The sequence below is a fragment of the Dreissena polymorpha genome, chromosome 11, assembly GCF_020536995.1.
Source record: "Dreissena polymorpha isolate Duluth1 chromosome 11, UMN_Dpol_1.0, whole genome shotgun sequence".
NCBI classification, from domain to species: Eukaryota; Metazoa; Mollusca; class Bivalvia; order Myida; family Dreissenidae; genus Dreissena; species Dreissena polymorpha.
In genome coordinates this window covers 55,399,737-55,467,282 of record NC_068365.1, presented here as the reverse complement: position 1 = coordinate 55,467,282, position 67,546 = coordinate 55,399,737, and the positions used below count along the sequence as shown (strand labels likewise).

At 35.6% G+C, this 67,546-nt stretch overlaps 2 protein-coding genes and 1 long non-coding RNA gene across 3 annotated transcripts; 2 read left to right on the top strand and 1 right to left on the bottom strand.

Annotated features, from left to right (window-relative positions):
• Window positions 1-37,157: 37,157 nt before the first annotated feature.
• On the top strand, window positions 37,158-48,858 carry LOC127851902 (cilia- and flagella-associated protein 298-like). The gene is made up of 8 exons (XM_052385866.1): window positions 37,158-37,311; window positions 40,189-40,336; window positions 42,059-42,226; window positions 42,725-42,792; window positions 44,474-44,632; window positions 46,188-46,319; window positions 47,048-47,143; window positions 47,811-48,858. The coding sequence occupies exons 2-8, from the start codon at window positions 40,198-40,200 to the stop codon at window positions 47,919-47,921; spliced, it is 873 nt and encodes a 290-aa protein (XP_052241826.1). The 5' UTR covers window positions 37,158-37,311; window positions 40,189-40,197; the 3' UTR covers window positions 47,922-48,858.
• On the top strand, window positions 45,357-46,165 carry LOC127851903 (uncharacterized). Its single transcript, XR_008036045.1, has 3 exons — window positions 45,357-45,631; window positions 45,777-45,942; window positions 46,088-46,165. It is a non-coding gene; the product is annotated as an uncharacterized LOC127851903 (long non-coding RNA).
• A 6,999-nt stretch (window positions 48,859-55,857) lies between the features above and the next one.
• On the bottom strand, window positions 55,858-57,573 carry LOC127851901 (uncharacterized). Its single transcript, XM_052385865.1, has one exon. The coding sequence runs from the start codon at window positions 56,970-56,972 to the stop codon at window positions 55,971-55,973; it is 1,002 nt and encodes a 333-aa protein (XP_052241825.1). The 5' UTR covers window positions 56,973-57,573; the 3' UTR covers window positions 55,858-55,970.
• Window positions 57,574-67,546: the final 9,973 nt, after the last annotated feature.

The following is a 67,546-nucleotide window of genomic DNA, read 5'->3' as shown; positions in this document are numbered from 1 at the left end:
TACTGCTACTACTACTACTACTACTAATAATAATAATAATAAATAGCTAGTAAAACGATTATTAATACCTTGACCAAATCTTAAGTCATATTAGATGACATGATTACTTTGTTTATAATTTACATCGTGTGCATGCTAATCGTAGTATCGCATTCGACTGTTATGTTAATGTTTAACGCAGACACATATTTTAACATGTTCAATATGATTGCCTACTCATTAACTGTTAGAAACGTCCCAAAGGTTAATACCACATTTTTTATCTGTTGCTCGACGATTTTAGTTTTAACGATTCATATCTTAGAGCAATTTGAGCACTTTTTGAAAGTACGACATATACTTATCAAAATAATTTACGATAAGTGCATCCGGTTTATACCAGAGTTCCACATTTTGTTAAAGCGGGTAAATAGTGCTTACTCAAACCTTGATCCGCCAGTTTGTAACCCAAACGAACGGATTATTTACAAAGGCACACATGGTTTATTAACGGGATATTCCTTAAAGCAGTTCACATTTTATCGACTTTCACGTGCTTTTCATGAATCTCAAAATGCTATGAACACTTTTTGTCAATTAATAACCGATTGTCGATTGTTTATTCTGTATCACAAAAGATATAACCTGTTAATCCTTACAAATAACACTATTTTGTATAACACCATGCATATAATATCCATACCTTTACAATTTCAGATCTGCTTTGTCAGGTATGCACAGCCCATAACGTTTGTTTTAGAAATACAATGCATATTGTTTTACTATGTATACCGATATTTATACCAACTTTTACTCAGTAATCCTCAATGCAATTTTGTTTCATTATGGGTGAAACGGCAGCTAGAAAAACACTTCCTTTTCTTATAATGAGTGAACCACCGGTATTACATATTGTTTCTCTTAATGCCCAAGGCTTAAGAGACCGCTCAAAACGTGCTAGAGTAAACCAATACCTTCTATGTCAAAACACGGACATTGCATTTTTACAAGAGACACATTTTTCATCTGATCTACACTGTTCTTTAATTGAAGATTTTTCAGACTGGGACATGTATCACTCATACGGTGAACGAAACAGTAAAGGGGTCTCAATTTTAATTAAAAAACAATTACAATTCGAAATCCTTGACATTAATAGTGATACGAATGGCAGATATGTTTTAATGAGCATCGATATTAAAACTAATATATATACATTATTAAACATATACGCACCTAACGAAAAGAAATCGCGAAATGTCTTTTTTGATACATTATCTGAATTATTAATACAAAAAGCACAAGGAGTTAAGGTGATAGGTGGAGACTTTAACGAAATAAATGACCAAATAGACAGGAAAACTATATCAAAAAGTAAAATAACACTTAACACGCATTTAAAAAATCTAATTAAAAATAATAAATTAACAGACATATGGCGAGTAATAAATCCTTCAAAGCTGCATTTCACATGGAGAAGAAAAAACAAAACCGAAATGAGTCGCATCGATTTTTGGCTTATAGATTCGAATATTGTCCCTTTAGTATACTCCACCGATATTAGACCAGCAATAATCCAGACAACGGATCACATGGCTATTTCTATTAAACTTAAATTGCCTGGCACTAGAGGGCCTGGATTCTGGAAACTAAACAATTCATTACTATCAGATACTGGCTACATTGTATTGATAAACAAAATAATTGACGATTGCTCGAATTTAAACATATTTAATAGTTCCATTAGTTGGGAAATTTTCAAACATGAAGTAAAACTAGCTTCAATTCATTATTCTAAATCAAAAGCGCGCGAACGCCATGAACAATTAGTATTCCTCGAGGAACAACTCAAAATCCTACAACTGCTACTACTACTACTGCTAATACTACTACTACTACTACTGCAGCTAATACTACTACTACTACTACTACTGCAGCTACTTCTGCTGCTACTGCTACTGCTGCTGCTGCTGCTACTGCTTCTACTGCTTCTACTGCAGCTAATACTAAAAGTACTTGTACTACTGCTACTGCTGGTGGTGTTGGTACTGCTACTACACTGCTACTGCTACTAATACTACTCCTGATTCTGTTTCTACTACAACTACTACTACCACTACCACCAGTCTCACTACCACTACCACTACTACCAGTCTTACTACCACTACCGCTACTACTACCGCTACTACTACTACTACTACTACTACTACTACTACTACTACTACTACTACTACTACTACTACTTCTACTACAACTACTACTACTACTACTACTACTACTACTACTACTACAACAACAACTACTTCTACTACAACTACTACTACTACTACTACTACTACTACTACTACTACAACAACAACTACTACTACTACTACTACAACAACAACTACTACTACTACTACTACTACTACTACTACTACTACTACTACTACTACTACTACTTCTACTACTACTACTACTACTACTTCTACTACTACTACTACTACTGCTACTACTACTACTGCTACTACTACTACTACTACTACTACTACTACTGCAGCTACTTCTGCTACTACTGCTACTGCTGCTACTCCTTCTACTGCTGCTACTGCTGTTACTGCTGCTGCTACTGCTGCTACTGCTGTTGCTGCTACTACTGCTGCTGTTACTGCTGCTGCTGCTACTGCAGCTACTACTACTTCTTCAACAACTACTCATACTGTTACTACTGCTACTGCTGCTACTACTGCTGCAGCTGCTGCTACTGCTGTAACTACGCTGCTACTGCTGCTGCTACTGCTGCTGCTACTGCTGCTGCTACTGCTGCTGCTACTGTTGCTGCTGCTGTTATTGCTGCTACTAGATGACGCTATTTTTACTTAAGCTGAAAAAGTTACTATAACACATTGCTTGCAGATGAAAAAAATTACTCCCACACCGGTCGACACAAGACATTCTCTCGACGCTCTCTCGACGCGCGACAAATCAGTCGACAGTCAATCTTGACTGTCGACTGATTTGTCGCAAGTCGTATTGAGCGTCGAGAGAATGTCGTGTGTGGACCTAGTGATTTTAGGTCGACAGGCGACATTCTCGCGATATATCATATTGACTGTCGACTGATTTGTCGTGCGTCGAGAGAATGTCGCGAGAATGTCGAGTGTCGCGACATTCTCGCGACATTCTCTCGACGCTCAATACGACGCGCGACAAATCAGTCGACAGTCAAGATTTTCTGCGATATTTTAATTCTAAAACCCAGCGCGATATGCGACACTCAAATATTGACTGTCGACTGATTTGTCGCGCGTCGAAAGAATGTCGCTTGAATGTCGTGTGTCGACCTCGAAGGTCGAAGCGCGACACTCAACTTGGCCATATCCGGATTCCGTAGCAAACAGTTAATGCCACAAAGGCTAACGTCAAATATAAAACTGTCACAAAAGGCTAACTTCATATATACGGCAACTGAATTTTAATTGTTCAAATTAGACCAAAATTAGCTACATTGCAGAATGATAGTTTGATCCGTGGCTGATCCTCGGGAGCAGGCATCTATGCAAATTCAAACTATTAAAATACCAACTTAAGTATAAAAAAGTTATGTTGTGAGGTCGCTGTCCGCTATAAAACGCAACGAGTTTGCACAGGTATCTGCAAACTCGGGGCGGTTACCGCCAAAAGAAGTACTATTATTTGATAGAAAACTATTGCAATTGCTTCTTTTCATCAAGAATGAATATTTCATTGTTCAATATCAGTTTGAATTCTCTTACCGGATGACCAGTATTCACTAAAACATTGACATGAACATCACACAATGGCCTATTGCGTCAATAGACAAAATCTTAACAAGTTGTAGTCCAAATAGACGAGCATTTTGATAGTCAAAAACGATTGAACATCTGTAGATGTATACATTCGTTCGCGATTAAGATACAATCAGTTGTGTACTTGCCAACCGAAGTTGAAGTCGGCTGCACATAAATGTACTTGTATTGAATGACTTATATTATTATTTTGGATGTATTCATTTGTTTTATTGACATTTATGGTTAAAATGTCAGTTGTTCAGACGAATATTATGATATCAAACACAATATTATTATTATGGACTCGATTTGAAAAACCACCGCATTAAGAAAACATGGGGTGTTGCACGGACGGTGTGATACCTTTTAAACATCTAATATAAATTGTAAACGAATATGACACCTTCCGAAGAAACATATGCATTCTCATATATTATTGATACATAGATGTATACAACAAACCATACAATCATCAGTCATATTTTATATTTTTATTAAACTAAAAGCATATGAGCCTTGACTGGATTTTCGCAAAGACAAGACTTCATTTGAAACAAAATGTGTTATTAAATTTGATAGCATTAAGCCCGGTTTTCAAGAGCGATATTTATATGACACGGGTTGATAGATACGCTTTATTCCTTAAATGCCAGCGAGCTTAAATCCCCAAACATTACAAACACGCCTGGCGTGTACATACGAAACACAAGGTACAAGAATCAAAAGCATAAGATGCAATAAAAACAATTAACATACTAATACTTTGCACCATTTTAGGTTTGCAAATTGCAATTTAGAACTGCATAATTTGAAAGACATTCAAATGAAAGCTCATCACAGCGTGCCATGGACAAAATCGAAAAAGCAAGAGGTTAAAACAGACCTTTGCACAGATTTTGTCATTAAATGCTTTACATTGATAAATGTAAACACTGGATCTAAAAAGCTAATGTAAAAAAATGAATAAAATTATAAAAGAAAAAATATTAACCATCAACTGGGCTCGAACCACTGACCCCTGGAGTAAAAGTCTGTCGCTAAGACCACTCGGCCCTAGTATCACAAAATATAAGGACAGCAACAGAACTCTTCAAATTATTCAATCGTTTCGCGTTGCAACGCATTTATAATTTTCAGGTTTTTAAATCGTAAAAAGATGCATATAATGGATATTTTAGAGCATGATAAATGTTCAGTATTACTGTTTCCTCATAAGTATAATATCTACAACGAAAATTTGCGAATCTGAAACATTTTTGTTTAATTTTGTCAATTTACCAAAACGTGAAAAGGCCCCTTTAAGCAGACAAGCAATCGTTAATTAATCATTTATCGTTTGTAAAAGACATCTACTGCAACGTTCGATATAACGTTATGGGTCTCAGAGTAAAATCGAACATAGAACTAAGACGATCCACACTATGATAGTTCAGTGGTTTAAAGATTTTTAAGGAACTTGACTAAAGACTATAAGTTAGGTCAGCAATTCTCAAAATGGTTGCAACTATACGCCAGAAAACAGACAGTGCCAATTATTGTCGCACGCTGTCCATCCTCCTGAGTACCAGGACGCTATAAACGCTGTTTTTGACCTCTCCAAGAGAACAACGGCGTCGAATGACGTACACACGTGTGTAGTAGCATCGTACACTTTACCGCTAGTTTGAGTGCTGCTGTTGGCTACCAGTTTGTACCAGATATTTTGTGCTGCGTAGGAACACATCTGGCCTGTAAACAGATATAGGCCGCTCACGGGGGCAGTGAAAACACCGGTTGAAGGGTTGTAGCTTTCCCCAACATTATAGATGATTTCTTTGAAGATAAAAGTCTGGTCTGCCTGAGGAGCTGCTACATTGACAGCGCTTAGTTTTGCCTTAAAGTAGACAGGCTTCACTGAAATGAGTCAAACGTAATTTTATTGGTGAATTGTGTATACGTACATCTAGAAAAACAGGTTAACTAAACAATAAAGAAAATATCTGAGATGCAATGAATTGCAGAGCCTATTTTTACATTGTCCTATCGGATCATTCTTCTTTAACAAATATGTTTGTTTGTTTACCTTTTGACACATTTTCGAGCTTAAGCAAATGATTTGTACAACTTTCGTGCGTTGTTGAAATTTCGCCCATTCTTTCCGTACTTTTGGAATTGATTTCCTCTTGCCGTTCTTTCATCTTGCTCCAGTCGAACTCCATCTGAACCATTTTCTTCAAGAGCTGCTCTTCGTAATGAAAGCTGGAACAATGTCTCGGCTCAGATGCAAAGACAGTCATCAATGTTGCTGCACAAACCAAGAATATAATATGCCTGCACATTTTCATCCAAAAGCACGTTCGGCGACAAAACAAAGACTGAGTACTTTTCTTGGTAGATCGGGCTTATAATAGATAAATCAAAGCGCTGAGTGGTTTGTTGAACCCCAAAGTGCGTAACGAAATATGCTGGTTAACACCAAATGCATAACCCTAAGATCATCATCATCATCATCATCATCATCATCATCAACTTCATCATCATCATCACCATCATAATAATCATCACCATCATCATAATCATCGTCGTCGTCGTCGTTGTCGTCATCATCATCATCATCATCATCATCATCATCGTCGTCATCATCATCGTCGTCATCGTCAATATCGTCAACGTTGTCATCATCATCATCATCATCATCATCATCATCATCATCATCATCATCATCATCATCATCATCATCATCATCATCATCATCATCGTCGTCGCCATCATCATCGTCATCATCGCCATCGTCGTAATCGTCATCATCGTCATCATCATCATCATCATCATCATCATCATCATCATCATCATCATCATCATCATCATCATCATCATCATCATCACCATCATCATCATCAGCATCATCATTATCATCGTCATCATTATCATCAGCAGCAGCAGCAGCAGCATAAATCAGCAGTAGAAGCAGCAGCAGCATCAGCAGCAGAATCAGCAGCAGCAGAATCAGCAGCAGCAACAGCAGAATCATCATCATCATTATCACAGAATCCACAGTATCATTTAAAAAACTGAGGCATAACTCTGACACGATAAGAGACATCACGACGAAATTATAGCTTGATGTTTCTTCTATAATTACTTATATTTACCCTTTTTCGGCGTAAGCTGTATTAAGCCAGCTTTTCACCTCTCCTGACCTTTGTAAGTGTCCAATAAAATTCAAATAACATTTCCCGCGGCTAGGTACGAATGAATACACTTCATTTATTCCATTGGCTGATTTGAGTATTCCACCAGAACATTGGAAACATATCCGCGTCTTTGTAACACTGTTTTACTGCATGAAACAATTTTATTTCTAATGAAAAGGCTTAATAGATAGAACAGTTTTACACTAAATTCTCGACATCAATACAGTTTGTGCGTACACCTTTTATTTTCAGAGAATTACCAGCGCAACGCGTTTATATTTAAAGGCTATGTTCTCATATTTAGTACTTATTTCCATATTCTTATCAAATTGTTAACATGTAAAAGTATAAAGAGCAGTGGAAGCGAGGCCTCACTTTAATACATTGCATTTCAACCCGGGTCAATTCGCGGCCAGTGTATGAATGTCAGAGTTTATATACAGGTCATAACCGGAGTTCGCGGCCAGTAAAATAATAGTTATATAATAAATACGCTATCCGTGAACTAGGTGACCTGGAATTTTCTTTAGACCAGAAATATGTACATTCTTAATGTGTTTTCAACAATACAATGATACATATTATTTTTGATCAATTTAACAATAATTATTCCACCATATTGACCAATGTATTAAGCATGAGCGCGATGATTATCGATACTGTTAATAATCGAATCAAATAGCAATGCCCGACAAACCACTAAAACAGGTTTGTTCGAAGAACGCGCCTATAAATACGGATACTTCTCGTGTGGCCGGTTGACTCGTATGTTTTAATTTCACTTCCATTTTTCTTTTGGTTTTCTCATTTTTATCTATAGGTTTATGACCAGCAATATGTAATAATGTAAAATAAGCCGCGAAAATTCCGCGTAACATCCCGTACTGCGTGTGATGCAGCTAAGAACTGCACAGAAAAAAGACATTCGCTATCCTTGATCTCATGCATTGAACTATCAACGCCGCATATCTTTTCTAAAGATATTTCTTGTTTATAATGACCGCACAAAACCATATTTTGTCTTAATTTTTATTAACACCGCAGATGCCACCAAAAGAAACCCGTGTCAAGGTTATTATTATAACTGTTTCACCTTTGTTCTTATAAGGACCTTCTTGTTTGGACACAAATGAATGCTCTTATCGGGTCAGCAATCAGTACCCATCGCTTTAACTAGCTGCTGGGTAGACAGCCGGCTTAGTGAGAATGAGCCCCATGTGAGGATCGAACCTGCGTCTCCCCCACTGAAGGGAAACACCTCAACCACTAGTCAATTAAGGCGGTTATTTCTTCTTTTTCCAATCAAGCAAAACACTGGATCGAAGCACATATTTATGACTTTTATTTTTAATCTCGTAAAACCTGCCTTACAAATACTTTTGTTTTTATAGTTCACGTTAAGTTATCTTATGAATGTTTATTACTAAATAGTTGCTCATTCGAATCCACAGCTACTCATGCATGGCGCTAGTATTGTTCAGTTTTAACTTTGTAAAAATGTTTGAATATGAAAACTGGGGGTTATGGACTGTACGTCCCCAGAATTACAATGTGAAAAGCATAGTTCTCATGACGAGAACTTAAGTTCTCATCTGTAATATTAAATCCGTGGTTTTCATTTGGGAACCATAGTTCTCATGAGAACCTAGGTTCTCAGAATTTCGCGTCGGACGGCGTAAACTTGCTCGTTTGGAATACGGGACACATACTATTCAGGGTGCAGGATCAATGGGGTTCACATATGATTACATACGGGCTGGACAGAATGAAAACACGCCGTAAAGAACTTTATTTTTGCAGGTTATTGAAATATGTTTGCAAAGTCTTTAGTGCATACGTTTTTCTTGCAGTGTGGGCCGATATCTTAAGATTGAATAATACATTATTACACATTATCAATAGAGATTAAACTTCTATTTCTATTTTCGACGCACAATCCCAAGAAACCCAGTTTTTCATGAGAACCTAGGTTCTCATTCTGAAAACCAAAGTTCTCGTTAGCGTAGGAGCGATTGTCCGTAGGAGCGATTGTCCGGATATCGTCCCACGCATCGCCGCATCTGATTTCAACCTTTCACTCTTTTGAACATTCGGCGATGTAGCGATTTAGAAAACACAATATGACATTGTCAAAATAAGAAAAAAATATTTACTTCACAGTTTAAGTGTCAATACATTAAAAAAAACATCTTGATTAAAGAACTTGTTTTTCGTAATGTTTGCATTAATTTGACACTCTTAGTTAGAGCATTTTTATCGCGCTGTTTTAATAAAGATCTATCTTGTTTATTGATACACCTGTGGTTTTATAGCCCCTGTGTTCAGCACAAACCCATTATCTCGTTATGATGAGATACTGTGCCGACAAATACTGAATAACAGCATGGTGTCATAAACCACCCGTGGTAGATTCCTGGTCATTGAACATCATTTATGATACCCAAATGTCTTATCGTGGCAGTAGTATTACGTAGTTATTTCTAAGAATAATGTAACGCCAAATACTCAAACTAAATACTGTATAGATATTAGCCAGTTTAATCATAATACGATGAATGCTGGACATTTGTCCTATCCTATTTTTCACACAGGCGGACATTCGTTCCTATGTTTTTTGACAACCTGAACATTCGTTATTTTGACAATGCGAATAATGGTTCCTACATAATTTTGACAGCCCGTTCCTGAATAATTACTATCCCGGTCATAATTATCACATTTTTTTCAAAATAATATGACACTCTGGGCATATTATCCGGCATTTTAATGTGTCGTTATTAAACTAGTTTGTTGTTTTAATATGTTTTTTCTCATATTTTGTGTTATACTTTATACTGTTGTAAGACAAAATCGTCATCATGAGAATTATTACGTTAACGAGAATGCCGGACATAAGCCCTCCCGGACAAAACCCTCCCGTCAGTTTTATAGGGGCCGGACAGAAAACCTCCCATTAAAAAACGGGACCGGACAAAAGCCCTTCCGTGAATAAATAATAGAGGCGGACACAAGCTTCCCCAGACATTCTTTATTTCGGAAACAAACCAACATAGTAGACACTTTAGATTAATACAAGCAACACTGGCAATACTCTTACACAGTCAGTTCACAAAGCACTCCTGACATTCCACAATGAGGGATTTGCGTGGCCGACGAGATGCTTGAAACCGTAATTCCAGCTGTCACATGCGTTATTCGTCCGTGCTTCACCATGTTTTGTAGCCTCTTGGGATGGTTTTATTCCGGTAGGTTTTTGTCCAGATACCGATAGACCACATGAGTAAAATATTTTTGTAGCACATGCATTTCGATAAACAATAACATAAATGTTACTGGAATCCCTTCTTTTCGAGGAGGTCTAATGTTTGCGCCTTTTGACCACCTCATGACCAACGCAAATATATACCTATGTATCATTTCGGCACAGTTTACATTAATCCATATGCACCTGCAGTGCACGGAATTATTTTTTTACAATATCTTTATCATCAAAATCTTTTGAACAAATAACTAATTTAAAATTATTAAACGTGAATTATCGGTTTCATTATTTTGTGCCTTTATCAGTTCATCTCAATGCACGCATCGTTACGGCTCTATTGTTTTAATACATTAAATAGTTGTGCAACAGTCATTGTTTTAATACATCAAAGGGTTGACCTGTTCATCAAAGGGTTCTTTTGCTCAACAAAAGGTTTTGCTGTTCATATATATCAGATTATATATAAGATATCTTAAGATTTGCGAAATGTTTATTAGCAATTTAAAATAGTCAAAGATTATATAACTTTAAACGACTCTTGTACACAGATATTCGAAATTATTTTGGCAATTGAACAATACTATTTGTAAATTGATTTATTTTTTGTGATCTAATTACACGACTAATATTTTTCATCATACCCCAAGCCGAGAACGAGACGTCTGCATTATGAGGCCAGCAATCAAATTATTATCAAAACTAGCTCATGTTTTTCCTGATATTAATTTTCTTTTTTTATTTCAATATGAGCCGAGTGTTGAAAGTCTGAGCTTAGTGCATGCTCGTATTTTCCCTGATTGACATTTGCAGTCCGCATATGCTAATCAGTGACGACACTTTCCGCCTCGACTGGACTTTCGTTTTAAAGAGAATATATCTCAACGAAAATTCCATACATCGGAATGTGTCATGCCTGATAAGCACGTGCGGACCGCACAGGCTAATCTGGGCGAATATACTTTTCGCACATGCATTAAGCCCTGTTTTCACAAACATTATATGTTCAATTTTAGTGACATTTACTTTTTAAGAATATGACTCAAAACAGAAGCTGTAATATGGGTTTGACGATAAAAAAGCGTGCGAGTGTACTAATTATAATGTTAAAACGGAAAGCAGATTATATACAAGGCCTGTTGAAGTTGCTAACCCCAAATATATACTGTACTATTATTTGATAGAAAACTATTGCCATTGCTTCTTATAATCACGAATGAATATTTCATTGTTCAATATCAATTTAAATTTTCTTACCGGATGACCAGTATTCACTGAAACATCTGATACGAACATCACACAATGGCAAATTGCATCAATGGACAAAATGTAAACAATTTGTCGTCCAAATAGACTAGTATTTTAATAGTAAAAAACCAATTGAACATCTGTAGATGAATACAATCGTTCGTGATTAAGAAACAATCAGTTGTGTACTTGCCAACCGAAGTTGAAGTCGGCTGCACATAAATGTACTTGTATTGAATGGCTTATATTATTATCTTGGTTGTATTCATTGGTTATTTACAATTATGGTTAAAATGTCAGATGTTCAGACGATTATTATGATATAAAACATAATAATATTATTATAGACTCGATTTGAAAAAAAAACCCATCGCATTATGAAAACATGCGGAGATGGGCGGACGGTGTGATACCTTTGTAAACATCTAATATAAATTATAAACGAATATGACGCCTTCCGAAGAAACATAGGCATTCTCATATATTATTGATACAGAGATGTATACAACAAACCATACAATCATCAGTCATATATAATAGTTGTATTATAGTATTTATAAAGCATATGAGCCTTGACTGGATTTTCACAAAGACAAGACTTCATTCGAAACAAAATGTGTTATTAAATTTGATAGCATTAAGCCCGGTTTTCAAGAGCGTGATTTATATGACACGGGTTGATAGATACGCTTTATTCCTTTAATGCCAGCGAGCTGTACTTACATACAGAAGATGATATAATGCATTCACATATATAAAACAAAATTAAATTCCCAAAAATTACAAACACGCCTGGTGTGTACATACGAAACACAAGCTACAAGATTCAAAAGCATAAGATACAATAAAAACAATTAACATACTAATACTTTGCACCGTTTTAGGTTAGTAAATTGCAATTAAGAACTGCATAATTGGGAAGACGGTAAAATGAAAGCTTATCACAGCGTGCATCGGACAAAATCGAAAAAGCAAGAGGTTTAAAGAGGCCATTTCACAGATTTTGGCATGTATTGAAGTTTGTCATTAAATGCTTTACATTGATAAATGTAAACATTGGATCTAAAAAGCTCAAGTAAAAAAAAAGAATAAAATTATAAAAGAAAAAAGGATTAACCATCAACTGGGCTCGAACCACTGACCCCTGGAGTAAAAGTCTATCGCTTATACCACTCGGCCATCCGTGCTCATACAATGAGTGATATATTTTATACTTTATATACGCAATCCTCGTAGTATCACAAAATATAAGAACAGCAACAGAACTCTCCAAATTATTCAATCGTTTCGCGTTGCAACGCGTTTATAATTTTCAGGTTTTTAAATCGTAAAAAGATGCATATAATGGATATTTTAGAGCATGATAAATGTTCAGTATTACTATTTCCTCACAAATATCATAACTACAACAAAAATTTGCGAATCTGAAACATTTCTGTTCAATTTTGTCAATTTACCAAAACGTGAAAAGGCCCCTTTAAGCAGACAAGCACTCGTTAATTAATCATTTATCGTACTTGTAAAAGACATCTACTGCAACGTTCGATAACGTTATGGGTCTCATAAGTAAAATCGAACATAGAACTAAGACGATCCACACTATGATAGTTCGGTGGTTTAAAGATTTTTAAGGAAATTGAGTCAAGACTATAAGTTAGGTCAGCAATTCTTAAAATGGTTGCAACAATACGCCAGAAAACAGACACTGCTTATTATTGTCGCACGCTGTCATTCCTCCTGAGTACCAGGACGCTATAAACGCTGTTTTTGACCTCTCCAATGGAACAACGGCGTCAAATGACGTACACACGTGTGTAGTAGTATCGTACACTTTACCGCTAGTTGGCTGTTGGCTACCAGTTTGTACCAGATATTTTGTGAATTGAAGGAACACATCTGGCCTGTAAACAGATAAAGGCCGCTCACGGGGGCAGTGAAAACACCGGTTGAAGGGTTGTAGCTTTCCCCAACATTATAGATGATTTCTTTGAAGATGAAAGTCTGGTCTGCCTGAGGAGCTGCAACAATACGCCAGAAAACAGACACTGCTTATTATTGTCGCACGCTGTCATTCCTCCTGAGTACCAGGACGCTAAAAAACGCTGTTTTTGACCTCTCCAATGGAACAACGGCGTCAAATGACGTACACACGTGTGTAGTAGTATCGTACACTTTACCGCTAGTTGGCTGTTGGCTACCAGTTTGTACCAGATATTTTGTGAATTGAAGGAACACATCTGGCCTGTAAACAGATAAAGGCCGCTCACGGGGGCAGTGAAAACACCGGTTGAAGGGTTGTAGCTTTCCCCAACATTATAGATGATTTCTTTGAAGATGAAAGTCTGGTCTGCCTGAGGAGCTGCAACACCACTTGCGCTTAGTTTTGCCTTAAAGTAGACAGGCTTCACTGAAATGAGTCAAACGTAATTTTATTGGTGAATGGTGTAAACGTTCATCTAGAAAAACAGGTTAAATAAACAATAAAGAAAATATCAAAGTGCAATGAATTGCAGAGCCTATTTTTACATGTGATATCGGATCATTCGTCTTTACAAATATGTTTGTTTGTTTACCTTTTGACACGTTTTCGAGCTTCAGCAAACGATTTGTACAACTTTCCAGCGTTGTTGAAATTTCGCCCATTCTTTCCGTACTTTTGGAATTGATTTCCTCTTGCCGTTCTTTCATCTTGCTCCAGTCGAACTCCATCTGAACCATTTTCTTCAAGAGCTGCTCTTCGTAATGAAAGCTGGAACAATGTCTCGGCTCAGATGCAAAGACAGTCATCAATGTTGCTGCACAAACCAAGAATATAATATGCCTGCACATTTCACGTATTTTTGCGACCTTCAACATTTTTCTTCGACCTCTAAAGTTTCGTACGATACCTGAAGACAAGTATGTCTGCATATACTCTGTGTGTGTTGGGGCTATTGCTCATCCCTCTTCATATTACAAGTGAAGACCCTGCATCTAGTTACATGAAAAATATTCATGAAGTGACAGACCCATCTCACAGTCACAGTCTTTGGTTAAACTTTGCTAAACAGATACCGACAAAGCAGGCAGTTGCTTTATTGAACCAATTTTTCCAGTTAATTAACCATCATAACCCAAATCCAAATCTTAAGTTGTATTTCGGGCTGTGTTCAGGTCTGCTCACTAGAAAAAAGAGGCAACTTTTTGGCAGGAATCGTCTCACTTTATTCTACTTATGTGTATTACTCATCCTATTAGGAAATAATACAGAATCAAATCCAGGTCAAGTTAGTTCAGACTTATGTGGCACTTGCAATTTAGCAGTTAAATGGCATCCAGATAGAGGAGTCTTTTGTGAAGACTGTAATACATGGTTTCATGCAGAATGTCAGGGCATGAGTTCACTTACATATCAGTATCATTGTGATCACTCAAATGAACCGTGACTATGTACAAACTGTGGTGTATTTCATTTAAACTCTACTGTTTTTGATCACACAAAGTCTATGCAATCAGATCATTCATTATCACGTGTCAGTACAGACAACTCATCCGTCCTTACATGTATGCAATCCCCAGGCTCTGGGCAGCAAGCACCCTTACACTGTAGCACACCAGTCAGTAAACAAACATGCATAACTACAAACTCTCAATCTATTAGAAACAACATATTACCAACTCACAAATCACAGTATGTACAACACTTAAAAATTGTGACTGTAAACTGTCAGTCTGTTAAGAAGAAAAATTTAGCTTTCCAATCTATGCTAGCTACTGTAAAATCTGATGTTGTTCTGGGTAATAAATCATGCCTCAAGCCTAAAATAAAAAAATCAGGAGTGTTTCCATCTGATTACGATGTTTATAGAAATGATCGAAAAGGTAGGACAGGAGGCGGGGTTTTTGTACTGGTTTCAAATAAGTTTAGAAGTCATGCTCCTGTGGAATTAAAATCTTCACCTGAAATTATTTGGGTAAATATAAAGCAAAATGGTAAAAAAGACCTGCTGGTCTGCAGTGCATACCGACCTGACAGGGATTTTACATGTATAGACGAGCTGGATCGTACCATCAGTCTGACTGATAAATTAAATAATACAACCCTAATTGGGGGCGATTTTAACCTTGGGGAAATCAATTGGAAAAATAAAACTGTAGACTCTAATGCTCCACACCCAGAAGAATGTAACAAAATTTTAAACTTTGCAGATACTCATTCATTAAACCAAATAGTTGATGAACCAACAAGACTATCTGATACCACAAAGAAATGTCTTGACCTGTTTTTTTGTCTAATCCTTCTTTAGCCGAAACAGTTATGGTAATTCCAGGTTTTAGTGATCACTGCATCCCTTTTGTTGATAGTTTATCCTCTGCTAGAATAAATCGGAAAGAGAAACGGAAAATACTTCTGTTTGACAAGGCTAACTGGTCGGAAATCAAAACTGGTTTAGTAAATTTTATAAATGTAAACAATATAAATGATATGAATGTCCAGAAGCTTTGGGACAATTTCAAGGTCTGTCTTAACACACTTGTTGAAAAAAACATACCAACTAAAACTGTTTCTGGCAAGCAGCATCTACCATGGCAAAATTCTGACATTAAAAAGCTAATGAAAAAACGTGACCGGACTTATAGCAAAATGAAAAAGACTAAAAATTACACTTTACTTCCAAAAATTAAGAAGATCAGATCATTAATACAAAAGAAAATTCGTAACTCTTACTGGGACTACATGAACAACATAATATGTGATGAAACAGAACACAAACATGGGAAAACTAAACGTTTTTGGGGGTTAATAAAAAGCTTAAAAAATGACTCATGTGGTGTAGCACCATTGAGGGATGATGGGGTCTTAAAATCTAACCCCAAGGAAAAAGCTGAAGTCTTAAATAAACAATTTTCTTCTGTTTTTACTAATGACACAAACAGCTCATATCCAGATCTGGGTAATAGCCCATATAAAAACATGCCATCAATTAATATTACGGTAAATGGTGTTAAGAAACTCCTACTCAAACTGAATCCTTACAAGGCCGCAGGGCCAGACCAAATCAAACCCATAATCTTACGGGAATGTGCAAATGAAATTGCACCTATTTTTACAATTCTTTTTAACAAATCACTTATTTCTGGTTCTGTCCCTTCTGACTGGTCCATGGCTTTTGTAGCTCCTATTTTTTAAAAAGGTAAAAAGTATCAAGCTAGTAATTATAGACCAGTCTCATCAACATGTATTGCTTGTAAATTGCTGGAGCATATCGTTGTTAGTAACATCTTAGACCATCTTGACAACTTTAATTTCCTGGTGGACAACCAACATGGCTTTCGAGCCTGGCGGTCTTGCGAAACCCAACTTGTGGATTTTATCCATGACTGAGCTTCTACCATGCAGAGAGACCAGATGGATGTTGCCATCATGGATTTTAGCAAAGCCTTCGATGTTGTACATCACGGTAGATTGTTGCTGAAACTAGCCCATTATGGCATCACGGGCACTACACGCTCTTGGATTAAAGCTTTTCTTCGTAACCGTAGTCAACAGGTTGTTGTAGATGGGGCAACTTCCACCATGGCCCCTGTAATTTCTGGCGTACCCCAGGGATCAGTTCTTGGGCCTCTTCTGTTTCTGCTCTACATTAATGATCTACCTTCGTCTGTGAAATCAAGCGTCCGTCTATTTGCGGATGACTGTGTCATGTACAGATCCATAAAAACTTTGGCTGATACTATTCAGTTTCAGAGAGATCTAGATAGTCTATCATTGTGGGAGCTGAAATGGAAGATGTCTTTTAACATAGAAAAATGTCATATCATGCATGTTACGAGAAACCGTAAACCATGAAAAACAGCCTACACTCTTCACAATCAACCTCTGTCTGTTGTAAACCAAGCCACTTATCTTGGCGTTGAAGTAAGCTCAACTTTAAACTGGTCACCTCACGTAAATAAAATTAGTAGTAAAGCAAGCCAGAGCTTAGGATTCTTAAAACGAAACATTCATTCTTCTAAAATGGAAACTAAGGCAGCGGCATATAACAGCATTGTTAGATCATCCTTGCAATATTGCTAGTGTGTGGGACTCTTACCATCAGAAATATATTGATAAAATTGAAAATGTTCAGCGTCAAGCCGCCAGATTTGTAACGAATAATAACAGCAAGACACCGGGCACGGTCACAAATATAATTAAGGATTTGAATTGGAATACATTGCAATCAAGAAGACAACAAGCTAGACTCATTTTTTTCTATAAAATAGTATATAATCATGTTGACGTCAATCCCCTTCACTATCTCACTCCATACATTAGACACTCACGCCATCACCATCACATGGCATACCAAATACCACCAAGTACAGCTGATTACCACATTTTTTTTTCCAAGAACAGTTGTACAATGGAACACACTTCCATCTTATGTAGTCAGCGCTGATACGATCCCTGGATTTAAATCAATGCTGTCTACATCAGTGTTCCTTCCTTAGATCACATATTTCTGCTTTTATCCTGTTTTAAACTCGACTAATATTTTCACCACATGCACAGTTGTATATGTATATATTTAAGTCTTAAGGGCTTAAGGTGTTAGGTTTTGCACCTTTTTTATCACTGTTGATAGAATTTTCCTGAGTGGATTGAGTAACTCTGGAAACCTATCAATCTATTTCTTTTTAACCCCCAGCGCATGGCCATAATGTATCAGTATTGAACATAGTCATTATTATAAAAGAAGAAAGAAGAAGAAGATAATTTTAGACTGCTGGATGGTGTCAGATAGAAAAATGTTTGCAAAATAAATAGAGTCAAAAGAAAAAAATAGTAAAAAATTTGTAAAAAAACACTAAAATGTACGTGTGTGGTAAAAGCTATATACTGTTTGTATTTACATATAAAATTTAAAAAATGGAATAAAATGCTTACTTAAAAATAGTTTTGAACGTTTTAGAACACCTGGAGGCTTATGTCCAAGCGTGCAATTTTTTGAAGGGGCTATTGCAATAAGGGCTTTTGTCCTTGAGGGCTAATGTCCTTACCCCGTGAAAACCATAGTTCTCATGACGAGAACTTAAGTTTTCATCTTTAATACTAAATCCGTGGTTTTCATTTGGGAACCATAGTTCTCATGAAAACCTAGGTTCTCAGAATTACGCGTCGTAAAGAACTTTATTTGTGCAGGTTATTAAAATATGTTTGCAAAGTCTTTAGTGCATACGTTTTTCTTGCAGTGTGTGCCGATATCTTTAGATTGAATAATACATTATTACACAATATCAATAGAGATTAAACTTCTTGCTCGAGAAGTGGTTGTCAAAGCCTTAAAAATCATTTAAATCGTGAAGCTTCAGGGGGGGGGGGGCTTCGCCCCCCTGGACCCCCTAAACGATAAACTATGCATTATTTTGGCATTATTAAAAGGTACTTTGATGAAAGTATATAATATAAAGAGTGAAACTCCAGCTGCTGGAGCAGTATTGAATTTTCATTAAAAACAATTAGTTGGTCCTTTATTTAAGGCAAGTTACCGATTGCCCAAACAGTACAAAACAGCACAATACAGCACAATACAAACCAACATAAACACAAAATATGAATAAAGCTGGGGTCACCGCCTTGAAACGGTCAATGCAAAGCATTGGGGGTTTAAACCTGGTTATAGAGCGCTCAACCTCACACTTGGCCCAGCAATATTCATAATACATTCAAGTGTAAATAAAATTTAACGTCATAGCATTGTAACTCAAATTAAACAATAATAAAAGGGAATTAAAACGCATTCAATTTAATTACTATTTAATTACTCAATTGCATTGAAGATACAAGAGTAACAGAATTACAACTTTTTGACGAACGATCAAATAAAACTATTAACAATTGTCAACTACATTCCTTCTTTATAGAAAAGATTTGAGAATGTAGAATCATAGAGTTAATATCTCAGATAATCATCGCGCAAATACAGGAAGAAGCAGCAATAATGGGTGTAAAAATTCCATATTACATAGCTTGGTTGTTTATGTGACTGCTAAACAAATTAAAAATAATTAAATCAAACAAGAAACGCCTATCAGAGAGAAAATATAAATAAAATGGAACGTTATAAACCCAATGACCTATGCATGTAGATTACAACTGGGAAAGTCGGTCGTATGGCGTCACAAAAATCCATAATGACATAATGACGTGAACAAATTCCAAGGGCAGTACTAAATAAAAATATTAATCGGGCTGTGCTACTAATAAAACAAGTTTACGTGATTTAATATTAAGAAGCAAATGAATACAAATGGTAATTCCATTAAAGCGACATTATTGGAATCAAACAGTATATAGGTGTTTTGACAACTGAAGACAGAAATGATTTGATGTACGATTTGAGTCCAAATGTAGTTTACATGCAGATTTGTTCATACGACACAATGACACAATTTTATTCAACAGTGAAAAATGCCTATAATGTAGTATTCATGCAGATTTGTTCATACGACACAATGACACAATTTTATTCAACAGTGAAAAATGCCTATAATATCACTAATGATTCCAAATTTTAAGGGAAGAAAGATATAGTGAATCGAAAACCATCAAACACGTGTTTTTAAGTACATAAGTATCGTATCCTTTTGATAAAAACAAGTTAATTAAATTGAAAAGTTTAATATGAACATTTGGTTTAACATATTTTAATTTTTGCGGACACGCTTCAAAACATCTCCGTAAAATGATGGATGGGAGATTCCATTATTTAAATGCCATTTTAAAGAAACATTATATTTTGAAATTAAATCACCATACTTAGAGTAAAATCTAGCAAATTTATTTCTTAGGTTATGATACAAAAAGCCTTGTTTTAGCAATTTTTTAGTTAATATTAGATTACGATCATTAAAATCTTTAATACACGAACATGCTCTGGCATAACGTACCAACTGCGAAATGTAAATACCATAGGAAGGTCCTTTAGGGATGTTGCCATCTAGAAACGGAAAATTCACAATTTCAAAGTTAAAATCGTCCCGTTTGTCGTATAAAATAGTTTTGATCAAATTATTATTAATAGTTAAATGTAAGTCTAAATACGCAGCGTCTGTATTGGATATACACGATCTATTTAAGACTAGTTCTTTTGGGTAGATTTTGTGAATATATTGTTCAAATAATGGATTATCTAAATTAAGTATGTCATCAATGTACCTACTAGTAAGGTTAAAACAATTAATCAAATCTACTTGCTTAGTTTTAGATAATTCTAACATAAATTCGCTTTCATAACAATATAAAAAAAGGTCGGCTATAAGTGGCGCACAATTAGTACCCATAGAAACGCCAATAATTTGTTTAAATATTTTACCATTAAATTCAACAAACAAGATACCCAAAAGAAAAGTAAGTGCTGCACAAAAGTCAAGACCAGTCCAAATGATGTAATTATCTAATATCTGATTAGTAAAAAAAGCTGTTTTAGTGTTTAAAGCTAGATACAAACATTTCTCTCTAGCAAAAGTTTTTTCAATCAAAGAAACAAGTTTGGATTTTATTAAAGCGTGAGGAAGCGTTGTATATAGTGTCGAAAAATCATAAGTACTTACATACGACACCTTATATTTTTTATTTTCAATTTTATCAATAACTTCTAAGGTGTTTTTTATTGACCAAAATAGGTTAATATTACTAATTTCATAAACTTTATTACAAAATTTAGCTATATGATATCTAATAGCACTCAATGCAGATGTAAGATACACTGATAATTGTTTGGTGGTACAAGACACTGAATTAGCGATAAAACGACTTTTATATGGCGTCTTATGTAATTTAGGTATCCAGTAAAGTGATGGCAATTTCTTGTCAGTAATATTGACTATTACATTTAACTTTATGCATTGGGCAATATGGTCGGTAATAATTTCATTAGGTAGCTTATTGTACTCACAATATGATGTAGTTTGTGAAAGTTCTTGTGAAATAGTTTGAACATAAAACACTCGTCATATTATGATAACATTATTAGCAGCCTTATCAGCAGGAACTAAGACGAATTTAGATTTTAAGTCTTCAAGCAATTTACAGCGATTTTGTTTATTAAATTTAGGTGAATGTGGTAGGGCCAAAGGATGTGTATCATAAAAACATATTTTATTCATGGCCATACTAAATATTTTTGTTTTCCAATCATTGAGTGCAGTAATTTCAGCATTTTCCTTCCTGCACCATTTAGTGCAATACTCATGTAAGGAAGTTACGATATTCTTAATGCAGTCATCAAAATCAACAGGAATAGGCAGTCTGTACTTAGGGCCTCTGCGTAGCAAATTTCTAAGGTTTTTATTTTGAATTAAATTAAGGTCCCCAGTAATAACATGTCCAACTGGACCATATATATATTTAGAACTAGTACAGTCACATAATGTAGGACAATTTCTTATTACATTTATATCTGTGGAAATAGAATTATAATTAAAAACGATACTTCTTACAGGTTTACTATATTTGTAGCAAATAAGTGGTGATTCAGTATTGCGGAAATAAGGGGGAATCAACCGACGTACATTTTTATCATTGAATATTTTAGGAAGGTCAATTAAATCAAGACCTTTGTTACAAAACTCAATTTTGATACGATTTTTAGTTTTGTTAAGTACATTTTCAATAAAAGGTTTAAGATAGTAGTCAGTGAAAGATTCAATAATACAAGCACATTCATATAGAGGGTCAGATTGAAGTAAAATAAGTTTACATTCCTTATCAATATGCGCCAACGAAGAAACAGAAAGAGAGCAAAGTGCACTTAGTAATTTATGTTTACCCCCATTTTGTAATACTGTGTAGCAATCATTTAAAGAAAGCAGACGTTTAAATTTACGCCTTAAGTTACCATTTTTCCTAATGCCATGTGAACGTTTATTTCTTAGACGTTTACTAAACAGAGAAAATGAATTAATCGATTGATTTTTAGAAATTGTTCCAACATTTAGAATATTATCATTTAATCCAAGTGGGTAAGCTGATTGCAAACGTTTAATCCATTCAAATTCTGACATGCACCTTGCTTTTAATTGGCACTGACTTGAAGTACTATTATTAAAAATAAGTTGCTCCACAGGTTGAATTGAAATATTAGTTACGCTATGACCTGTTTTATTAAAGTGCTGGTAAATGAAGTTATAAAATTTATTGTTATTTTTAATTTTAAAAAAATGTTCCCTAAAACGTGTTTTAAGTGATCTACCCGTCTGCCCAACGTAATGCGCACCACAACAGGGTACATTTCAAGTAATAACATAAACCACATGCATAGAATTTCATGAGACATCGGATTTAATATTAACTGAAAATTTGCGGTTATTAACCGATGAAAGAATAAAAGAGGACATATTTAAAAACTTGCAACATAAACACTTCCTGGAGTTGCACTTATTTATTGTAGGATACCGATTACACGGAGCTAAATTACGCTGCGAACTAGAACCCAGCCGCATTGTACCTCCAATGAAAGATGTTCGAAGTAAACTTAATTTGACTGTAGGTTTAGAAAAAAGTAATTGTCTATAATTTAACGGCAAATGAATACTACGTGTAATCGGAATTCTCAATGGTGAGAGAACAACTTTCGGGTTTTTTGTAATCAATCTGTCCATAGGTTATATATTTGGCGAAACCACCAATCTTATAATCACATTAATACACATTGCCAAGTCAACATACATAAAAGAGTAAGAGGCAGCTTGTCAGATAATGGTCTGTAAAAATTCAGTATAACCTGCAGAACTCTCAATTGATGAACATACACGTTTACTTTATAAGTACATAGAATGTAAAAGAATCTAAGTATAAGAAAGGTCTTAAACAAGGTTTCTTAAAAAATAATAAAAACACAATACCGCTACCAGCCTCTGAAGGCTGAAAATATAACAACATCGAAGATATGTACGGGGATACACGCTACTGCATCCACGCAGCACACATCAAACTGTTGTGCAATGCAATATAAAGAAGTGAAACTCCAGCTGCTGGAGCAGTTTTGAATTTTCATTAAAAACAATTAGTTGGTCCTTTATTTAAGGCAAGTGACCGATTGCCCAAACAGTACAAAACAGCACAATACAAACCAACATAAACACAAAATATGAATAAAGCTGGGGTCACCGCCTTGGAACGGTCAATGCAAAGCATTGGGGGTTTAAACCTGGTTATAGAGCGCTCAACCTCACGCTTGGCCCAGCAATATTCATAATACATTCAAGTGTAAATACAATTTAACGTCATAGCATTGTAACTCAAATTAAACAATAATAAAAGGGAATTAAAACGCATTCAATTTAATTACTATTTAATTACTCAATTGCATTGAAGATACAAGAGTAACAGAATTACAACTTTTTGACGAACGATCAAATAAAACTATTAACAATTGTCAACTACATTCCTTCTTTATAGAAAAGATTTGAGAATGTAGAATCATAGAGTTAATATCTCAGATAATCATCGCGCAAATACAGGAAGAAGCAGCAATAATGGGTGTAAAAATTCCATATTACATAGCTTGGTTGTTTATGTGACTGCTAAACAAATTAAAAATAATTAAATCAAACAAGAAACGCCTATCAGAGAGAAAATATAAATAAAATGGAACGTTATAAACCCAATGACCTATGCATGTAGATTACAACTGGGAAAGTCGGTCGTATGACGTCACAAAAATCCATAATGACATAATGACGTGAACAAATTCCAAGGGCAGTACTAAATAAAAATATTAATCGGGCTGTGCTACTAATAAAACAAGTTTACGTGATTTAATATTAAGAAGCAAATGAATACAAATGGTAATTCCATTAAAGCGACATTATTGGAATCAAACAGTATATAGGTGTTTTGACAACTGAAGATATAAGGCGTGACATGCTCGAGAAGTGGTTGTCAAAGCCTTCAAAATCACTAAAATCGTGGAGCTTCTGGGGGGCTTTGCCCCCCTGGACCCCCCAAAACTATAAACTATGCACTTTTTTGGCATTATAAGAAGGTACTTTGATGAAAGTATATAAGGCGTTAAATGCTCGAGAATTGGTTGTCAAAGCCTTCAAAATCATTAAAATCGTGAAGCTTCCGGGGGGCTTCGCCCCCCCCCCCCCCCCCCCTGGACCCCCTAAACGACAAACCATGCACTTTTTTGTCATTATAAGAAGGTACTTTGATGAAAGTATAAGGCGTGACATGCTCGAGAAGTGGTTGTCAAAGCCTTCGAAATCACTAAAATCGTGAAGCTTACGGTGGGCATCGCCCCCTGGACCTCCTAGCAGAGCTTTGCCCTGCACCCGCCAGGGGCCCTAGCGGCCCCCTTGATCTCCCAGCAAATCTTTCAATATCCCGCCCCCCCCTAACCAGAAATCCTGGATCCGCCCCTATACATGTACATGTAGATTTACACAAAGAATCGTTCTAAACATAAATTATCCACACAAAAAACTCGCCTTATTTGTTCATGGACGCTGCAGATTTTGATGGCGTCTTGATCTAGCCTTCACATCCTTTAGTTTGCGATCCAAACACAAGATAATCCGTAAAAATTATATTAAGCTTTGAAACACTTGTTGCAAACGGGGTTTTCTTACTGAATAGACTTTCTTTGATAAAACCACAAAGACAAAATTTATTCATCAAAGAAAATACCCTTACGTTTAGTTACTTCCAAAAGCAAAACAATTCGAATAGACTACTAAACCAAAATACACACCTATCAGTATGCTCTACACACACAAATTCCCATCAAAATATGCACGCTTATTCTGAAAATCAATAACACGAATAAGCTAGATATACATGTAAATCTAAATCCTTCGTCTCACCAGTTCCATCCGAGGTAAGTAGTCCATAGAATATGCACTTTTTAATAATTACATCCACGATAGCTACATAAACACGAAAAAAATGCGAGTCTTCAATGTTTTATTCCCAGACATCGCATATAGAGAATACTAGGTAAGCGTTGAATACAGAGAAGTTTATGTTGCGAGGCTTAGAACGCCGGAAGCGCGAGCCTTGGCGAGCGCTTTCGGTGTTCGAGCCGAGCAACATAAACTTCTCTGTATTCAACGCTTACCTAGTATTCTATTTATCCCATTTGATTTTTTCAACGTGACATTTAACATAAATAGATCTAATAATCTTAACAATAATTTTAATTCAGTCATAAAAGCGCTTAAAATCTAACAAATGTAACCATGCGTAGTGATATACATGTATTTGTTCTGGTACGCAAAATATTCTTTAAAAAATTCACACACAAACTGTAAAACAAGTAAAAATATCACAATATGCCTACATTCAATTTTACGCAGTATGCGAATTTTAACACATTACGACCGCGAAAAGAAGATTTTACTTTACTATAATTTATTTTATTTTCGAAAGAAAATGATCAAAATCCAATATGGCGGCGATTGCTCCTGACAAAATGCTGTCGATGTCAACATACATGTAAACCATCGACGACCTAGTTCTGGCTACCATAACTTTAAATGTCGCTTTTTATGATTTTTGACTGGCGCGACTTTGTACAGGTCTGTCAATACTAAATAAACTGTACGCTGAAGTTTCTTTAGCTATCGACGACCTTGACAATTTTGACGAGTAAACAGACAATTGCAGCGACTGACACTTTATTTGACAAAATATACAGGGCAATACGTTTTCCGACTTCGGGCGACGAATTTAAGGACGCGCAGAACGTGTTTTTTATATAATGTTATGGGTATGCCGTGTGTGATCCGATGCATCAATGGCGCCCATGTTAAAATCATTTCCCCGAGAACAGGGAACGACAAAAGTACAAACAAAAATCAAAACATTTAAGAACTAGTATCTTACCTTTAATTATCCTTTAAAATCCATCTAATAATCCATTTCACTCAATAATTGACGATTTTGCATCTAGGGTCTTTAATAATTATTTTAGCATAGGTAAAGAAAGACCCTTATGCCACTCTATCACTTTATTCAAATGAGTTTATGAACGCGATAGTGAATGACGTCATGATGTAAACAAGTGTAACGGATGAGAATTTTAGAGAAGATTTTTTACAAATTGTTTATTTTAACTGAACTTTAAGACAATTTATTGTCACACACACATTTTATATGACTGATTTTTAGTCATTTGTGTAGGTAAAACCCAGATACGGTTTGTGTAAGAAGTGTAATTGTAGTTGGAAAGGACAAATTTGAAAATCCGACATCTTGTTTTTCACGAGTGAAAACAAATAAATATAAAAATAACATTTGCATTACGAGCGCGTTTGTTTATGCAGCACCTATCGATCATACGAGCGTTGATACTTTAAACAAACAATCTTTTTAAGTTTTAAATCGTCGATTGTACACATTTTATACTGATTTTACTATAATATCTGTCTAGCTCTTTGCATTAAGAGTTACTTGGTCAGAGTGTTAATTGGTACAATGGTTGGGAATGGTATGGATGGCATGGCAGTCCAACGGACAAGATGGGCACAGCAAGGGTTCGCGATTGGTAAGGGACCTGAAGTACACGGCTCCTCTGGAAGTCGGACCGTACAAGTACAAACGGTAACCGAATATCAGCTCCGAATGGATAAGAGTCTAGCAAAAAAACTATCTGCAGCTAGACGCACAAAACATTTAGACTTCGAAATTAAGAACGGCAATGTTGTAATCGTCGCTGATCTGGCTACCTTCGAACTGCTTAAGGAAGCTGCTCTGTATTTCTATAAAAATGATACATCAGTCAAAGATGATACAGTTATCCAATCGACAGTCGATCAGAAAAATAGTTCAGTTTCATATGCCATAAAATATAAATTCTACACTATTAACATTTATGCAACTACAAGTAAATTCATGGTAAATGGACAGAATACACAGTTGTTTGTAGGGCAGCACCTTTCAGCGATACAGAACATTGTAAGGCATGCTACTGTGAATGGACAACCTGTAAACCTAGACAGTGTGAATCAACTGTTGGCAGAAAGTATCCAGAGTGCACTGCTCAACTCTACAATAGCAACTGAACAATCAAGTAAGGCAAAAACTTCTATTTCTTCAAAAAACACAATGAATACTAGGGCGAAGAGTACTGAAAGTAAACCTACCAATAGTGATGAACCTGAGGTTAAATGTTTCAAGTGTAATAGAACTCTAAAAACTGGTGTTGAATGTACAGTAAATCATAAGAATGAATCTCATTGGATACATTATGGATGCTTGAATTTGAACGACACTGAACTTGAACTTGTTAAAAACCAACCTGAAGATGCTCCATACACATGTACATTGTGTGCCAAGCATGATAATACAAGGACTCTACCTGTAAAAATAACGGCAAACCGTTCTACGTTAAACATTCCTGCTCTACCAAATATACCCGTTTCAAATGCATTTGCCATTCTTACCGAGGAAGAGATTAACACTGAACCTGTTCTTTACACTGAACAATGCTATATCTGTTGTAAGAACATACAACAGGATCAAATTGTCTGTGAAACTTGTCAAGGTATTTGTCATCATGATTGTGTTGTGTTTAACACTGACAATATTACAGCTTCCTGCTTGGCATGTGTAGGGGAAAATCAGCAGCTAAATCTGGCAGGAGAGCAGTCTGTCGATAGCAACCTGCAGTTACAGGGGAACCAGCTGGTTAGTACAGACACAGATGTGATTGCTATCCAAGACGAATCAAAGCGCTGAAGGCACTGAAGATGTTCGCTATTGCATAATTTAACACGCAATTCATTTTTGAAAATCAATCGCAAGTTTGAAATGAACACACGCCATTCAACTTTATAAAGTGTGTGTCATAGCGCACGGGTCGAGTTTTGTGTGCACTTTTTATCAGCCTTATTATTTCATAGAAATAACTCAGACAAAATAAAAACAACATGCTTTTTGGAAGTTCTGAAAGCATAGAAAGTATGATGAAAATGGTAATGATAACTTAAAATAAAGAAAATTTGCAGTCACCATCATATTAAAGGAATATTTTTTCTAATATCAAATGACTATCACACCAAGAATATAAATTCATAATGAAAGTTCCGTGTACAAAACTTTTGATTTTTGACACCATATACAAATTCAAAATATACAACAATCTTCGTATCTTGTATATGGAAGAATAAAAGTATATAAACATTGCTGTTTATGCTTTACTTATTACCCGAGCAGTTCACACGGTGTCAACAACGCTAACATAAACATAGGTATAGAGCACTAATGCGCTTTTAAGCGTAGCTGTTTCAGTTTTCATCTTAGTGACTTTTACATAACGCCAACAGACACGCATGAATATTTTCGAATATTTAATAAGCTGATTCGAGATACAACCTCTGAATTTTTGCTACATCACTGCGTATGTGCTCAATTCAAAGGATGTAGCACTGTTCAGTGTAAGGAATTCCGGACTACACACTGTATGCTCAAACGACACAAATTGTGGCCCTGTTACAATTACGCGTTACAATCCATCTCGCAGAATTTCACTTTCTCCTCCAAGATGAGAAAACAATCATTAGCGAAATAGTATAGTGTTACGACAAGAGAAAATCATACCACAATGTTTGCCGTACTTGGTCAGCACGTCTGGAAATCATTCCTTAATGTGTGGATAGGCTGCCATTATTAACAAGTTTGCTATTTTCAATTCAATTTTGTATCAAAAAGCATTGTTCTTAAATGTGGCATTTTCAATTCGCAATGAGATTTGTAATGACCCTCGTCATGCGAAAATGGGTCTTATTCCATATGCGCCCATCATATAAATAGCCCACTCAGCTATCTCTCCTTCTGGTAAGGAGAAACATAACATATTGAGTGATTTTAAAGCGAACAGCATCGCCTATGGCCTGACTGCGCAAAAGCACATGTTGGGTTTAACAAACGCTTGCCGAAACGCATAAGACCCATTTTCGCATGACGGCGCTATTGACGTGTGATTTAAATGTGTCGAAAGAAAACTGCGTTTAAATAAAATATAAACATACGATATATTTCGATAGTGAAGAAAGATACTCATAACAAGGCATATGAGGACACATATGAAGTGCTCTACCGTAGTATATATTTTATTTACTCACACTAATGTGTGGTTTGACAATGCTAACACACATTTCATGCGGTGAATATGCAGCTTACAAGTGAAAAACACAACACAATAGTTTAACTTTTGTTTAATTGTATTTAATTATGTAGAAAAGTAAATTGCTAATTTTATTTCAAAGTCAGCGTATACGCCGACTACATTTTTAAAAGACATTTATTGTTATAAATATATTTAATATAATATATTAAGTTGTTTTCGGTTTTAGCGATTAAAAAGCATTTTCGAGGTTGCCTATAGTATGCCTGTAGTAATTGATGAACTCATATCCAACTGTCTATGTATTGAGAACTGTGAATATAAACAAGCTTAACCTTCTACTAACCTTCTACTATTGCATTCGTATTATTATTATAAATTGTTTGTTATATTCGGGTTTAGAAATAATGAAACTTTTTTTTGTCTATCGTATCGCTGAAGTTATTGTTGAACTTATGTTCAACGTTTTATTAATTGAGAATATAAATAAGCGTCAACTTTTTCCCGAATCTCTCAATTTACGACCTGCACTACGTCATTGAGTTGTATGCGAGAGCGTAACCTATTGCGTTGTTATAACCCGTAAACTTTCCTTTGTTTATCGACAGGCGCATCTATTAATAGCCTCATATCATGAATGCCAAAACAACCGGGAAAAAGAACCACGTGACCAAATAGGACGCAAAACGCAAATACCATGCGACTACGACTTTTATTATGTAAGAACGCTCCGCAAATCCTTTGAAGTCGGAGCCTTGTGATTGCTTTTACGTAAATAATTGACCTCTAACTGAAGTAAGCAAAGGAAACTCAGCACCTAATTGACCAATTCCTTCTATGTGCGAAGGCAGATTGAATTTTACTAATGTATGGTTTGCCTATTATAACACACATTATAATGCGGTAAATATGCGACTAACAAGTAAAAAACACTATAATTAAACTTTTGTTTTGAATTAAGTTATTTAGAAAACATTATTCCAAACCTTATTTCAAAACAGCAAGACTACATTTTTTAGAGAATATTATTGTTATATTTAAATGTTTTTTAACAATTTCAGCGATAATGAAACATTGTTGTATGTTGTCTATCGTATCCCAGTAATAATTGTTGAACTCGTGGTCAACGTATTATTAATTGAGACCTGTGAATATAAACAAGCGTAACCTTATACTACTGCGTTATTCTCACACGGACTCCCCTTTGTTTATCGCCAGCCTCAGATTTATGAATGAGCTGAGCGAAAATACTACGTCACGCACACGCAGCAGAAAGTGAACTATTTTAATTATTTATAAACAATCTCCTCCGCGACACGTACAATACGATCATTGTTTATTGATTCTTTTCTATAAAACACCAAAAATATTGAATGTAACACGATATTAATATAATGTTTCCATTTGTGAATACACATAATTGAAGAACTCAAACCTTTTGCATAAATTATACAACTCTTTCTTGCGCGGATACGCAACGGGTATTGGGTTAATCATACCTAGGCCGTATCGACCTGAATTTCACACTAAGCACTTTAGACGGGCGCTAAAGCGCCCATCTAAAAACGAGCTCTACTAAAAGGTTTGAATGAAAAAGACAAAGAGATAAGGAAATTGCAAAATGATTTAAAGTTAAAAGATAAAGAACTATCAGAAGCATACAAGCATAAGCCAAAAACTGACATATATATTAAAAAACATGAAGCTAAATGTGAAGAACAAGTAAGGACAATTAAAACTCTATTGAATAAAATTGAGTTCTTGGAAAACAAAGTTGAATCCCTTGAGAAAACTGCTAAATATTCGAACCACCCAACACAGTCGAATGGTACATCCGAAAACAATGAGCTTGCAGCTTCAATTCACAGTCAAGTGACAAGTCTAGTTCTAAAAAAAGTGAGTCAAGAATTGGAAAGCTTTGGTTCACAATGGCTTGCATCAAGTAACACCGCTAATAAATCTATTACACAAACACAACCAACTACCACAAGCATTGAGAAACAGCAGACTGCTCAAGAAACTATTCCAAACCTAAAATTGAATGAAAATACAGTATACTCCAATGTTATGAAAAATGCTAACACTACAAATCAAAGAGATGGGCGAACTCATACTGGTGTGCCTCAGTCAACAGGCAGTGTGACGAAGGTTGAAGGTGACGTTATTCTCCCTGAAGGATTCGTGGCATTTCCAAGGAACCAGCTCTACGCTGTGATGCAGGGACGACCTATACTAAAGTCTCGTTCGTACAAACCTCCAAGCAACACTCAGTATAACACAAACAGTAACAAGAGTAATTCAAGTCTAACACTGTCCAAGACAGTTTAGCATAACATTAGCAACTACTGCAATATAATAACTGAACCACAAACAAGAACTGTAAAAGTCGATAAAGTTATTCAACAGGACTTAAAGCTTAAATCTAGTAACACTGACCCTGATATTGAAACTATCGAACCATCTAATACTGATAACCCAAACGATTAACCTAACAAAAGGGCAATCAATAGACAAGAATCATTTTTTAGCCGAGCGCCAGGATTTCAACCAAAGAAGATAGCACAAAACAAAGAAACTAACTCAGACACTATAAATATGGTCGCATACAACTGCAAGAATGTTAAAACTAGTGTTACATGCATCAATGAACTATTTAAAACTGCTCAACTCGTATTGTTATCTGAAACATGGCTTTATCAATATGAACTTTATCTCTTGAATGAAATAGGAAGTAATATCTGCTCAGCAGGAAAATGCAGTGATCTCTACAATCCAGTACCTCCTGGACAACGTAACAGGGGCCACGCTGGCGTAGCAGTGTTATGGAGGAAAGAAATTAATCACCTCATAACAGAGCTACCCGACGGAAATGAGAGACTCCAGTGTTTGGAGCTAGCATTAGAACATACAAAATATCTGATAGTAGCTGCATATCTCCCAACGACAGGTGGACTTGAAACTGAAACAGAATTTCTAGAATGTGTTGACATCTTAAGAGAAATAATTCTACAATATCAAAACTCGCATGACATCATTATAGGAGGTGACATGAACGTTGATCTGTCGGTGAACGGTCCAGTTCTAAAACGAACAGTTTACATCAAACATATGATAGACGAACTGAATTTAAAATATGTCTGCAGTGGAAAAACTTTCATAAACTCTCTTGGCAGGGAAGTAAGTGAACTAGATTACTTTCTTGTGAAACTCAGAAATGCAAACAGTAAGTCCATGGGAAAAATTGTGTTGAACCAACTCGACTCTAATGTATCTGATCACCACCCAGTTCAAATATCAGTTAAAGTTAATAAACTAATTCTTTTGAAAAACAAAGTTCAAAAATCTGTAAAAAAGTTTAAAGTTACATGGGACAAAATCAATCAGGAATCATTTGCAGAAGACATGAGAAAAGGTTTATTAATGCTTAAACCAAATGAACTTAAAGAAAATCAGAATATCGAAGTTTTTGCTCAGAACATTATGTCTGTTATGAAAGACACTATGAATCTGCATTCAACTGAAATAAAACATATGAACTCCAACCCTAAACTAAAAGTCTGGACGCAAGACATTGGAATCGCTCTTCGAGACAAGCGTGAAGCGTATAAGAAATGGGCTACCGAAGGCAAACCGCAAGATCCAAATAGTCAGTTACTCTCTAACGTCAAAACCACAAAGAGACTCTTTCGTAGTTCAATCCGCTGTGAGCAAGCCAGAAGAACAATGCAAGACCGTGACAAAATTTTGAACTCTAGAGCCCAAGATCCTAAGACATTTCATAAACTTATCAATAAAAATAGAAAGAACAAGAATTGTTTCATTGAATACTTAAATGTAGATGGTGAATCTTTCACAGGAGTCGACAAGGTAGCTGATGGTTTCAAGAAGCATTTCAAAGCGCTAGCGAAACATTCAGAAAACCCAAATTTTGACAATGAATATCACAAAACAGTAATCAAAGAGTGTAACTACATCAGTGATATGGTTTTTGAAACAGAAGTACAGCCAATTACTCCTGAGGAACTTCAAAGGGCAATACGGGGAATAAACCGCGGGAAAGCACCTGACTACCATGGGTTATCTATTGAATGTGTAATAAATGGTGGCCCTATTCTACAAAATGTGATTTTAAAACTTTTGAATTCTATCATGTTATCTGGATATGTGCCTGAGTGTATGAAAATTGGTATTTTAACACCGATATACAAAAATAAGGGTTCCAGGAAAGACGCTTGTAACTTCCGAGGAATTAATGTGCTACCTGTCATAGAAAAGATTCTTGAAATGGTTCTGAAAATACGACTCGTTCCAACTCTTGAAAAAGACCAGAGTGCTTTCCAACGGGGGTTCACTGCCAAAACCTCACCACTTCACGCAGCGTTGATAGTTGAAGAGGTTGCCCGCGAGTATAAAGATAAGGGAGAGGACATTGACCTTGTTTTCCTTGACGCAAAAGCCGCTTTCGATGTTGTGGATCATCATCACCTACTACGCAGGTTATACCACTCTGGCGTTAATGATAGACATTGGACAATTGTTAAAAGTATTCATATGCAGTCGACTAGTGTTGTGAAATGGGCAAATTCAAGATCAGACCCCTTTGAGGTTCTACAGGGTGTGAGACAAGGAGGGATCACCAGTACTGACCTATACAAAATTTACATAAACCCTCTGCTGAAACGTTTAGAGATGGCGGAAGAAGGATGTGTTATAGGTGATGTTAGGTGCAACGCTAGTGCATGTGCAGATGATGTTACATTGAATTCTGAAAAACCAGGAGAAACATCAGTTCTTATAAGCATGGCCGAAACATTTGCCAACTACGAAAGATATATTTTACAGCCTAAAAAGACGGAGGCTCTCAAAGTGGTTACAAGTTCTAGAAAAGAAATAGTTGAAGAAGATTTTGAAATATATGGAAATAAAATTACAAACGCTGATATTTGTACTCATCTAGGTTTGAAACGTTCTCACACTATCAGCTCTACAGCGGAACAAAATGTTGATAACAATATTCAAAAAGCACGAAGAACAGTATATAGCTTTATGTCGTCAGGTTTCTATGGTGCTGGTGGTTTGGACGTCCCATCAATTCTACATATTTTGAAAATGCACATCATTCCCATTCTGTTATATGGACTAGAAATTATTTTACCTAAAAAGACACAAATTGATAAGCTCGAAATTTTTCAAAAACGAATACTAAAGCAACTACTTGTGTTACCTAGTAGTACACCTGACATTGCAATCTACTCAATAAGTGGTCTCCTTCAAGTAAAAATCCAAATACACAAGAGAGCTTTAATCATGTATAACAATGTGTGTCTACAAAGTGAAAGTGCAGTTGAACGTCGTATAGCTGTTAGACAGTTGACTATAAAGAGCAACAAGAGCGCTAGTTGGTTTGTAGACATCCGTAAGTTATTCTGGCTATATGAACTTGGCGATCCAGAAGATTTGCTCGAGTCTCCAACAGAGAAGGAACACTGGAAGAGAACAGTTAACAGGACAATAGATAATATATGGTTACAACAGACAATTGCTGAATCAAAAACAATGAAAACTTTGCAAAATCTTAACATGAACATGGTTAAGCCAAGAAAACCACACCCTCTTCTACAACAACAGGCGGTCTCTACATACGATGCGAACCGGCAATTACTCAAACTCAAGTTTATGTGTGGCAAGTACATTTTGCAGAGTGACCGGGCATCCTTTAGTAAAAACAAGGTAGATGACACATGCAGAGTGTGCTACAAGTCTCCTGAGACACTTCAACACATGGTCCTTGAATGTTCGGGCTTGTCTGCGGTACGAGATCCTATCCTCCGTGACATAGAAAGTGAGATCGAAAAATCCTTCCCATGTCTGTGGCAATCGTACACACAAGATCAGAAAGTAACTGCTCTCATTGATTGTACTGTTCTTTACAAAAAGCACAAACTTTCCAAAGTAGAATGCCAGAGACTTCACAAAATTGATTTTCAATGTCGGCGTCTATTTTTTACATTGCATACGAAACGCTTTAAAATTTTTGAGTTGTCGAAAGGTGCTGCATCCGCGCGTCCGCTTAATACAATTTCAAAGAGTGTTTGTTCTGGGAATAGTGCTGGGAATTTACTGATAACTAAAAAGCCTGACGGGTGCTACAACTCGGTTGATCCACTAGGATCGTCAAGACTTTGAAGAAGAAGAAGAAGAAGAAGAAGATAAACTTTCTTCTTCGTCACACGCTACGTCATGTACTCTACATTACTGCTGTTCAAATGAACCGGAGCAGTTTATCTAATAATAGCCGTTGGTAAACTCGGTTGCATTTGCAGATTTCTGCATACAAACATAATTATGTTTAAACTTGCACAATGTTTTATTTATCTATGGTAAATGCCCTTATTGTACGAGAAAATAATTTAATATATAAATACACAAAGAATGGAAAACATTCCAGTACACAACAGATAAATGAGTAGAAAATACCCGTGTACAAAATGGGACGTTCCCAATTCCAGTGTGGTGCTATTTTTACCATCTTATACTTTACACAGCTCTATACCTAACGTGAATTAAATAGGAAAGCAAACATAGCAGATTATTCATGAACTGTGCGATATGTGTATGGCTTGTTGTACATTCTTAATATTTAAGTTAAATGTCAAAAGTATATGCTTTGGTTATAAACAATGCACATTACACGAAATAAGGAAAATGTGATCAATTGACAATTCAGATATGTCGATATACAGTACATGTAGAAAACATGTGAAATAAGTCGCGTGTATAATAAATCGTCAAAAAAATGTGGAAAATGACGCAATAAGTATGTCATTTTATGACGCCACCAATCAGCTGATTCATTATACGGATGGCGAAAAATTATGTCATATGACTAGATTTAAAGGTTGAAGGTCGTATAATTTTAAAGTTTAAGTTTTGTCGACTTTGTTTCTTATGAAAAATCATTCAGTGGCAAAGTAAATATAAATAAAAAATAACAAAACAAAAATCGTGTAATTTTATATTTTATTTCAACATTTCTTTTGGCGAATATGTCATATATATATTTTTCTGCAAAATATGCACATTTTCTTCTAATGGGTGACCTTAAAATTCGATCAATGAACCAAGCAATATCGACCTAATTTTAGCGCATATCGCATGACGTCATTTAAAAAGTAGTCCGTGCACGTTCGACAGGTATATTCCACAGTGTTGAATACAAGCAAGTATATTCCACAACGTGATATACCGTCAATGTCGCGGTGAAAATGTGATAAAATTGTTTCGTGTACACCTAAAGATGACATCACACAAATGACGCAATAAGTTTGTCATTTTATGACGCAATCAAGCAACTGATTCATTATACGGATGACGAAAAATTCTGTCCCGCGACTAGATCTAAAGGTTGTACACATAATTTTAAAGCCAAAGTTTTCTCGACTCTAGAGATTTCTTTCGAAAAACCATTCAGTGGTTGAATAAAAAGTACTCCGTGCACGCGACAGGTATATCCCACAGTGTTGGAGACAGGCTAGTATATTCCATAAGGAGTTATACCGTCAATGTCGCGGTGAAAATATGATAAAATAATGTTACCGTTATGTCTTAACCTCGTTTTGTCCCGATTGAGGATTGGTTTTACCCAACTGTTACCTGGCATAAACATCCGGTTGAATCTGTTGTCACTTGCCCAAGAATTTTCTGGAGAATCGGTTGCTATAGCTCATCAGAAACCTTTCTTTGGTTGAAAATAACGGCTAGTATAGGTAAAAAAAACTTTGTACAGTTTAGATTTTGTTTAAAGTTAAGCAGGTTAAGGTTTTGAGAGGCATACAGGGAGACACATGTTTAAACACATTTTTTTTCAACAAAAATAAAAATATTAATAAATTTACATAGTTTAATATTGAGTTATGGCTGACATTAACTTGAGCGAACAGTATTTTAGTACTGATTAGACCTGTTAAAGTGATGAGTACTGACTGAACGAAATTACAATTACAAATATTAGTTAATGAAGGAATTCTGGAGCTCAGTTGGTCATTTTCGGCTTGGGTATTACTTAGCATGTCCATCCGTAGTATCGGCCCTTTTAATGAATACATATGACATTTTGAAGTAAACAAATACAAAAACATGCAAATATATGTTTTATTTGTCAATCTATAGTTAAATGTGTATTCTTGGACATAACAACGAAAACTGCATTTAAATCTTAATTGTTTTGACAAAATACTGACTAGACTTAGCTCCATGTAGTAATCTGCTTCATGTACAATTGTTCTCATCACATTGGCCCTTCTGATTGGTTTCTAACGTTTGTTACTATGTACATGTGCTTGTAAAAAGTATCTTAATGGAAAAACAAAACTCTTGCTCATGTTGTTCTTAAAATATTTTTACATTTTATTCATAAATAAGCAGCATATAAAACATTTAATAAAGCTACTATTAATCCATAAACAAACTAACATAATTGTGTCAAATCAAAGCATCACCCTAGAATAACATGACTTACTTTCCAATGAACACCAGAAATCATTAGCAGTGTTCTCCATAAACATTTGAGTAGCCAGTTATATTTCAAACTATCCAGCTATTAAGAACTAAAACAGGCGTTTTTTGGGCTGTTTTATATTGATATTTTTGGTAAAAGTAGCAGGCACCAAGATTGTTAGTAACCGGTGAAATTGCTGGCTGCCAGTGCTTCTGGAGAACACTGAATTCGAATGATCATTTTAATAGTCATGGATAACCATCAAATAAATTAAAACTTCTAAAAAATGAAAAACATTTACTTTCCAGCACTTCTTGAGTTTTTTTTCTATAAAGTCACTACTATGAGGAGGGCCGATACTATGAGATTAAGGGATAAATGTACCTTGAGTACTCTTAAGTAAACTTTAATTTACCTTGCAAACAAAAATATACTAATATGTGCCCGGTAATTCTAACACTTAATTGTTCGTTGTCGGCTTTTTTTTTCAAATAAGTTATGTTCATATCTATGTCAATATTTTGTAAAATGGCCTCTATATTATCGATATTCTTACTAAAAACTATTTTTTGTGCAGGTTTTGTTCAAGAATAATTTTGTTTTGTATTCCAATTTCCATGGTGTGTTTTACAACATTGAATTTCGGGCGGGAATAAGCTCAGGTACAGTCTACATTGGCATGGTACATTTTAGGATATTTATAATTGAGCACTACTGGAGAGAATGAACGGAGTAAAACAGTTAACATTTATTTAACATCTACCTTGATTTGGAAATATATATTTTGTCCAATAAAATTACATGAACAATTTACAGAACATACTTTAAAACACATGGAGAAAGTTCTACCCACAAAAAGTTACAATAGCTACACATTTTGTGTGTGTGTGACAGGTTCAATGAATACATGCTTTTGGCATTTTTGCACAACCCATGTTTTATGGTACTAAGGGTGATTCATTCTTCTGTCCTCCATGCAGCTCTGATTGTTTTCGAGCAATATAAATGTATTGTAAGCATGCATATTTTGTTGTAACATTACTCAGTTATGTAAAAAACGATTGATAATTTCAATTCAAATTGTGTTACAAAAATGATATATTTAAATTGAATAGTGCAACTGCCGTAATTACTTTAAGTTTCGGACACTTAAAAATATTTTTTTCTTTCATGTTCGAAAATTTAAATACGAAAAATATTTAAAAAATTCAGGTGTCCAAAAATTAAGAGATAACAATGAACTAATGAAGGTGTCCGAAAATTATAATTATATTGAAATAAATGCAATTTATCAATGTTAAATAAGTTTCTTGTGATTAATTCTTCTTGTTCTGCTTAAAATAATAAATAAAACTTCACAGCATTGCTAACTCTTGCCTGAAATGATATCGAACAAAAAAGTAAACAAAAAAAGCATTCTACGTCCTCAATGGGATGATACTGTTTCAAATGCTGTTGGGTGAATCCATTACTTTCTACCGGTATACATGGTTATTTACCCAATTACGCGAATCTTATGGTCGATTACCCTCAGGATACATCTGCCAGATTTTTTACCTTAATCTGGTTGTAAAAATCCATCATTGAAGTGTCACAAGATAAGCAAAAACAGGGCCAAAGTCTGTAGAAAAGCGTGGTAAAATATACTGTCAGAAAATAAAGGACGAAAACCCGTACTTAAAAAAATAAGAGTCACGATAAATACTTATTTTTGCGAAAAAAGAGGGTGTCCGAAAACTTAGTGTCTGAAAACTGTATAACCGTAATCTGTTTTTAGCTGTGTACGGCAAACATCTGTAAGAGTGTTTGTTGAAAATACCTAGGTTGTGATCAAAAGTAAACCAAACTGGCTTGACAGTTTTTATTTATGAAACTTAGTTGGTAATACATGTTTAAGTTTTAAAATACCAGCATACAGTTTATTTGGCCTTGCATTTATGTAGCATTATACATATATAAGTGGAAAATACACAGCACAGGATTCAAATCCATACTCTTGCACTTTCTGTCAAAAGTCATTAAATATACTGGTTAGTCAATATGAACTCTTTAATACTTAAACAGTTGCATAAGATATAAATCTATTTTGTAAACATTATAATGTGTTTTTAATGTTTAGATCAACATAAGGTTTTTCTTTTTTTAGACAAACATCATGGTGAGACTTGTTATTAAGAAGGGTGATGAAGCCCAGTTTTTGTATGAGACAACTGTGGAGACGCCAGTGGATGAGGTGATAGCAGATGTCTGCGCTATCTACAATGGAAGACTGAAAGTGCACAGACTTTGTGCAGGTACCATATCTTGAAATCTACCAACAAAATTCTCCTATCATAGTCTACTGACTCATTTCATTTGAAGATTAATTAACTGCTGAAATAGAATTAAATTACATCACTAATAATTGTATATGAGGTTTGTCATATTTCAAGAGTGACTATTGAAATTGCAACTAGATTTATCCTAATCAAGATTTTTTAATGATGGATGTAGCCTTAGTCATTTGATATCAGATAAAGTAATCTTTTATTATGCTCTCAAAAATTTTTGGGGGGAAGCATATAGTCTCCGCTTTGTCTGTCCGTGCGTGTGTCCGTCCATCCGTGCACATATTTTGTCCGGGCTATTTCTCAGCAATTAATGACCGTAATTCAATTAAACTTTATGGGAAGCTTCACTACCAAGAGGAGATGTGCATATTATCAGCCGGTTCTGGTCGGATGACTTTTCACAGAGTTATGGCCCTTTGAATTTTTCCATTAACTGTACATACAGTGCAATTCTTGTCTGGGCTATTTCTCAGCAACTAATGACCGGAATTCAATGAAACTTAATGGGAAGCTTCACTACCAAGAGGAGATGTGCATATTATCAGCCGGTTCTCGTCGGATGATTTTTCACAGAGTTATGGCCCTTTGAAATTGTCCATTGTACATAGAGTGCAATTCTTGTCCGGGCTATTTCTCCCCAACTACTGACTGGAATTCAAAATAAGCTTTATGGGAAGATTCACTACCTTGAGGAGATGCGCATGTTATTTGCGGGTTCTGGTAAGATGATTTATTTAGAGAGTTATGGCCCTTTGAAATTTTTAAGTTGCTAAACCATCCATCGTATTATTTTGTCCAAAGTTATGCCCCTCAAGACGTTTCCTTTTATCTGAATATAAAGTGCATTATTCTATATCCAATAAATTCATCCAATCGGCATTCTTCATATATAGCCACGTGACCGTCCAATATATTCCGGTATTGGATCCAAAAAGTCTGTATTTTTTCCATATTGGACAGTTGAGTACAAGTGGACTAAGCAATTGTTTTATAACGATAAAAGCCATTCACTGAGAAATAGTATCCGAATGTACTATAATCGACTCACACGGGCGCTTGTCTTGAAAATAGCATAGATGCAATTAAAGCATTTTAAAATCAAAATTAAAATGAAACAAAGAGCTGAAGAAAGGGATATAGAATAAAAAGCTTATTAGACGCTTAAACTGTAGAATAAATGATATATTTGGACTCGCACACAGTTTGAAGTCATATTGGACTCGCCTAACGGCTCGTCCAATATGACGTCAAACTGTGTGCTCGTCCAAATATATCTCCGTATTGTACAGTGAAACGTCTAATAACCTATTAATATTGTGACAAAAAAAAACTTTGGAAATCATCAGCCGTCTCCGACGGTTTCTTGTTAACTTAAGATCTGATTAACATGTCTTGAGCTCAGTTGGTACATTGCTGGACTACACATTTTGAGATTGGGGATTCAATGCCCGGTCTGCCCAAAGAATGTGTGTGAAAATTAAGTCATGCAATTATTTATAATGCCATTCTTCCCCTACCTCTGATTCAAGTGGACCAGTTTTCAATAACTGACATATGTATGTGTACCCTGGAACAGCGTGAGAATCTTAATTGACCTATGCGATGTGACTAAAATACTGTTGACATGGTGATAAATTCAAACAATAAACAAGACTGAAACTCTCAATGGTGTTTTCGCATGAACAGAGATAGAAGACCTAGCTGCTCATGGGATCACACTACCCCCAAACATGCAGGGCCTCACTGACGAGCAGGTTGTAGAACTCAAACTGAAGGATGAGTGGGCGGAGAAATGTACTCCACAGGGCGGAGTCAGACTTAATGAGGACAAGATTGGCAGGAGGAATGGGCAAGGTAAGGATGAGTGGGTGGAGAAATGTACTCCACAGGGCGGAGTCATACTTAATGAGGACAAGATTGGCAGGAGGAACAGGCATGGTTACAAAACTTTAACATTATTTGAATTATGGTCCTAAATTTGAGTTAATTGTGTTCATTTCACAAAAATCACACAAAAGTTGTAACATAAATTTCTGAACAAATAAGGTTTGTTTTTAAGAATTAAATTTTACAAATGTTTTCAAACCATCATACCATCTAAAATGCCTAACACCTTGCCATATCAGGTTAATAAATTGTCAGACATTTGATCAATACGTCAGACACACTTGCAATTGTTCAAAATTATTTTCCAGTACAGTAATGCTTTTTCAGATTTGTCTTTATGACATGTTTTGCAGGATCGGTCTTTGTCATAAAGAAATGTACACACATATTTCCTTACAGATATTAAATGTATATCAGGCACGTAATTGGCTTGTATGATCATGTGTGTTAATCTGTATATTCTAGCTCCAACAGAGAAGATGGCAGAAGTGTTGACAAAAACTTGTAAGGAAGCACAAGACATGGTTTCTAAAGTAAGTCCTGTGTTTGTTAAAGGTACCATCAATCACGACGACGAAGAAAAGAAAAGTTGTAAAATACCGTATTTTTTTACAATTATTAGTTTATATTGATTAAAATATCACAACTGGTATATTACATAACTTGAAAAAAGTTGTTAAGTTTTCATATTTAACCAGGTTTTCCAAAGGAAAAAACTGGTTATTAGATTGGCGAATGCGGGCGGGCTGGCTGGCTGACTGGCGGGCGGGCGGAACAAGCTTGTCCGGGCCATAACTATGTCGTTCATTGTCATATTTTAAAATCATTTGGCACATTTGTTCACCATCATTGGACGGTGTGTTGCGCGAAATAATTACGTCGATATCTCCAAGGTCAAGGTCACACTTTGAGTTCAAAGGTCAAAATTGGCAATAAATGAGCTTGTCTGGGCCATAACTATGTCATTCATTGTGAGATTTTACAATTATTTGGCACATTTGTTCACCATCATGGGACGGTGTGTCGCACGAAAGAATCACGTCAATATCTCCAATGTCAAGGTCACCACAACTTAAAATAGATTTATTTTGAAACAAACTTACAAAGGGGGTTAATTTTGTTTGTTCATTTCAAAAGTTCAGTTTGAGTCGTCTCCCTTAATCAGATTTTTTTTCACAATGAAAACCTGGTTTTGTGACAATTTTGTCCCTTGTTTCATTATATTCGGTAATAAATTTTACTGGGTACCTGTACCAGGTCATCATCATCACGTGGTAAACCCAGGAATGCAAATTGTGCATGTGTAGTGAATTATATATATTTTATATTTAAAATGATCAATCTACTTGTGTTATTTACAGTGTGTATATTGTTATGTCACCTATTTTCATTATGTACTTTCGATTTCACATCGCGAAATTTTATTACCGAATATACTGAAAATATGAACTTTTTTCAAGTAATGTAATATACCAGTCGGGATATTTTAATCAATAAACTAATAATTGTAAGCAAATACGGTATTTTACAACTTTTCTTTTCTTCGTCGTCGTGGTTGACGGTATCTTTAAGAGATCTTACTTTCTAGCATCACAGTTGTCATTTGCACAAGGGAATTTTATAATTTAATATGACAAGTTTTTTAAATGTCTTTTACATAAAAGCTTACATGCTTATAGAATCTTACACTAACTAATTCCAGAAAACTAACTTGGTACATGAAAATGTGTTTAATATGTTGTTCTGCAAAAAACAAAAAAGAGCATTTTGTATCTTGTTAAATCTATGTTACCAGACCACATCGAGCATTGAAATTTTGGCTGTTGATATAAGGATAATTAATTTTTTATGTGTGAACTTTATTTTTTTTAAATATTGTATGAAATATTCCTTGATTTTGAGGGTTTATGGGCTTTTAAATTGTTGTTGTTTTAACTTAAATAATGTTTCAGATTTTTACGATTAAATAAAAAGGAGCCCAAAATAAACCGTTCAGACACAAGTAGTTGTTTTAATTAACAAAAAGTAAAATAGGCTTCAACAGGCTTAATTTCAAACTTTTTAGTAGCCATAACTATTTATATGTCAAGTGTTACTAAAATAACACAAAACAGGACCAATATGCTCAGATATTTAATCTTCATTAATAAATTTTGTATCCCATAACTTTAATGATTCAGATTTCTTACCAGTACAAAACACTGCCATTTTCAGAAGAAAGTTCAAGCCAATGAGCTGGTGACCCAGAAGACTTTGCAAGAGGCCCTGGACATCCTGAGGGGGGCTGTGACCATAGTGTACCCCATGGGGCTCCCCCCTCATGAGAACATCAAGATGGAGTTTGAAAATAATGAGGACCTTACTGGCACACAGGTGAGACACTAAGCATCGTAGCTGTGATTTTTGTCCAATGCTTTTCATTGGTTCCGTTGAACTTTCGCAAAGACAAAAAGCTTATATAGCCTATCCTGTGTTTGTTTTTGTGATGCACCTATACAAGGTTTCATACCATAGAAATGATGGATATCCGTCATCAAAGCAGTCTCAAGGCTGGGTGATCTCATATGCCACATTCTACCCGTAGTGTACTTCATTGGTCTACAGCTCTCATAGATGTCTATTAGACAATACAGGGATAGAAATAAGAGGTTGTCTGTTTGGCCGGGATAAGTTGATTTTGGCCAGGCAGTTCAATTTCAAAAGTTTGTAGTCAGGCGGGAAAACTATCTTTCTAAAGATTGAAACAATTCCATGCAATCAATCTGTTAATAAGATTGCAACAGTAGATCAATAATAAATTGCATGATATTAATTTATTTATGCCATTGAAATCATTCATTATAGCTCATAATAGGCTCAAGAACTCTTATGCCTAAGATCATGAAACTTGATAGGTAGATTGATCATGACTCGCAGATGACCCCTATCGATTTTCAGGTCACTAGGTCAAAGGTCAAGGTCACAGTGACCGGAAATAGTAAAATGGTTTCCGGATGATAACTCAAGAACGCTTAGGCCTAGGATCATGAAACTTGATAGGTAGATTGATCATGACTCGCAGATGACCCCTATTGATTTTCAGGTCACTAGGTCAAAGGTCAAGGTCACAGTGACCCGAAATTGTAAAATGGTTTCCGAATGATAACTCAAGAACGCTTATGCCTAGGATCATGACACTTCGTAGGTAGATTGATAATGGCTGGCAGATGACCCCTATTGATTTTCAGGTCACTAGGTCAAAGGTCAAGGTCATGGTGAGCCGAAATAGTAAAATGGTTTCCGGATGATAACTCAAGAACGCTTATGCCTAGGATCATGAAACTTCATAGGTACATTGATCATGACTTGCAGATGACCCCTATTGATTTTCAGGTCACTATATCAAAGATCAAGGTCACGGTGACCCGAAATAGTAAAATGGTTTCCGGATGATAACTCAAGAACGCTTATGCCTAGGATCATGAAACTTGATCGGTAGATTGATCATGACTCGCAGTTGACCCCTATTGATTTTCAGGTCACTATATCAAAGGTCAAGGTCACGGTGACCTGAAATAGTAAAATGGTTTCCAGATGATAACTCAAGAACGCTAATGGCTACGATCATGAAACTTCATAGGTACATTGATCATGACTTGCAGATGACCCCTATTGATTTTGAGGTCACTAGGTCAAAGGTCAAGGTCATGGTGACCAGAAATAGTAAAATGGTTTCCGGATGATAACTCAAGAACACTTATGCCTAGGATCATGAAACTTCATAGGTACATTGATCATGACTCGCAGATGACCCCTATCAATTTTGAGGTCACTAGGTCAAAGGTCAAGGTCACAGTGACAAAAAACATATTCACACAATGGCTATCACTACAACGGAGAGCCCATATGGGGGGCATGCATGTTTTACAAACAGCCCTTGTTCTTCCAGGCATCCACAGAAGTGATAGAGGAGCCGAATGCAGCACTATGGTTTTCTGCCAAGGAAATGCTTCGTGGCAAACTGCTCAAAGACAGTGTTGGGAAAAACGAGAAAACCAAGGTTATTGTGAAACTACAGAAGGTATGCACATAGTCTTTCTATAAATGAATATAATATGTTTGTGTTGGTTCAGTCAATGTTTGCAGTGGTTTAAACAACATAAATCTTGTCAATATAACTACAGGGAATCTGTTCAAAACATTTTGATGTCCAAGATGTGTCAGAACATATAATTTATTTTTTACTGTCCTCTCTTTGATTAAAAAAATCATCATTTGATTCATACTATTATCAGTTTTATAAGTATTAACGCGTTTAGTAATTAATAAATAATTGCTCATATTGTCTTCACCAGAAACTAATGTCCACACTTGATTGTTTCTCTATCTGTTACACTTAAGTATCTCTCTTGTCCTACTGTCTCCTCTGATAAACTTGATTGTCTCTCTTATAGCTCAGGATTTTTCTCCTATTTGACACCTAATTTTCTATCCTTAGTAATTCCTAAGTACATTAAATTGTCTCTATTCCAATGATACAAGATTTTTTGCCCTTTAAGCTCAGGATAGCCTCCCCTTTTAAAAGTGATTGTCTAATTGTCTTTCCAATGACACTTGGTTGTCTTCCCAAGTAGACTGGGTTGTCTCCCCTTGTAGACTGGGTTGTCTCTCCTAGTATACTGGAATGTCTCCCCTAATAGACTGGGTTGTCTCCCCTAGTAGACTGGAATGTCTCTTTTAGTAGACTGGTGTGTCTCCCCTAGCAGACTAGATTGTATTCCCTTTTAGACTGTTTTTTCTCCCTTGTAGAAAGGTCAGGGGTGTCCCTCTAGAGAGCCGGTGGTCAGCGAGCAAGAACAGAAGCAGATGATGGCCTACTACTACAAGAAACAGGAGGACTTCAAGGTAATACACAATATACTGTCTTACAATCAATTAAATCCAATATCAATTCTGTAACAGTATAAAATACAAAAAAAATGTAATTGATAAATAGCTGTTTTACATATATTTGCAGCTTCTTCTTGTTTCATTTTCTTATAATTTCACTTCATGTAAGCAGCTCTTTGGGAAAATCAAGTTTAATGCATATGCATAGCGTCATCTCAGATTAGCATGTTCAGATGCAAATAACGGAAGACACTTTCAACCAAAACGGGATTTTCGCTTAGAAGATGCTGCCTTTTAAAGAAAAATACCATTAAAGGGGAAAGTGTCATCCTCTGATTAGCCTGTGCATGCTTCACAGGCTAATCTAGAACAACACTTTAAGCACTTGCATTAACCCTATACCACTTAAATAATATTTTGACGCATTTGTAGAAAGTTAGTTGCACCTTAGAATGTTTCATCCAATTAAAGTCCTTCCTTACTTGATCCATGTTTTACAGGTTTCATTTCCAACCCTTAGATACTGATGAGCAGCAAACAGCATAAAACCTTAGCAGACTTCAATTTTCTCGCAGGCTGTTCTAGTTTTATGCTGTTTTCAGATAGCCATTTTCACTTATAAGTGGGAAAGGTTTAAGCCCAGTTTCTCAAAGCGAGGCTGACTTGTGTTGTTTTGTTCCAGAAACTTGAAAAGGATGCAGAGGACGCTCATCTGGACTCGGAGTGGGCTGACAATCAATCACTGAAGAGGAACTTTCACGGGCTCAAGGACATCAAGTGGGGGCCTCGGTGATAGGGGCCATAGCTGGGGAACAGGGGACAGTGATAGGTGCCGTAGCTGGGGAAAGGGGAAAAGTGATAGGGCCAGAAGCTGGGGGAGAGGGGGCAGTGAAAAGGACAGCCAATCACTGAAGAGGAACTGTCATGGGCTCAAGTAGGGGCCACGGTAATAGGGGCCATAGCTGGGGAACAGGGGGGCAGTGATAGGGGTCAGTGATGAGGCTGGGGGGTGGGGGGGGGGAGCAAGAGTCATTGTCATTGACATTTCATGATTTCATGTTCATCTTTCGGTATTGCAAACATGTCTTCACTTGTGTATGAAGATTTGTTTGTTTTAAATGAAGTTGTATTGAATGTGTTGTGCAAATTATTGAAATCATTAAACTTAAATGGTATAATCAAAAACATTCAGCATTGACACTGTGTTGTCATCTAAATCTGTCTGATGTGTTTGTGAGATATTAAGTCTTCAACCGGAGTCTCCTTAATGAGAAGGATTGTTTTAAAGTAACACTTATTTGGAGTAAACAGTTATCACAAAACAAAAGTTTGCAATGTCAATCCTTAAAATTAAATTAAATTAAAATTGTGCATGTCTATTGTATATACTTTGGAAGGATTGTAAAATAGATTCCATTAATAATGTTAGAACTCTCCACAAACTACATTCTGTTAATACTGCATTAGTTTTTTGTTCAAACCTATAGTCTGATTGTAAAACATTTGTTCAAAAGCAATTATTTTCATGTGTAGGTACCCATTATGCTGAGACTATTATTGATATTTGCTGTTAGAGATAATTCAATTCTGATGCAGAATGACGAGTGTTGTTGTATTATGTACGGAATGGTTTAAATTCATATTGTTTAATGCTATTTACTTAAGAGCTAAACATTATTGTAAAGTTGTGAATGTGTTTTAAAGTTGTATATAAAAGTGTAATTTATGGATTCAGAGTTGTGTTGTCTATGGGTTTTTTAAACAGTTAATAATTTTTGTGAAATACAAGTAGCAATGTTATGTACGGAGATCTTTAGACTTCGTAATATATACACACCAAGTGATAAACATAGAAGATTGTTGATGAAAATATTGATTTGTTATTCTAATTACTTTAAGCATGTATAACATTACAAAAAATTTAACTATACAAGACGTTTTTTAGCTCATCTATTTTTTGAAAAAAAATTATGAGCTATTGTCATCACCTTGGCGTCGGCGTTGGCGTCGGCGTCCGGTTAAGTTTTGCGTTTAGGTCCACTTTTCTCAGAAAGTATCAATGCTATTGCATTCAACCTTGGTACACTTACTTACTATCATGAGGGGACTGGGCAGGCAAAGTTAGATAACTCTGGCGTGCATTTTTACAGAATTATGTGCCCTTTTTATACTTAGAAAAATTGAAAATTTTGGTTAAGTTTTGTGTTTAGGTCCATTTTATTCCTTAAGTATCAAAGCTATTGCTTTCATACTTGCAACACTTACTAACTACCATAAGGGGACTGTGCAGGCCAAGTAATGTAACTCTGACTGGCATTTTGACATATTTATGTGCCCTTTTTATACTTAGAAAATTGAAAATTTTGTTAAGTTTTGTGTTTAGGTCCACTTTATTCCTACAGTATCAAAGCTATTGCTTTCATACTTTCAACACTTATTTACTATCATAAGGGGACTGTGCAGGCAAAGTTATGTAACTCTGACTGGCATTTGGACGGAATTATGGGCCCTTTATACTTAGAAAATTGAAAATTTTGTTAAGTTTTGTGTTTTGGTCCACTTTACCCCTAAACTATCATAGATATTGCTTTCATACTTGGAACACTCGCAAACTATCATAAGGGTACAGTAAAAGGACAAGTTGCATAACTCTGCTTGTCATTTTTACGGAATTATGGCCCTTTTTTGACTTAGTAACTTTGAATATATGGTTAAATTTTGTGTTTCTATCCACTTTACTTCTAAAGTATCAAGGCTATTGCTTTCAAACTTCAAATACTTTCATGCTATCATGAGGTAACTGTACCTGGCAAGTTGAATTTTAGCTTGACCTTTAAATAACCTTGACTCTCAAGGTCAAATTATTAAATTTTGCTAAAAATGCCATAACTTCTTTATTTATGATTAGATTTGATTGATACTTTGACAAAACTACTCTTGCCTGACATACCACAATAGACTCCACCCAAACCATTCCCCATGCCCTCCCCCCTCGCCCCCCACGAATCACCCCCCCCCCCCCCCTCCCCAAATCCCTCCCCCCCCCCCCTATTTTTTTTTTTTTTTAAGATCATCTCACAAATGACCACCACACCCTAACACTATACTATACCCCAACTTTAAAAAGAAAATAGATGAGCGGTCTGCACCCGCAAGGCGGTGCTCTTCTTTATGTTCATTAATCACATTTCTACCACAGGTGTTGGGCGTGTGGGCAATTCACTGAAACACTATCAATATGTCATAAAACAACATTTTTCATCCTTTTTACCAACAAAATAGCTGATATCTTATATTGTCGCTGTTCTTCGAAAACCGCGTAAGTCACATTTTGCGCAAATTGTTATTTGTTTTTATAAGAACGGCGGGTTCACGGGTAATTTTCTGCGAAAATACTGGATTTCATATCCAATTGGAAGGCATAGTATGAGCACGTGAGAAAATCCTGAAAACTCATTGGTGCACTAATTGTTTCTGTAAAAACTGTGTAAGTCAATTTTTCCAACTTTTCAAACAACATTTTAAAAATATTTTTTGAAGTTTTAAAATATATTAATTTAGATAGTCTTAGTCAAAATGGGCATACTTTTTATTTATGAAAATATAAAAGCCTGTAGTTGTCATTTTAATTCTTAAAATGGACTTACACAGTTTTCTCTTTAATATTTGGTTCCTTTTTTAGACTATCTAAATTATTATATTTTAAAAATGTTTTTTTTTGGCTATTGAAAAGTTGTAAAAATTTACTTACGCGGTTTTCGAAGAACAGCGACGTTATATTCATATATATAATATCGGAATTTCGTTTTTGGCAAAGTGATGAAAAATGTTGCGTTATGACATATTGATAGTGTTTCAGTGAATTGCCCACACGCCCAACACCTGTGGTAGAAATGTTATTATTGCACATAAAAAAACGTGAACCTAAAAATGCATGCCCGTAAAGTGTTGTACCAGATCAGCCTGTGCAGTCCGTACAGGCTTATCAGTTAGGAAACTGTGCTGATATGGAATTTTTTGTTTAAAGGAAGTCTCTTCTTAACTCAATCCAAACAAGGTGGAAAGTGTCGTTCCTGATTTAGGCTGATTATCCTGTGCGGACTTCACAGGCTAATATGGGACGACACTTGACACATTTGCATTAAGCATGGTTTTCCAAATGCATGTATTGCCCTTCATCAGTTATCCGAGAAACACAATGTCTACACCATAATTGTAGTGAAGGCAGCCACTTCGAACGTAAGTGAACGTTTGTTTCGTATAGACCGGCTATATTTCTGACTGGTTAGTGTAAAATTTGGACCCATGCATTCAAACAAACGTTCAATGGTTGACATATAACCCCAGAAAGAGGGAGTGACATTACACCTGTCCGTACCTACAGTTGAGTGGTATCAACTTTTTTTCTAGCTGACACGAAGATTATGCCCAAACGTGACTATACAAACAGTCTATTGGTTGCTTTAAATTTTGAATAGAGTTTTATCCCATTTTCAACGCGACATTGACGATATAGTACCTTATGGAATATACTAACCTGTATTCAACCTTGTTGGATATACCTGTCGCGTGCACGGACTACTTTTTACTTAACCACTGAATGATTTTTCATAAGAAACAAAGTCGAGAAAACTTAAGCTTCAAAATTATACGACCATCAACCTTTAAATCTAGTCATATGACATAATTTTTCGCCATCCGTATAATGAATCAGCTGATTGATGGCGTCATAAAATGACATACTTATTGCGTCATTTTCGCCAATTTGTTTTGACGATTTATTATAAACGCGACTTATTTCACATGTTTTCTACATGTACTGTATATCGACATATCTGAATTGTCAATTGATCACATTTGCCTTATTTCGTGTAATGTGCATTGTTTATAATCCATGCATATACTTTTGACATTTAACTTAGAAATTAAGAATGTACAACAAGCCAAACACATATCGCACAATTCATAAATAATCTGCAATGTTTGCTTTCCTATTTAATTCACGTTATGCATAGAGCTGTATAAAGTATAAGATGGTAAAAATAGCACCACACTGGAATTGGGAACGTCTTATTTTGTACACGGATATTATCCACTCATTTATCTGTTGAGAACTGGAATGTTTTCCATTCTTTGTGTATTTATATAATAAATTATTTTCTTGTACAATAAGGGCATTTACCATAGATAAATAAAACATTGTGCAAGTTTAAACATAATTATGTTTGTATGCAGAAATCTGCAAATGCAACCGAGTTTACCAACGGCTATCTATTATTTGATAAACTGCTCCGGTTCATTTGAACAGCAGTAATGTAGAGTACATGAGGTAGCGTGTGACGAAGAAGAAAGTTTATTGAGTTCATAAACTCATTTGAATATAGTGATAGGATGGCATAAGGGTCTTTATTTAACTATGCTCAAATAATTATTAAAGACCCTAGATGCAAAATCGTCAATTATTGAGTTAAATGGATTATTAGATGGATTTAAACGATAATTAATAAGATACTAGTTCTAACGTGTTTTGGTTTTTGTTTGTACTTTTGTCGTTCCCTGTTCTCGGGGAAATGATTTTAACATGGGCGCCATTGATGCATCGGAGCACACACGGCATACCCATAACATTATATAAAAAACACGTTCTGCGCGTCCTTAAATTCGTCGTCCGAAGTCGGAAAACGTTTTGCCCTGTATATTAAGTCAAATAAAGTGTCAGTCTCCGCAATTGTCTGTTTACTCGTCAAAATTGTCAAGGTCGTCGATAGCTAAAGAAACTTCAGCGTACAGTTTATATAGTATTGACAGACCTTTACAAAGTCGCGCCAGTCAAAAATCATAAAAAGCGACATTTAAAGTTATGGTAGCCAGAACTAGGTCGTCGATGGTGTACATGTATGTTGACATCGACATCATTTTGTCAGGAGCAATCGCCGCCATATTGGATTTTGATCATTTTCTTTCAAAACAAATGAATTATAGTAAAGTAAAATCTTCTTTTCGCGGTCGTAATGTGTTACAATTCGCATACTACGTAAAATTGAATCGATGCATATGGTGATATTTTCACTTGTTTTACAGTTTGTGTGTGAATTTTTTAAAGACTATTTTGCGTACCAGAACAAATACACGTATATCACTACGCATGGTTACATTTGTTAGATTTTAAGCGCTTTTAAGACTGAATTAAAATTGTTGTTATGGTTATTAGATCTATTTATGTTAAATGTCACGTTGAAAAAATCAAATGGGATAAATAGAATACTAGGATTAGCGTTGAATACAGAGAAGTTTATGTTGCTCGGCTCGAACACCGAAAGCGCTCGCCAAGGCTCGCGCTCCCGGCGTTCTAAGCCTCGCAACATAAACTTCTCTGTATTCAACGCTAATCTAGTATTCTCTATATTGATCAGTGACATTTTCCACGTAAAAACGGTTATTTATTTAAATAAATAAATGTGTAGGTTACAATACAATTATGTTTTAGTTAGGCTTTTGACGTATGTTAAAAAACAGCTGACATTACAAGTGAACAATTATTATCTGTCCATCTAGCATGCTATAACTTCGGTTTGTATATTAGAGTCGCGTTTTGGGAAAACTAGACTTAACGCATTTTCGTTAACTGTCGTTCCAGATTAGCATGTGCAGTCGGCACATGCTAATCAGGAAAATCACTTTCCGCTTAATGAATTTATTTCGTGTAAAGGAAGTCTCTCAGCAAAAATCCAGTTAAGGTAAAATGTGTCGTCCCTGACTAGCCTGTGCGGACTACACATGCTAATAAGTGACAACACTTTAATCACATGCATTAAGCCCAGTTTTCCCAGAACGAGGATGATGCTGTTCTTGCTCTTCTCATCCATGTTTTCACTGATTGGGTCCCCACTCACAGCCTCGTGCTTTGTTCTTTTTAATCCTCAATTTATCGGACCTTTATTTAAATTTGTCAGGTGTGCGTCCCTTTGTTTAAATATTTTCCCCCAATGTAAGTAATTGTATTGAATTGTGTGTTTTTGATAAGTGTTTTGTATCGAGATACTCCACTTGACAAAAAAATGACAATATGAACCGCATAGAAACTTCATTGAGACTTGTGACTATTTCTAAAATCCTAATGGATTGGCCCTGTATACTGATAAAGGAATACCGGTACTAGCGCCGCATAGAGGCTGTGATTACGCTTTGTATTTTATTCACGTAACGAAATCATAGATCAGGCTTAATTGAAACCTATCTCGAGTAACTCCGGTTAGGCGTAATTTAATATCAATTACAGCTCAATTTAAATTATTTCAATTAGCATTGTTTAATCTGAACTGCGCTATTACGGTTTCTGACATGTACCGGTATATACGTTCGGTTCTGTATCATGATTCATTTTGAATTAATCGTCTTAGATTCGAGCGCCAGTAAATAACATAAAATCACTGACAACCTCTTCCAAGCATAGTTGCTAGACGCCTATCAGACAAGATGTCGAAGGTTCGAGTCTCGGATAGAGATGGCAAGTCTGCATACCCAGCTGCTACAGGAAAAGCAATTGTATTGATTGGTTTACTGTCAAGCATCTTATATGTTGCAGAGTAATAATTAGTAACGATGTTCATATGTAAATTTGGCTCATAATTCAAAACTTGCACGTGCGAGAGGTGATTCAATACTAACCAATAATTCACATGGGTTCAACCCAGACGCCTATTGGGAGACTCATATACATATGACGTCAAAGTAATTGCGTCATTTTTCGGTTTTCAGGAAAATTGACCATAAATTTCAGTTCCCGAATTAAAGTCGGGATCTGAAAGAAGTCAAATTCTAGTGCCCAGTTTTATCTTACCGATATTTTCTCTATATTTCACTATGTAACATATACAATAAAATATAGCCCATTTTAAACGTGTAAAGTCAAAGACCTTATTAAACTAGCCCAGTCCCCAGTTACAAAGTTTACGTGAAAATAAACAAGATTACCAAAATGTGTGTACACAGCATCGAATTATTTAAACGGTTTGTTAAGTGCGCAAATATTTGTTTGAAAATCTGAATAATCAAAATTTATCAGCTTTTAGTGCTCTGTCGAGATTGTTTATTCACACGATTTGATGTTTACTCGTTTCATTTATTGACATTTGTTATGGTCGTTAAAGGCTTTTTCAGTGTAATAATATAACTAGTTTTTTTCAATTATTCGTTTTGTATATTTTCCCACTTAACGTCTGCCTGTAGGTTGCGGTAAACGATTCAATTGTTCCTTATATATTTTGATCCAACATATGGTTCGCTTATATCAAGTATGAATTGCTTTTGAGAATTCGTTGCATTCAGGATGGCCGAAGCTATTTCACGCAAAGAACACTGTTTCAAGACACGCTACGAACAAACATTTTTACCTTTTTTTATTTCCCACGTTGAATTCTGTGTTATTACTGTACACTTATAAAGTTCCGCGGTTAAAATAAAGCAATTTAAGGCTTTTTATGACACACTTAAAAATGCCCCAATATGTTTGGCCCTTTAGATGAAATTTAAAAACTGCGAATGCCACATCCAATAACGATTTTTAACAAATGTCAAATATCCGAGTTTTAATAAAATAAAATTTAAATGTTGGAAGGAAACCACTCTTTAGCAAACATAGCTTTTTATTAAGTATTATAGATTGCACGTTTTTATAAGATTATGTTATTCAAATATACAGCAGCGAAGTGCACTAATAAAACGGTAGTTAACACATATTTAAAACATAAATACATTTATTAAATTGTACTAGTGTCCCAAAATATGTAAATATATATTATGTATACCTTTCTTGCTCAAGATATGAACACATTTCAAAACATTAATTCTTTATATTGAACAGCGCTTTGGCTTCACGAACTATTTTCGAGTCTTTTGACGTCTGCTTGCTCGTGCAAGCGTTCTGCAGACGAGCTTTTTCCACCGCGTCCTGAATTTCCTTCGGGACGCAGCGTCCCTCTTTCTTGTACATGTCCACTTCCGTGCAGAACTGTCTCACCCTAGATTCCACCGTTCTGTGATTGAGGTGGTTATTGACATACATCTTTTCCCGTGATGCCCCTGCCGCCATATGTTGCGAAAGTCTTGCATGGTCGATAGAATCTCGAAGTTTTTTCGTCAAATTCGGACAATCGTCCAGACACTGGGTTTCCAAAACATCAATAAAAGATTTCACCTGCGCTTCTGAAAACATGCAGGTATAATGGACGCTATCGACATCTCTGTTCCGCGCACATCCGGTCCGCTTTCTCGTGCCTTCTTTCTCGTACGTGTCGATGATCTGTTGAATACTCTCGCATATGGCGCACGTGTTGCTGCTGGCAGTTCTCCTTCGGTCGGACGCCATCTTGGTGTCTGGGTAAGAAGACGGGCGCGTGAGAGCTAGACCGGGTGAAGGCCTTCTGGTCTCAAGAGTACATGTTGCCGGTCGAATCTGTGTCCTGGACGAACGTTTTATGGCGTTCATCCTATCTAATAGCCTCGCACTTTTTACACGCATAGACTTTTCATTTAACTGGAACCTCCGCTGTGATATATCTTTCTCCCTTGAAACAAGATTTTGGACAGTTTCAAGTTTCGACTGCTCGTTTCTATTCATTTTATTCGCCCTATAATCCGCGGCGGTTTTGCAGACAACATCGCGAGTTCCAGTCAAAAGTGACGTTTGAAAATTGTTTGATTTCTTCATACTTCCTACAGTTATACTTGATGACATCGAAGATCTTCTGGTGTCCACCTGCGAGGAAGCGTCGCTCCCGAGCGGGCGACCCGACAAAGAACTCCCACAGACGCACGATACACTTCTGTAGGTACATTCGGACATGGCTTCTGTAATGTTCGGCGTTAACACACAAATCTCCAACAAACATACAAACTTACTCGAAACAGCAGCGCTTCGCTTAATTTTAATATTGATTGCTTGTTTTGATTCAAGATCCCAGTTGTTCTTGCTTACGGTCAAGTGAAGTCCAATTGTAGTTCACAGTTTCAGCAAACGTCATAATAGAGTTGCTAACAGATATGGTATTCAATTCATGCGAAGATTGAATACAAATATTTCCGTATACTTGTATATAGTTCCTGAAGAAAGAAACTTGTAAAGCGCTTCTTTTTCCTTCAATGTTAATTTATTGTTGTATAACAATTAGTTCTAAGCAAATATCCATAAAAAATAAATTGCTCACAACGATATCACTTTTAAAACAGCTATTGCTATCAAACAACTTCCAAGCCCTGTAGAAAACGATTCAATGAACATAAAATTCCGATCGACATACTCAGTATAAAATTAGCATTACAATTCATCAACTATTCAAAAATCACCACGTCTCAACAATTGCAAATAAACTACGCCATCGCTATTTAAGTCAATTTTACCACAGTAACTAACACACGACCACACATTATATATACCCACGAAGGTGCGTTCCTGATAGCCTAATATATTTGCATGTTAATTAAACTATGCCGCTTTAAGTTTCGTCAAATTGATAGATTTAATATCCATTACTTTAGGGAACACTATCCTTTGAGCTAATCATTTTGTGGGTTTTCATCTGGGTGTGAAAATTCGTGTATTTTAATGGCTTTTGTAGTAGTGAAGTGGCCAATTATACGATATATTCAATAACTAACCGCCCTCGATTGAATATTTGAAAATGGTTGCATCGAAAAGCAAACATGGCCTTGGACGCCTAGTATGAATCAGCAGCTTCTCAAAGCAAAAGTAGAACCATGGAATTTGAGATTGTTGTATATGTAAAATACCATGAAAAGAAATTAAATCGACGTTTGTGAATTTGTTCACTGCCTTTTCTTATCGTTAAAACTGTGCCAGTACCAGTGCAGAAAGCATTGTTTCTAATATTTGCATATTTGTAAGCTATTAAAGGGTGATTATTATAAATGAAAATATAAAAATTCCGAAGTTTTAGTGATGTGTGTGCTGTTATTTTTTTTTATATATCTTTGAATTTGAAAGAAATGGTCATGAATAAAAAAAGAATGCTTACCTACCGGGTAATATTGTGTGCGGCGATGTAACGCTCACCTATTAGAATAATGTAAACAATACAATTACCGTCATTTTTTCATTATACAAATATCTGTGGACATGCCTATTTAAAAGTGATAGGAGAAGTGGCGGTGTCAGTTACGGAATTGATTCGCAATCATGAACGAACCATTTTGTGGTTTAAGATCTTGGTTTGTATGCAAAAGTACTGTTGTCTGTACTCGAGGGGCGATGTATGTTTTCAAAAACATGACCAAGAGAGATGTGAGTAGAATACACACCTTCGTTTGCATTCAACCAATATTAATATTTTGCATTCAACCAATGTCAATATCCCCATGCTTCAAGCGAACCGTCACATATGCAAACATCGACATAGTTATAACTATGTTAGCCATCGCATTCTAAGTAAAAAAAACTTATAAGCCCATGTATTCCTAAAAGGTACTTCAAGACGGATATTCGTCGCTATCTGCTGAACGCCTTGAAGGGATTATTGCTGGAAAATGTTGGGATATTGACGTACGCAGTTCTTTATCGCGGTTTAAACGAACAACACGCGAACAGTTTTTGTTAAAAAGGTGTGTGCCCTCTCTCTTTCGTAAATATTTTTTTCCATACAAAGCATGTATGGAATGGTCTGTCAATTGACACATGTAAAAGTGTGAATTTTATGAATGAATGAGTCATCATAATCGTCATTATGACAAACAACAACAAAATCAGCAGCAGCAACGGTAGAACCATTATCATCTGACGTACCGTTTGAACCCTTGTAATATTTGAGTCGCCTTCTGAGAAAACTGGGCTTAATGCATGTGCGTAAAGTGTCGTCCCAGATAAGCCTGTGCAGTCCGCACATGCTAATCAGGGACGACACTTTACGCCTGAACTTGATTTTCGGTAAGGAGGGACCAAAATACCAAACAAGCGAAAGTGTCGTCCCTGATTAGCATGTGCGGACTGCACAGGCTTTTCTGGGACGACACTTTACGCACATGCATTAAGCCCAGTTTTCTCAGAACGCGGTTCATTTATCGAGCTATACTTCAAACAAGAAGCGGGACAGACTGACAGGCGACCGGATGATGTAAAGAAGAAGCTTCGTTTCATCATACGCATACATGAGATTTGTAAAAAACAGTGTCCATTAAAGAAGTATAATTCATTAAAATCCCACGCCAATATCACCCATTTTTAACATAATCCTAAAACGGACACCCTTCTTGGCTGAACGCCGTGCTGGAAAGGAAACAGTTAAGCACTCATATGCTTGCCTTTTATATTACAACTATAAACAAAAATCAGTACAACGTCAAAAGTGTTGGGTATTTGACAAAATGCCTTTACATGTTTACCAATAGATATATTTAGAAAATAAATATGTATTAATACGGTGCGTTATTCTTTAAAATATTACTCTTATCTGTGTTAACACACGTAGGGAATGCGGATACTTTGATAACAGATGGCACTTCGATACCACATAACAACAAAAGTCACGCGCGAGAGGTAAGTTCATCATTTTTTAAAAGTTATATCATAAAGATTAGTTTTTTAAACAAGGCGCATGGTCGAATTTATAAACGGTGTATCCTTTTCTATTGCAAAGAAAAATATCAAGGATGAATGGTAGATTTTCCCCCCAAAATAAAAAATTCGGTCACAAAACAGCATAAACTGGATGAACAGTAAACATTTAAAAAAAAAAAAACTACTTAGAAATATTGCAAGAAATTGTTTGATATTCCAGCATGTAGAGTAATCACTGTGCTTCAAATACTGAAATTTTGATAGTATTCAATGAAATATAAACGAAGATATCACATAACGTTACTATAAATAGTAACAAAATGACGTCTCGAGCGGGCCGTTATTCGTATTGATCATACCACCGCATTGATATTTGCCTGATATAACGTTGCCTGATATATTTTTTATATCATAGTCAACAGCAGCCAATTGGATATGGAAGTTCTTTTATCATACCACCGCATTGATATCTGCCATATATACAGTAACGTTGCCTGATATATTTTTTTAAATCAGTCAATGTTTGGAGTTACGTGGGATTTGCAATAAAGTCAACACTTTCTATCAACATGAATCAGGTTCAACAAAACAAACAATTTGATACCAAGAACGTACATATTTTATTTTAGTATAAAGTCAAAAATCACAAAAACGTGATTTTTTTTAAATCACCACAGCCCGCACTGCAGAAGTTGAATGACGTCATCAATGGGAAATAAATCGTAAATATCGATACAGACATTGCACTCGCAAGTGTTGCACAGAAAGTCAAGACAAATGATAAGTGTATGCTTATCCTCAACTTTTTAAACAAACGATTTAACACGCTTATGTCAATATTGGCACCATCATCAAAATGTCAATTTCAATACACATCTCCAAAATGGCGTCTCCAAACTTTTTGTTGAAAGCGTCTTCTTCGATTAAATTTGTCGCTGCAGTCCATTCCTGATCTTCAATTCAAGACGTTTATAATTAAAGCGGGTGTACTCTTCCCATTCGTAGTGCAAACATCTTTTTTTCTCTAGACGATGTTTAAAATAAGCGATTATTTGTGTCGTCTTTTCGAACGCCATTGCTACATGTATGTCAACGTGTAAAGGCCGGATCAGCAAAATCAGCGGTGACCTGTACATTTTAAATATAAAAATGGATTGTTTTGCAGACTTTTAGGAAAATGTGGTATGATAAACAGAAAAACAGGTTACTGCCCCATCGTTTTGTTATTTATCAGGCTCGGCACGAATGAAATAACGGCTCGGCAAGCCTCGCCGTTATATTATTCTAAGCCTCGCCTGATATATTACAAAACGATGGGACAGTAACCTGTTATTCTCTATATATCAGTCATGTGTGGAGGATGGTCATATTACTCGGAATCAACTACAAAGTAATCATTTTTAGTAAAATCGAATCAGATTCAACAAACAATTTGATACCAAGATGTAATATATTTTAAACACAAAATGCAACAAAAACAGCAAAAAACATTTTTTTACAAATATTAAGCGCGCGTGCTCATGACGTCATTGTTAACATGTCAACCGACAAAGGTCATATTATTTTCTGCTAAAACTGCAGCTGTTTTGCGATTTTTTTCATTATTTCTTTAATGTCGGGGACGTAGAGGTATGATAAACAGAAAAACAGGTTACTGTCTGATCTTTTTGTAATATATCAGGCTCGGCACGAATAAAATTACGTCTCGGCAAGCCTCGCCGTTATATTATTCTAAGCCTTGCCTGATATATTACAAACAGATCAGGCAGTAACCTGTTATTCTCTATCTAGCAGGGCCAATATAAATTATATCAGCCCGCCGGGCCGATTTTTCATATCAGAAAAGAATGCAATCGCGCGACTAGAGCTTCTGAACAAAATGGCGTCCACATTAAGTCTTAGCCAAAGGTGATCAATAAAAATTAAGCTCCAACTCAATTAAAGAATCGAACATAATTATAATTACACGTAGCACAAGATTTGGATATAACAAATATCGATTTAAACTGAAACACATCTGTACATTAAATTGATGCCTCTAGGCCTATTTGTGCTTTAACAAGATTCATCAAACACTGAAACAGCAAAATTTATAGAAAAAGACACACATACGTCGATGACAACCTTAATCCGTTTTTCTAATAACAAAATAACACAAATATGTTATTCCTTTTTCTGTTATTCTATCCGTTTATCTTTTTGATTTTAAATCACACTTTTTTAAACGATTGCTAAACACTGTCCCCATAAACACGATTTACGAAATCGAATGTTGAAGCGATTACTTTTATTTCTATCGATGCTTTTAATTATGCATGACTACAGAGACGGAGATAAAAGTCTCTGATTACAAACACAAAATCCGAAATACATTTTGGAATCGCTCGATGCTTAAAAATATTTAACTGTTAAATAAAAAAACCTCCACGTCCGTTGTCCTAAAAACCAGAGAGTTTAGATGAAGGTAGTTTCGTTATGAAATAACGTCACATGAAGTACGTCATAAAGTGCGTAATCAATTGAATGAAATAAAAGTTCGGAATACTGGTTGTGTATACATTTTTGTTAATGACCCAAAAAGAATGAAATATGTGATATAAACGATAACACACGTGTGTTATTGTCTAAATATAGCATGTTTTAATAGATGGTATTCATGAAGTTGCGGATACTTTGATTCCCGATATAGGGCTCTTCGGATAACAGAGACTTTCAACAAATTGGGCACTCTAATAACCGAGTTTTATCTTCTACCTGAAATGCATTTATGTATATTATGGCTATTCTTACCAAACATTTTGAAGTACGAATCAATTTGCATTGTCAAGCCCGACACATTGGGAAACTATGCATAACGTAATTGCATACACATGTAAAATATAACCAATGGCGTTTTTCGTTTTCAAAAATCTTATTACTTTCAAAATTATATAATTAATATTATACTTAATATATAATTAAGTGCAAATTTTAAATAAGATTCAAATGCTTATTTCTGAAGTAACATATTTCAAGTGACGACCAAAAATAATTGTCTAAATAATAAACTTGTTTTTAAGTGGTAAATTGAGAATAAGAGAATTGAAAATACAACGGATCATGTGGATCAACAAGACTATGTTGTATTGAACTTATAGCAGGACTCTAGATAAGGGGAGCAAGGGGTCTCAAAGCGGCCAATACACCTAGCTCATAAAATCCTTTGTCATTAGTGCTTTTTAGAATCGCATCATGAAGACGATACTTATGCGTAGCCACAAAATTGAAAAGAGATGGGAAAACGCCCTTTATATTGAGTTTTACACTTCCCTTTCCCTTTTATTATCATATTCCAAAGGGATAAGAACATGTTTCGGGAATTCGTTTTTAATTTACGTCAGTACATACATTTGTATTTATTGCCTGCTTACTATAGCAGTATTCCACAGCGAATTCTGCATTTCTGATTCACTAAATAGAGTGTGTTACATGTATATCTGGTAAAAAGTGTCGAGTTATCCGGAATCGAAGTGCCATTGTCTTTGAGATGATCGGTAAAAGAAGTGTCCATGAAAATTTGGCATCCGACTCTTAAAACATTTGAATTTCCTCAAATACGTTATTCAACTAAAATATAACACGTAGTAACATTAATGGACATATTGATCTTTTATTTCGATTAGTTTGCACGTTCTTGATTTATTTCCAAGTATTTTTATTTTGTTGAAATGCGTACTGATCATCGAACTCATGATGATTATCGATGAAATGTTATCTCTTTTTTTATAATCCACTGTTGTTTTTTTTCACGACTTTTTTGCTCCGCAATACGAAGTACTACACCATTAATCGACCAAACAATGTTACGTGTCTGAAAACCAAATGAACAGAACATAAATGCAAAAAAGCTGAAGAACTCAACTCTCGCGCGTGGCTTTTGTTGTTATCAGCTGGTATCGAAGTGCCATCTGTTATCAAAGTATCCGCATACCCGGCGTGTAACAGCAGACATGATGTGTTTTTAACCACTGTTGAAGTTAAAACGTAAAAGCACACATATAAATTTGCATAAATGATAATTTTACGAAATGTATATTTAATACTTACACATGTGAAACGATTTAAGTTATTTAGTCAGGCACTTTTGTTTTTGCACATTGAACAAATATTTTGAGAGCTGAATCCAACCACTATTAAAGATAAAGGCTAGAGACAAAATATATTTTGAAACATTCACAGCGTTCTTTATAGTGCGCATTATAGCCCTCCCGCGTAGATCTCTCGTATTTACCTTTACTTCGGCGGTAAGGCGGTAAGGGATGGTTAACCTCGAAATGTGTGTTTTCCCTATAAAAACCAACTACGGACCAAAATCGACAAAGTTACAATCAGTGTGCTGCCGGCGTCCGCTATATGTGACGCTTCGATGTCTGAAAAGCTATTGAGAATTCGTCGTATCCTCAGTTTATGGGCCGTAGAATGGGCTACTTCACAATCGCACAAACTTGAATGGATTTTATTAATGTGATATTTTCACGTTAACAATAACATACAATGTTTACATAACAGCTTGTTTTGTGTCGCGTACATAAGGCCGAGATTGCGTTGCGTCATTTCATTAAAAAGTAATTATCAACAAGTTATATCAATTTCATGAAGATATAGTTACCACAAAAAGGTGATGTAAATAAGGAATACTTGAATCATTATAACTATCGACAATGAACTTATAACGTATTTAACGTCATACTCATTTAAACATTTGTAATAATAACAATTTTTTGAATTTAACCGACAAAACCGGCTTTCATCACAAACAAACCTTAATAAAATTATATTAATGAAATAACAACAAATGTATACAATCATGCACTTCAAAGAAAAGTTCTCTTAACAACGCCAATCATTCTCGCTCATCATATTTGGTACATGACGCACATTAAATTCCTTTGATTTTTTTCTCCTCCACTTTTGTCGCGTCCACAAAATGTCACCAATAACCACTGTCTGAGAAATAAAAAAATGTCGTTAATTGTTTATTAATCAACACCGGACCGCAATATTAACACCGATTTAATCCTCCGCCTCACTATGGCGTGCATGCCTACGGGCTTTAAATAACTCAAAGCGAAGGATTTTTCTGTCGTATTAGGCATTTTTCTTATAATTTTAGTTGTGTTTATGAACATACTTAATTAAAGGGGCCTTTTCACAGATTTTGGCATGTATTGAAGTTTGTCATTAAATGCTTTATATTGATAAATGTAAACATTAAATCAAAAAAGCTCCAGTAAAAAATCAAGAATAAAATTTTAAAAAAAAGAGAAACAAAGTAACCCTTAACAGGGCTCGAACCACTGACGCCTGGAGTCCTTGAGTAAAAGTCTACCACTAAGACCACTAAGCCATCCGTGCTCATACAATGAAGGATGTATTTTATACTTTATATTAGCAATCCTTGTAGTTTCACAAAATATAACGACAACAAACCTCTCCAAATTATTCAATCGTTTCGCGTTGCAACGCTTTATAATTTTCAGGTTTTTTAATCGTTAAAAGATGCATATAATGGATATTTTAGAGCATTGTAAATGTTCAGTATTACTGTTTTCTCACAAATATCATAACTAAAACGAACATTTGCGAATCTGAAACAACTTTTTTTAATTTTGTCAATTTACCAAAAAACGTGAAAAGGCTCCTTTAAAGCGACGCTGTCGTCTGTAAACAGTAAATATTTAAATTTCGCTTGTTCATTTAAATATGATGACGTACATTTTTAACCCCTTATGTTAGGGACTCGTTTGAAGATTTTTTCATCGTTGGAAAAAAATCTTCAAATTTAAGTACACATGCATAGATCGGAATACTTGTAGGTCAAAGGTTATAAATATTTCATTCTCCTGAAGTCGAACCCGTACCGTGCGATGCAAAATCAATCTCGCTTCCACTAAGCCATTCAAACTGTGTCCCAATTATCGATGAAAATCGTTTCAAATGCTTTATTATTTTACCGATCATCATCATCAGCATCATCATCATCATAAGCAGCAGCAGTAGCAGCAACAGTACCACCATCATCATCATCATCATCATCATCATCATCATCATCATCATTCCATCCTCTTCATCATCTTCCTCCTCCTCCTCATCTCATAACATTACATATGCCATCATGTCACACGCGGTCGACAGCTTTCTTAAAGTCGATGAAGTTGGGAAGAGCTCACGTTGGTATTGCAGGTGTTTTTCAATCATGCCTCTGCAGTTGCAGATCTTTCCCACTGTGCACCGCCCTGCTCTGAATCCAGCCTGCTATTTGGGAAGCAGTTCGCCGGCTTTACTCGATTGAGGATGATGAGGCTGACGGTGCGGTAATTCTCTCACAACTTGAGGTTTCCATTTTTCGGTAGAGTGATATCAAGTGACTGGGTTCACTCCTCAGGTAACTTCTTCTCCTCTCAGATCTTTTGGCAAAGTGCTGTCATTGCTGCAGTCGTTGCCTCTTCCCTGTGCTTAATCGGCTCGGAAAGGACGTCGTCAACTCCGGGAGATTGTCCTGCCTACTAAAGACTACGCACTGCCTCCTCCACCACTGCATTAAGAATGGAATGAATTCTGTCATCCGCTTCAGGTCTGGGGTGGTTCTGAAGGAAACTGGAGTTTGGGTAAAGCGGATAGTTGTAGAGGTCACCGCTGTATTCAGTCCACCTGTTTAGGACTGCAGCACTCTCGGTGAGGAGATACCCGTCAGTTTTTACAATAACACTGGCCTTGAGCCGACCGATCCTCGTGAGAGTTTTGATGGTGCTGTAGGCCTTCTTACTGCAGCGTGTGATCATTGCTCATCAATCTATTAATCTATTCCTCCTTGGCCTCGTTCATCTTCTTCCTCGCTCCCTCTGTTCGCTTTCAGGTAATTTGCCATATACTATCCTCGAGTGCCCAATTTCGACGCATACAACCAGTTGTTGAAGTTTTGTTGCTCAATATAGGGATTTATGTAATTAATTTTGTTATTTCATTACACATTTACCTTTTATGTACACATTTTTAATTTAATTGATTGTGTTCTCAACAAAAATTCGTTGAAAAACGAAATGACCCAAGTCTATGTAATGGCGGCCATATTTGTTGAGAGTGCTCTAATACGACGCATCTGATTGATTTCAATGTAAATATAACTCCTGTGGAGACTGAATGCATAAAATATTAACTCATGATTGTTGTAATTAAATTTGTATCACTGTACAAGCAATATAGAACTGACATTAATTAAATCAATTAAGGTTTTTAATTTTGGGATGCCATACTTTCTGGCAGTGGTTTTAATAGGGGCCCCTGTCAGCAACCCCTTGTCATAAGCTGTGTTTATGGAAGCAGATGAATATAACCTGTACTTCTTTTGTGGATTCTACAATTATAATTAAGTAAATGAAAAAAAAAATAAACATAATATGAAATAACCAACATAAACACTTGCTACATGTAGTTAAAATTGTATTACAGCATAACCAAAAACATATCCGGACTTCAAATCAAAGTTTACGCGTACACCTGTTTCATAGTGAAAATTAATCTATTTATACGATGTTTTGTCAAATGGCAGTCACGTGACTTATGAATGAAGTAGTGAACTATTGCAGACGAAACCGATGCATTATCCCACGGTCTTATTTACAAAGACAATTGGGTGTAAAGTGTTCAAAAGTTTTGCATTAAGTAAAATACATAAAAATCCATCAATTGCAAAGCAATCAACCATATGTTACCTTTTAACCCTTTTATTTTCCACATAACAAACAACAACTATAGTAAATTGTGCGAAGTGCACCATGTGCTATTGTATGACGTCAACGGATGTCGCTTAT

Bases quoted from the DNA above. Each gene is read 5' to 3' on its own strand.
- LOC127851902 (XM_052385866.1), top strand. From the start codon at position 40,198: ATGGTGAGACTTGTTATTAAGAAGGGTGATGAAGCCCAGTTTTTGTAT. The intron at 42,227-42,724 runs GTAAGGATGAGT...TGTATATTCTAG, and splicing joins TGGCAGGAGGAATGGGCAAG to CTCCAACAGAGAAGATGGCA. The intron at 42,793-44,473 runs GTAAGTCCTGTG...TGCCATTTTCAG, and splicing joins CACAAGACATGGTTTCTAAA to AAGAAAGTTCAAGCCAATGA.
- LOC127851901 (XM_052385865.1), bottom strand. From the start codon at position 56,972: ATGTCCGAATGTACCTACAGAAGTGTATCGTGCGTCTGTGGGAGTTCT.